Source organism: Mustela nivalis (genome assembly GCF_964662115.1).
Source record: "Mustela nivalis genome assembly, chromosome: 9".
NCBI classification, from domain to species: Eukaryota; Metazoa; Chordata; class Mammalia; order Carnivora; family Mustelidae; genus Mustela; species Mustela nivalis.
The window spans coordinates 67,771,331-67,825,753 of NC_139028.1; the positions used below are offsets into that span (position 1 = coordinate 67,771,331).

The following is a 54,423-nucleotide window of genomic DNA, read 5'->3' on the forward strand; positions in this document are numbered from 1 at the left end:
AAATATTCTACAGTTAATTTTACATAGACTGAAAAGCAAACAATTTTTGTATCTACAGATATATTCTCCACTTACGGTGGCTTTTATGCCACCATGTATATAAAAACAGCCTTGCAAATAACTGGCCAGGAAAGTTACAGTGCATTCTGACTTCCTTTTCTTACCTGTTTGCCACCGGTAATGAGTGCAAGCAGGATAAATTGAACTGCGATGTATTTCAGACTTGTTATCACTGGTGACTTATCCTAAGAAAAGCTGATTAGATGATGCATTCTTCCATTCTCTAGCACAAATACCAAAAAGCCAAACTTCTCCTTCGAATTTGGTATAGTCTGCAGCTGAACTAGAAAGAAACAAGTTATTAGGAGTTTCCTTTCCCAGAAGATGGAATGTAAACCTTTTGTGTTAGGTGTTCCATAAAATAAAAATAGCTTTTTTCCCTGAAAGAATTAAAAACTCCAGTTCCTCTTAGCAACAAAGTAAATTCGAAGTGTGTCTTTGAGAACTAGAAATGTAAAATCATGGCTTCAGCTCTATACTTTAGAGGCCTCTCAGTGTTAGGTGTTTCTAGGAGTTCAGGGAATAAATAATTTAGGGGTAAGCCTTTGATGTACTTGATTTTCTCTTGTGCCTTAGTTTCTCCAAATAGCAGAAGCATCACATTTTGGTGGGAAGTAAAATTTGAGCACGGCTTTCCTGGAATGCTGACCATGTAGACCAACAGAACTTAGCAGAGGATCCTGTAGCAGTTGCTGTTTTAAAGAAGCTGAGTGCAAGGTGTGGCGGTAGGAATCCAGAGCAGAAGATGTAGTGAGCGGGGGGACCTGATGGTGGGCAGGACTGTTGACAAGAGAATTCCAGGCTCTACCTAATCTTTGACAGGCTAGCTCCATTAAAAGGACGTTCTTCAACCCATTATTTAAAATGTCACCACATATGTTGTAATTCTGAGGCATACAGGTAGAAGTTCTGAGCCTGCCTACTAGTGACTTCTGAGGCTTATAATTAGAGAACTCACAAGTTTATCAGCTCCATATTGGTGATTGGTAATTGAGATCCTGGGTGCTATAAAAGGCGAGAGGGATCTAGCTGGTAAGCTTCAGGGCACAATCTTAAAGAATGAAATCCATGGAGAAAATGGTTCAAGGATGTAGGAGTTAGAGAATGTTTCTTTTACCAAAAAAAGGCAGATGACAGAAGACCGGGGGGGGGGGGGTAGAACACAAGATTAGAACTTCTGCAGAACCGTATTTCTTTAAATGTGTACTGTACGAAGGTTTTCATTAGCCGACTTGGGGAAGGGGTGTGCTGGATGTTTTTTCCCCTGGGAAAATCAATGTCTATTGGGAAAAGATTGTCTTCATCAGGGGCTTGCTTTACATACAACCTTGAATGAATGCGTCTGTGGCTTAAAGGAGGAGACTCTCTCACTCTCTCACCCCAGGCAGTCAGATCAGCCCATTGGTTTCCAGATTCCTTCAGCCTGAGATGACCTGATGCTGTCCGGACTTCTTTTCTTTTCCCCGAAGGCCCTGCAGCTTTCTGAGTTTCTGCCTCCCGTCTGAGATCTCTGTCTCTCTGAACGACTATATTCCGTTCTCTGTTCTCTCCATCATCCTTTAGAAATGGTGATGCACTCAAAGCAGTTCAGTGTACTGATCATACTGCTTTCTTCACGGTGTACCTGCAATGAACATTGATTTGCTCGTTTTTATTCAAAATCTCGTCGTCCTGGCAAGTTGGGCTAATAACCTTCGCTCTCGAGTAAGGTTTGTTTACCAGTTTTGTAGCCATATTTGGCAAATCTTAGCAAATAGAAACCCTTTTCCCCCATTTGTTCTTGGAATTGCTCATGTATTGCTTTTCTGACCTTTCTTTAATCTTTGAGACTACTGCATCTTTAAGAAACTAGGCAGATTGGCTAAATAGGCTTGCCAGTAGCTTAGTCACTCCCATAGTGCTTTGGTTTTGAGAGTTGGGAAAACTCTGAGAACTTTAAACCAAACTCAGGAATCCCACTGTTGGCTACACTGTCCCCTTGGTTTAGGCGCTGGACATAGGACCTGTCTGCAGCTAAGTGAACTAGATGGATTTGGGTTTGAGTTTTTGTCACATACTGAAATGTTAAGTCAGCCCTAAATAATGGAAACACTTTATTTTTCTTTTTTTAATTGGAACTTTCTGAAGAAAAAAGTGATGTATAAACCATTTGATATTTAAGACAATAAAGTTTTATCTATAAAGAACTTAGCAAACTCAACACCCAAAGAACAAATAATCCAATCAAGAAATGGGCAGAGGACATGAACAGACATTTCTGCAAAGAAGACATCCAGATGGCCAACAGACACATGAAAAAGTGCTCCATATCACTCAGCATCAGGGAAATACAAATCAAAACCACAATGAGATATCACCTCACACCAGTCAGAATGGCTAAAATCAACAAGTCAGGAAATGACAGATGCCCGCGAGGATGCGGAGAAAGGAGAGCCTTCCTACACTGTTGGTGGGAATGCAGGCTGGTGCAGCCACTCTGGAAAACAGCATGGAGGTTCCTCAAAATGTTGAAAATAGAACTGCCCTATGACCCAGCAATTGCACTACTGGGTATTTACCCTAAAGATACAAACGTAGTGATCCAAAGGGGCACGTGCACCCGAATGTTTATAGCAGCAATGTTCACAATAGCCAAACTATGGAAAGAACCTAGATGTCTATCAACAGATGAATGGATCAAGAAGATGTGGTATATATACACAATGGAATACTATGCAGCCATCAAAAGAAATGAAATCTTGCCATTCGCGACAACATGGATGGAACTAGAGCATATCATGCTTAGCAAAATAAGTCAAGCAGAGAAAGACAACTATCATATGATCTCCCTGATATGAGGAAGTGGTGATGCAACATGGGGGCTTAAGTGGGTAGAAGAAGAATCAATGAAACAAGATGGGATTGGGAGGGAGACAAACCATAAGTGACTCTTAATCTCACAAAACAAACTGAGGGTTGCTGGGGGGAGGGAGGTTGGGAGAAGGGGGTGGGATTATGGACATTGGGGAGGATATGTGCTTTGGTGAGTGCTGTGAAGTGTGTAAACCTGGTGATTCACAGACCTGTACCCCTGGGCATAAAAATATATGTTTATAAAAAATAAAAAATTTAAAAAAAGACTATAAAGTTTTTATCATAAGAAAAAATATAGGCATATGCATAAAAATAGGAAAATAGTTAAGGCAGTTATATAAATGCATGTGATGCACTTTAATTTAGTCATAATATTACTGAATAATCCTGTTAACACTTATTATATGTCAACTGAAAATGGCAGAATTTATGTTTTCATATGGTATTATCCAAACATTTTTTCCAAAACATATGAATTTAATATTTAAGACATATCAAAAGTTACCTCTAAATTATGGAATTTAAGAGTTCTATCTATGTTCTTCCAAACTAACTTTCTTTTCCAAATTAATAAAAATATATAGACACGACTCATTATGTAATTAAAGTCATTTATAATTAGTCATGGGTTTTATTATCACTATTATCATCACCATCAACATTATTACCTCAAAATTTGGGTATCTAAATATTCTTGGTATGTAGGCATTACAAGGCTGAACTTTTTTTTTTTTAATTTTTTATTTTTCATAAACATATATTTTTATCCCCAGGGGTACAGGTCTGTGAATCACCAGGTTTACACACAAGGCTGAACTTTTGATGAATTTGTACAATGCCGTAATATCCATCACCAACTTCACTTAAAAGAAAAAGAAATATACTAATAAAAGTACTTATGAATGTGTGAGTAATTGTAACTTTCTGAGACATGTTAAATACTTTCAATTTGTATCCTAAATGTCCTTACACAGAAAGAAACAAAATTCTCAATAAATATTAAAATTGTTAATATTCATTAATATTAGCTTGTTTTCATTACCAACCTCAGGTACACTTTTCACATATGAGTACACAGATATAGACATATGGTTATGAAATTATTATTTTATTTGTGTATGATCTTATAGGCAGTAAGAATGTAAAGCTTGGGTGATATCAGACTCATAGTAGCCTGAGTCATTACTTTTTTCTCTCCCCTTTATTTACATCATTTGTAATTAACAAATTTGCTAAGGGACTACAACCCGATCCAGCAATTGCACTACTAGAGATTTACCCAAGTAATAAAAAAATTAATTCATAATTGAATTATGCATGCACCCTGATGTTAATAGCAGTATTATCAATAATAGCTCAATTATGGAAAGAGCCCAAATGTCTATCAACGGATGAATAAATAAAGAAGAGATGGCATACACACAGCACACACACACACACCCCACACTGGATTATTTGTCAACCATTAAAAAAGAAATAAATCTTGCCATTTGCAATGATGTGGACATAGCTAGAGAGTTATGCTAGGTGAAACAAGTCAGTCAGAGAAAGACAAGTACCATATGATTTCACTTATATGTGGAGTTTAAGAACCAAAAAAACTGAATATAGATGGTGGGAAAAAAAAGCAGAGAGAGAGAGAGAGATAGATAGGCAAACCAAAAAACAAACTCTTAAGTATACAGAGCAAACTGGTGGTTACTGGAGGGGAAGTGGGTGGGGTGATGAGTTAAATAGGTGACAGGTTTTAAGGAGGGCAGTTACTGTGGTGAGCACTGGGTGTTGTATGTAAGTGATGAACTACTAAATTCTACACCTGAAAATAATATTGCACTGTATATTAATAAAAAATTATAAAAATGGATATTCAATAGGTCAAAAAAGTAGTGCACATCTCGTGTTATTACTATTACATTAAGTTCAAAAAATACAAGGAAGTCTATGATGCTGAGGTCAAAATTGTGGTTACCTTTGGGGACCATATGAAAGCCATAGAAATAATCTATACTTGGGTCTATCAGTAAGATAGGTATACTTAAGATTTCTATGCTGTACTCTGTATAAGTTATATTTTAATTTAGAGAAGAGATATAACAAACAAAGACCACATGGAAATTATTGATGTAGCTGAATTTACTCTTATGTATTAGATCAGTGATTCTTAAAATCATTTGTCTTACTATCCAATTTACCCTATTAAACTTTAGTGAAACTCTAAAGAGCTTTTGTTTTTATGGTTTATATCCATAAATATTGTATATGTTCAAAATTAAAGCAAAAAATTTGGAAGTAATTTAAAAATAGCAATAATAAATTTATGTGCCATAAACCATATTTTATGAAAAAAACACATTTTTGAACATAAAATAGTAAGAAAAGTCATATTATTTTACATTTTTGCAAGTATTTTAATCCCTGGCTTAATAGACAACTAGGGTCTCATAATCTGGTTCTGCATGTAACCTGCTGAAATGATTTTATTTGATATTTATAAAGAAAGTATGATTTCATGTAGATATATATAGTTGTAAGAGGGAGGAGTTGAGATTTTAATACATTTTTCAGTTAATTGTGAATATTCTTCTTTGATACTATACCCCAAATTTTTTTAGATAGTTTTCTAAAGATTAGTTGCAATGTAAAATCTTAAGAGTTGCCAATGAACTTTGGTACTCTGTTGCATTAAAACCCATTGGTCTATAAGGTATCAATATTGGAAAAGAAGTTAAACTTTCACTATTTGCAGATGGCATGATACTATACATGGAAAGTCCTAAAGACTCCATCAAAATACAACTAGAAGTAATAAATTAATTCAGCAAAGTTATGTGGTAGAAAATTAATATGCTGAAATAGCTAACATTTTTATATACTAATAACAAATTACCAGAAATTAAAAAAAAAAACACCATTTACAATTGCACCAAAAAAAAAAAAAACCTACAAATAAACTTGACTTAAGAGGTGAAAAACCTGTACTCTGAAAACTATGAAACACTAATGATGATCTCTTTTGTGTGTGTTGAGTTTGAAGAATTCTTTATAGATCCTGGTATCAGCCCTATTTGTATTGTCATTTGTAAATATCTTCTCCCATTCCTTGAGTTGATTCTGTTTTGCTAACTGTTTCCTTTGCTGGGAAGAAGCTTTTGATCTTGATGAAGTCCCAAAAATTCATTTTTGCTTTTGTTTTCTTTACCTTTGGAGACATATCTTGAAAGAAGTTGCTGTGGCCAATGTTAAAGAGGCTACCGCCTATGTTCTCCTGTAGGGTTTTGATGGATTCCTGCCTCACATTGAGATCTTTTTATCCATTTCGAGTTTATCTTTGTGTGTGCTGTAAGAGAACAGTTGAGTTTCATTCCTCTACACATAGCTGTCCAATTTTCCCAGCACGATTTATTGAAGAGACTGTCTTTTTCCCACTGTATATTTTTTCCTGCTTTGTCAAAGATTATTTGACTATAAAGTTGACGGTCCATATTCTGGGCTCTCTACTCTGTTCCACTGGTCTATGTGTCTGTTTTTGTGCCAGTACCCTGCTCTCTTGGTGATCACAGCTTTGTAGTAAATCTTGAAATCAGGCAACGTGATGCTCCCAGTTTTGTTTTTCTTTTTCAGCATTTCCTTAGCAGTTTGGGGTCTTTTCTGATTCGATACAAATTTTAGGATTGTTTGCTCCAGTTCTTTAAAAAATGCTGGTGGAATTTTGATCAGAATGGCATTGAAAGTATAGATTGCTCTAGGCAATATAGACATTTTAACAATGTTTACTTTTCCGATCCAAGAGCATGGAATGATCTTCCATCTTTTTGTGTCTTCTTCAGTTTCTTTCATGAGTGTTCTGTAGTTCCTTGAGTACAGATACTTTTCCTCTTTGGTTAGGTTTATTCCCAGGTTTCTTATGGTCAAACTCAACACACACAAAACAGATAATCATGTCAAGAAATGGGCAGAAGACATGAACAGACACTTCTCCAAAGAAGACATACAAATGACTAACAGACACATGAAAAAATGTTCATCATCATTAGCCATCAGGGAGATTCAAATAAAAATCACATTGAGATACAACCTTACACCAGTTAGAATGACCAAAATTAACAAGACAGTAAACAACGTGTGTTGGAGAGGATGCAGAGAAAGGTGAACCCTCTTACACAGTTTGTGGGAATGCAAGTTGGGACAGCCACTTAGGAAAGCAGTGTGGAGATTCCTTAGGAGATTAAAAATAGAGCTTCCTTATGACCTGCAATTGCACTACTGGGTAATTACCCAAAAAATACATATGTAGTGAAAAGAAGGGCCATCTGTATTCCCAATGTTCATAACAGTAATGGTCACAGTCACCAAACTGTGGAAAGAACCAAGATGCCCCTCAATGGATGAATGGATAAGGAAGATGTGGTCCATATACACTACGGAGTATTATGCTTCCCTCAGAAAGGATGAATACCCAACTTTTGTATCAACACGGAAGGAACTAGAAGAGATTATGCTGAGTGAAATAAGTCAAGCAGAGAGAGTCAATTATCATATGGTTTCACTTATTTGTGGAGCATAAGAAATAACACGGAGGACATGAGGAGATATAGAGGAGAAGGGAGTTGGGAGAAATTGGAGGGGGGAAAGAACCATGAGAGACTATGGACTCTGAAAAACAATCTGAGGGTTTTGAAGGGGCCGGGGGTGGGAGGTTGGGGAAACCAGGTGGTGGGTATTAGAGAGGGCACAGATTCCATGGAGCACTGTGTGTGGTGCAAAAGTAATGAATACTGTTATGCTGAAAATAAAAAAAAAAAAAGATGGGGTTATGTGATAATACAGAAGAGACTTCTGTTGTCCTTCTGACATTCCTATTAAATTTCAAGAAGATACTAATAGCAACATATATTTAAGAAAAGTAGGAAAAGGAAGTGACTAGGGATGGATAAAAGTTTTCAACCATTGGAAGAAATCAGATTCCATCTTTGGAAGATGTAACATGGAATGGTGTTAATGAATGAAAGGATGATTCAACAGAGCAAAAAGGTAACCTGCAGGATGGGAGAGGATACTTGCAAACCATAAGATAATATACAAAATGTATAAGGAACTCCTACAACTCAATTTGAGCAGAAAGTTAGAAAATGGGCTGAGGTCTTTAATAGATGCCTCTTCAAAGAGCAGATACAAATGGCTAACAAGTATATGAAAAGATGCTCAACATCACTAATCATCAGATGATAAGGGAAATGCAAATATAAACCACAATGACATGTCACCTGATATCTATCAGGATTGCTGTTATTGAAGAAACAAGAGACAAAAAGTCTTGGCAAGAATGTAGAGATATTGGGACATTTGTGCACTATTGCTAGGAATGTGAAATATTTCAGCAACTATGAAAAAGAATATGGACATTCCTCAAACATTTTTAAATAGAACCACCATAAGATACAGCAACCCTGCTTCTGATTTATCCAAAAGAACTGAAATAAGGATCTCAAAGAGATCATTATTCATCATTATTCATCATAACCAAAATGTGGAAACAACGTAAATGTCCATTGACAGTTGAATAAAAAAAAATGTGGTATATATGTATAATGGAATACAGTGCAACCTTAAGGAAGCACATTTTGCAATATGCACAACATGGATAACCATGAAGATATTATGCTGAGTGAAAAATGTTGGTCACAGAACAAATGCTTCATGATTCCATATAGATGAGGTATCTGAAATAGTCAAATTCATAAAAATAAAGAGGAGAAGTTTGTTTCCCAAGACAGGGGAGAGGGAAAAATTACTAAACAGCCATCATAAACTTTCAGTTAAGTGAGATGAATAAGGGCTAGAGATCTGTTGTACAACATTGTATGTACAAAAAACAAAATGTATTATACACTTAAAATGTTTTAAGAGGATAAATTTCATGTGAAATATTTTTACCTCAATGAAATACAATTTAAAAAAGAAATAACACGAGTTTTCTAGGTTCAAATCCCAGATCTCTACCTAAAATCTTTGTAGCCTATGACAAATTAAAGAACCCATCCAAATTTCAGTCTCCTTAAAAATAAAATGCAGTGAATAATGACTATCTACAGAATTGATTCAAAAATCAGAGATATGTAGGTTCTTTCCATAGTTTGGCTATTGTGGACATTGCTGCTATACTATGGAAAGAACCTAGATGTCCCTCAACAGATGAATGGATCAAGAAGATGTGGTATATATACACAATGGAATACTATGCAGCCATCAAAAGAAATGAAATCTTGCCATTTGCGACAACATGGATGGAACTAGAGCGTATCATGCTTAGCGAAATAAGTCAAGCAGAGAAAGACAACTATCGTATGATCTCCCTGATATGAGGAAGTGGTGATGCAACATGGGGGCTTAAGTGGGTAGGAGAAGAATAAATGAAACAAGATGGGATTGGGAGGGAGACAAACCATAAGTGACTCTTAATCTCACAAAACAAACTGAGGGTTGCTGCGGGGAGGGAGTTTGGGAGAAGGGGGTGGGATTATGGACATTGGGGAGGGTATGTGCTTTGGTGAGTGCTGTGAAGTATGTAAACCTGGTGATTCACAGACCTGTACCCCTGGGGATAAAAATATATGTTTATAAAAAATAAAAAATTATATTAAAAAAAATCAGAGATATGCATGTAAAGCATCCAGAATAAATTAACTCCTAGTAGTGTCTAAGTAAATAATACTTAATATTGATATGGAGAGAGGGAGGAAGGGAGAGAGAAAGAATGTGTATGAATGTGGAAGTTCCTACTAATATAATTAGAAGAAATTGAATGAAAACAAGGATAATTGTTGAAAGCTGATCTACAAGAAATTATTCTCATCTTCAATCTTCCTTATTCAGAGTGGTGGAAATTCTTTTTTCCTTTCCTATATTGAAACCACTAATGTCTGAATTCCATGTATTAGCAACTTCTGGTTTATTCTGTCATTTTGCTGGACCACATCCTCAAATAACTAAGAAAAACTGTTATGTAGATCATCTTTCTTCATTTTTTGCATATCTAAAGTAACTTTATCATTCACATATTTAATTGACTATTATATTGAGAACATAATTACAGTCTAATAATTACTTCTTTTCATAAAAAAGAAAATTGCTCTATGATCCTCCAGCATCAATATTTATTAGTAGGGATCCTTTTCAATTATGGAAATATGAATTGAATTTTTTAGTATTTTAATGTTTGTTTTCCACCTGAAATTTTTAAGGATTTTTTCATTATCTTTTCTTCTTTGACAGTAGCATGTTTAGGTTTGACTCTTTTACAAATTTTCTAGGTATTTTGGTATATCTTGATTACTTCTTAAAGTACAAATTTTTAATTTTGTTATAGAAAATATTATTTTGTAGATATTTGGAAAAATTCTCTTTGCCTCAACAGTTTTCACTTTTAATGTAAATCTTAAAAGTAAGACTTCTGCCGTCCTGGAAAGAAATTCCATATTTCTTTATTTTCCTTTCATATTTTATATTGCCTTACCTTTTTTCTCTTTCTGTGAGGTTTTTGTAACTTTATTTTCCTTCCCTTACGTATTTTTGCCATCAGTAATTCTTTTCTGTTATAAGTCATTTTCTAATTCTCTGCTTGTCTCTTTTCCATAGAAAACCATTCATTGTTTTATGGGTGAAATATATTATCAGATATCTCTAGAAAGTATTGATATTGGAAATGTTCTCCTGCAAAAATAATAAAGATGGTGACATTGAACAGATACAGAAAACAATATAATCCTGACCTGTTTGTAAAGTAGTATACATTCATACCCAATAATCATATCAATATTTGTATAACTATAATAGTTCAAATACTGTTTATTAGTTTTCAGCTATTGCAATGAAATGATAAACAAATCTAGGAAGATTTCTAGACTCATAGCTAGTGATAATAATCTTAAGTATAGGAAATTAAAGGGGTGCCTGGAAGGCTCAGTATGTTCAGTGTCTGCCTTCAGCAAAGGTCATGATGCCAGGGTCCTAGGATTGAGCCCCACTTCGATCTCCCTGCTCAACAAGGAGCCTATTTCTCCCTCTCTGTTGCTACCCCTGCTTGTGCGCTCGCTCTCTCTCTCTCTGTCTCTCTAATAAATAAAATTTTAAAAAGAGCAGGAAGTTAAAAATATATCTGATTAACATTGAGGTTGGAAGTAGTAGGGAGATAAGGAAACTGTAGACACACACATATCTATATATGTAGATTATATATATATATATATATATATATATATAAAATGTAGATACATGTATACACTATAAGCACACACACATACATAAATCACACACACACATATGTATATATAAATTACACAGGTGACAGATACTGCAATTGAGTTACAATCCCCATTGTCTATAAAAGGGGAGTTTGTAGTCAAATTAAAGTTCAAATATAACTTGTAGTAAAAGAAGAAATCACCAAAGAGAAGAAAAAAGCCATACACATACACACACAATATTTTTAAGAGGTTATCTCTGGAAAGGAACTAGAAGGAAGAGATTTTCAAGATGGAAGTTTTGATTTTTTTTAATGATTATCTTGTCTGGATTATTTGATCATAATTTGTACACATATACATATTATTGATACTAAATTTAGCATACCATGGAAAGAAGTTAAATATATATACTTGTAAGCCATGGGCAGAAAGAATAGGAGGCAAGGAAGAAAATGTTTCACAATTTAGAGAAATCAGAGAGCATCCTCAAGACATAATATTTTAAATAAATATTTTATTGAACTATAATATGCATGCAAAAAAGAGGACACATCGTAAGTGTACAGCCTCATTAAATATCACCAAGTGGATACTTTGTAATTACCATTCAGGTCAAGAACTAAATCCTTGGCAGCTCCTCAGAAGCATTCCTCATACCCTGTCCAATCATTATCTGGGCTTTCATTCCCAAAGTTAAACACCATCCTCATTTATAACACCAAAAATTAGTTTTTGTCTGCTTGTGAACTGCATCTAAATGAAATCACACTACTCATATTATTTTGTCTCTTTCACTCAACATTGTATTTGAAATAGACCATAATTATTTATTTATTCAGCTTGGATATTGAAGGATATACATTCTGGGTATTATGAATATGCTGCAACTTAACATCATTTAGAAGTTTTCTAATGAACATATGTATGCACTGCTAGATATACAGTTGACAAACTTGGGAAATAAAGCATGAAAAAATAACTTGGGAAAGAAGAATGAACTACAAATGGTGAAGAAAACGTTATGATAAATAAACTAGCACAGATATTGAAGAACATGGCTCATGTTTGCCAGAGATTTAATTTTTTTTAGAAAGTTCAACTCTAGTCCTAGTGATCCAACAACTGTCCCCTATGAGCAAGAGTATTTGAAGAAGGGGCACCTGGGTAGCTCAGTCAGTTAAGCATCTCCCTTCAGCTGGGGTCATTATCCCAGGGTCTGGTGATCACGTCTGGTATCAGGTTCCCTGCTCAGCAGAGAGCCTACTTCTGACTCTCCCTCTGCTGCTCTCCCTGTGTGCTCATTCAAAAAAAAGTCTTTGAAGAACATGGGATTTCAGGAGAGAAAGTCTCTGCCTAATGGGCATTGTGATAAAGAGAGGTAGAAGAATTAAAGTCCCATGGAACTTTCCTGTGGCCAGATACCTGCTTTCATTTGGAGAGTTCCCTACAGTCTTGCTGATCTCAACCTGGCTAAGAGAATTCTAACGTCTCAGAAGACTCTACTTAAATTTTATGAGAATTATCTTTTCCCTTAAGCAAGAATCTAATGACACTTTTTCGTATCTGCTTAGTTTTCACCCCATACACAATAGGGTTCATTGTGGGAGGCATCAGCAGATACAGATTAGCCATAATAATGTGTATGTGTGGAGGAATAGTGTGTCCCCCAAACCGGTGAGTAAAGAACGTGAAGAAGGCTGGAACATAGGTGATGACAATGGCACAGATGTGGGCAGTACATGTGCTGAAGGCCTTCTGCTGTGCATCTGCTGAAGAGAGACTCACAACTGCTCGAAGGATCATGGTGTAGGAGATTGTGATGCACAAGATATCAAAGCCCCCAATCAGTAGGGCAACCATCAAACCATAGATAGCATTGATCCTAACATTTCCACAGGATATCTTGGCCACAGACATGTGGTCACAGTAGGTGTGAGGTATGACATTGCCTCTGCAGTATGGCAGGCGCCTGGTGAGGAAAGTAAAAGGGATAACAAGTACTACACCTCTAAGAAAAGTGAGGAGTCCAGCCTTGGAAATGACTTCATTAGTGAGGATAGTAGTATAGCGCAGGGGGTAGCAGATGGCCACATAGCGGTCCAGTGCCATAAGCATGAGCACCCCAGACTCCATCCCTGTAAATGTATGCACAAAGAACATCTGGGCCAGGCAAGCCTTAAAGTCAATCTCCTTGAGGCTGAACCACAATATGCAGAGGGTGTTGGGAAGAGTGCTGGTGCACATAAGCACATCTGTGAAGGAAAGAAGAGCTAGGAAGATGTACATAGGTCTGTGTAAGGCTTCTTCAGAGTAAATGAGGTACATAAGGCCAAAGTTCCCTGTAATGGCAATGCTGTACATGGTGCACAGTGGGAAGGAGATCCACAGATGCACTTCTTCCAGCCCAGGGATGCCATTTAAGATGAATGAAGCTGGAGTTAGACTGGTGCCATTTATGAATGACATAACACCTGTTGGAAGTTCATGGTACAGCAGTTATAGAATTGTTCTGTAAGCAGAAAAAGAAAAAGGAAGAAGGAAGAAGGGGAGAGTAGGAGGAGAAGGAGGAGGAGGAGGAGAAGAAGAGGAGGAGGAAGAGAAGGAGAAAGAAGGAGGAGGAAGAGAAGGAGGAGGAGGAGGAGGAGGAGGAAGAGCGGGAGGAAGAGGAGGAGGAGGAGGAGGGTGGGGAGGAGGAGGAGGGTGGGGAGGAGGAGAGGAAGAAGGAGGAGGAGGAGAAGGCTCAAAGAGTAACTGACCAGCAGGATTTTCTTTCTTTATAATGGCTAATTTGTCTTTTTGTAGATCAGTCACTGGATAAGGTCTTTTATGTTGACTATGTGACATATGCACTATTTGGGTCCATGTCTTAAGCATTAGACTCTGACCAGATAAACTGACTTTTAGTGGATGTGCTGGATCTTGTTGTGTCTAGGATTTCATGGTTTTGTTATCATAATTTGCAGTCCATTCTCCAGGCTGAAGTTGGTCACAAATTCACCAACTGTGTGATCAAGAATTGATGAAATATGCCCTAAGGGCTAAGGTCTCATCATCATAGTCAGGGATACATATTTCATTCTAAAATGTTAACAGTTTTCAATGGTTCTTGTGGGCTCACCTTTCTCAGGTAATCAGTCTTACTAGAGGACTAACCTTACAATGATTTAAAAGGGTAAATTTTAGCACAAATGTCCCACTTTTGGTTTGGGATAAACTTAAATTCAGAAAACTAAGAATCATAGAATGGTCTTAAATGTAAAAATATAATAATCTCTTTATTAACATCATCAAATGGCCCCTGATTACTGTTCTTGGGTCACTACCACTATAAATAGTGGGTGAAGAATCATTGGGAATGTAGTAACTTATGAGACATTAATGTTGTTCTTAGAGTCTCTTCCAATGGACTCTAGAGTCTAGCCCAACGTGAATGGAGATACTCATCATCTTAAACTAAAACAACTGACATTTTCTTTAGAACAGAGTACTTTTTTTTCACCCTATATCACAATTTCAGGGAGCCATAGAAATGAATATTTCCCAGCCTGCATAAGCTCCAAAACAAATGTTTCTAGGATAAAAGAGAGATATTCAAGACATTTTTAAAACCCATAGAAAATATTTATGAACAAAATATTTATGAATAGTAAGGAGGATAATATTTCTTTGGTGTGATAGTATATGTGAGGAAATAGGAACTTAGTTTTGAGCATAAGATGGATGCAAATAAGATGCAAAAGTCTGAAGAAGTGGGCTATGTTAGACTAGAATGTGATAATTTAGAAAAAAAAAATGTGCCAGTAGTGAAATAAGGATAGTCCTATAGAGGGCTGTTGAAAGGAAAATAGTCTCTTTGAATAAAAAATATCAGTGCCAACATTAGTAGTACCTCCTGGACATATGAGAGGTGACCTCCCTGCCACTTCCCAGGTGTCTCTGAAATCTAAGACTATATAAACTTGGCTCTGCTTGTCTATGTCTTTTATAAAATTTTATATCTTTATTTTTTTAAATATTAAAGCTGAGGAAATGAAATCTAGAAGCACTTTAAATTGAGAAATATTTCAACTATAACTATGAAATAAAATGGAAGCAATTGCCTGGAAGGAAAAGTGAATGAGAAACAGAAAACTATGGAATAAGGCTGTCTTCACTCTTCCGTGTTTTGTTTTTTTGTTTTTTTGTTTTTCCACTGCATCTTGAAAATGCTCATTTTAGCTTACACAGCCAGTGGGACTGATGACTTCTCTTTAGAATATTCCCCACAAGGATTATATTTCAGTATCTGAAACATTAACATTTTTATCCAAAGTGAAAAAGGAGTACATAAGCCAGTATATAAAGGCATCTGTATAGTAGGGTACACTGGGTCTTTTCCAAAGGTAAGGAGAAGAACCGTGTATGACAACTCTTATGCCTCTTCCTAGCTCAGCTATCATAATTTGCACCCACTCCTTTAATAAGAAGAACGCAGCCCCAATTCAGAAATCTGCTCACCCTGAAAGCTGCTGGAGTTCCTCACATAGCTGAAGACATATCCACAGATTAAGTCATATTCATGTCTATGTGATGCTTTTGGTCCTGCAAGAGTGATCTAAAACCTATACTGAGACCACGAGGAGGCACGTGGAGGAGGGAACTTTTCTATTGTGTGTGTGTGTGTGTGTGTGTGTGTGATATTCTAAAGTTGGGAGCTGGGGAAACTTAATTGCTACAATATCTTTCTCCTATAGTCTCAGAGGAGAGCTGATTTCCTGTGTGTGTTTGTAAGAAAAAAGAGACTTAGGAATCAGATATATCTGGGTCCTAAGGACTCCAGCTCAGCCACTGGAAATTGTCTTAGGAATTATTTTGTCCCAAATCATAATCTAGCACTTTTGAAGCATATTTTTTAGAGGTATAATTAGATGGTCTGAGACAACAACAACAACAAAAATAAATAAATGTAAAACAGAGCATGTGCAGATCTAGAATGATTTAGACTTTGGAATTAAATCTTTGTGGGAGACAGACCTGTCTACTACCTTTTTCAAAACTGAGAATAACATCATGCACAAAATTGGTACTGAAAAAAATATTTTGCTGAAAAAATTAAATAATCTTGGTCTAAAAAATTCAGCTTTAGATGAGATCTTGTAGTTAGTGTTCTTGATAAATTCACTCATTAATGTTAACATTTTTATATAAATTTCTTTGGATTATCTAAACATTAGCATCCCTTTGTGAATTAAAAACATTTTGTTCTCCCTTTCCTGTATTTTTTGGCATTTTTTTCTTGCCTTCTTAACTAGCTACAACACCCTTCTTGTGCAATGTTTAACAGGAAGAGTGATCAGGGATATCTTTGTTTCATTACTGATGATTGGGCGTAGTGAAGCCCTACTAGGGATACAGAAACCAATTCTAAACAATCAGGTGAAAACACGGATTTATGCTACAATGCAAAAGCACAGCAGTGCAACTGATAAACTATTGAACTCTACATCTGAAACTAATGATGTACTATAACTGGCTAATTGAATTTTTTAAAAAAGCACAGCAGTGCAATTGTAACAGTTACTATGAAATAAAAAGTGGTCACTTGCTTGAAATAAATCTTACCTGGCTAACTGCTTATAGTAACATATAATAATTTATAATAATATGCCTGTGCTTGCTGGTAGATAAAATTTATTGGACTTTCAGTGTACTGCCCCCCACCCCCACCCCCCACACTTACCTTGAAATAAACATTTGGGACGTTCAGGAAAGTGTAATTCATTGCTGGGAAGATAATTCTGGACTAACATCAATTAACTCACCAACATGTATGATATCTGCTCTAGATTTTTTTTTCAGTTGTAAAAATGCATTTATGATTTTATTTTGGGAAATTATTTTTTAATGATACATATTTCTCAGAACAGTGTTTTTTTTTAAAGATTTTATTTATTTATTTATTTGACAGACGGAGATCACAAGTAGGCAGAGAGGCAGACATAGAGAGAGAAGAGGAAGCAGGGTCCCCGCTGAGCAGAGAGCCCGATGCAGGGCTCGATCCCAGGACCCTGGGATCATGACCTGAGCTAAAGGCAGAGGTTTTAACCCACTGAGTCACCCAGGTGCCCCATCTCAGAACAGTGTTTTTAAAACTATCTTTAGCTGACTTTTATTCATTTTTTAACTGTTGAAGTTCAGAAAAACATTTCTATTTTTTTTTAATTTTTTATAACATATAATGTATTATTATCCCCAGGAGTACAGGTCTGTGAATCGTCAGGCTTATATAGTTCACAGCACTCCCCATATTTGCTATAGATTTCTTTATTAAGATTTTATTTATTCATTTGACACTCAGAGATCACAAGTAGGCAAAGAGGCAGACATAGAGAGAGAAGAAGAAGCAGGGTCCCCGCTGAGCAGAGAGCCCGATGCAGGGCTCGATCCCAGGACCCTGGGATCATGACCTGAGCTAAAGGCAGAGGTTTTAACCCACTGAGTCACCCAGGTGCCCCATCTCAGAACAGTGTTTTTAAAACTATCTTTAGCTGACTTTTATTCATTTTTTAACTGTTGAAGTTCAGAAAAACATTTCTATTTTTTTTAATTTTTTATAACATATAATGTATTATTATCCCCAGGAGTACAGGTCTGTGAATCGTCAGGCTTATATAGTTCACAGCACTCCCCATATTTGCTATAGATTTCTTTATTAAGATTTTATTTATTCATTTGACACTCAGAGATCACAAGTAGGCAAAGAAGCAGGCATAGAGAGAGGAGGAAACAGGCTCCCCGCGGAGCAGAGAGCTCAATGAGGGGCTCGATCCCAGGACCCTGGGATCATGACCTGAGCCGAAGGCAGAGGCTTTAACCCACTGAGCCACTCAGGCGCCCCTAGATTTTTTATAGGTACCTTTTTTCCAGCTCTATTGAGATATAATTGGCATATAACATTGTGTAAGTTTAAGGTGTACAATGTGATGATTTGATACAGAATATTTGCCACAATATTGTTATTTAACATTCTTCACCTTACATAGTTAACATTCTATTATTATGGTGAGAACATTAGAACTCTACTCTCATAGCAACTTTCAAGTGTATAATACAATATTGTTAAGTGTAGTCACCATGCTATACATTAGACTCTCTAATACTTATATTCATTTTATAACTGTAAGTTTGTATTCTTTGATCAACATCTCCCAATTTTCCCTACCCTTATCCCCCTGGCATCCACCATTCTACTGTTTCAATGAGTTTGATGTTTTTACATTCCACATTTAAGTGATCTGCCTGATTTACTTCATTCAGCATAATGCCCTCAAGGTCCATCCATTTGTCATAAATGCCAATATTTCCCTCTTTCATATGGGTGAATAATACTCTGTCCAATATAGATACCACATTTTCTTTATATAGTCATCCATCTATAGATACTTGTTTCCATGTCCTGGTGTGTTGTGTTAATGCTGCAATGAACATGGAAGTACAGATATTTCTTTGAGATAATAATTTTATCTTCAGATATATATTTGGTAGTGAGATTTCTGGATCATATGGTATTTATATTTGTAATTTTTTGAGGTAACTTCATGCTGTTTTCTATGACTGAAACCAATATGTTCCGTGACTGAACCAATATGTATTCTCACCAATAGTGCACCAGAGTTCCCTTTTCTCCTCTCCAATGTTTGTTATCTACTGTTTTGTTTTATAACAACCATGCTAACAGATTTAAGGTGATTGCCTTGTAGTTTTGAACTACACTGTTGAGCACTGCACAGAGCTTAACAATCTCATTAGTTAAATGTAAATACTAAAATCTTTCATGCTTACCAGCAAAAGACAATTAGAAATATAATACAAAATGAACATGGCCAAGATTTGTAAGTTGTAAATTATTATGCAATTTTTAGCCCATCAAACTATCACCTGAGAATATGAACACATACACATAGACAGAGTATACAGTATAAAACCAAAAGAGATCAGGTATCTGTTATAATGTTTGAACTATGTTAGCATTCTTGTCCTTCAATAAGAGTCCCAGGACTCCTCAGTAGGATAGAATAACAATGCGTGGGTACAAAAAGATTATTTTTTTCCTAAATTTATTGTTTAGATCATGCAAAATACTTGTTCATCTTTTGTCTCTGACTGAAACCAACCTCACTACCATCTTCTTTTGTAGGATGTCTTTACTGATATAAAAGTAACATGCTTTGCAATTGACCATCATGCATGAAGCCAACATCTCCTGCCTGACACCAAGATACTTCATTCTTGATGGGATTCCTGAACTAGAAGACTTAAACATCTGGATCTCCCTGCCCTTCTGTCTCATAAACATCATCGCTGTCCTGGGGAACTGTGGGCTCATCTACCTCATCAGCTATGATGAGGCCCTGCATCAGCCTATGTACTACTTTCTAGATTTGTGGTCTCTTACAGATATTAGTGGGTTCACTTCATTTGTCCCTAATATATTATGTATCTTTTGCTTCAATCTTAAAGAGATTGACTTTAATGCCTGCCTCATGAAGAAGTTTTTCATCCACATGTTGACAGGTATGGAGTCTGGTGTGCTCATGCTTATGGCCCTGGATCACTATGTGTCCATTTGCTACCCTAGCATCCTCACCAACACAGTAATTATCAAGTTTGGGTTTGCTGCCTTCAGTCAAAGTGTGTTGCTCATGATCCCATTCACTTTCCTGGTCAAGTACCTTCCCTACTGCAGGAGCAACCTCTTCCACCCCACCTACTGTGACCTACGTCTGTGGCCAAACTGCCCTGTGGCAACATCAAGATTAATGCCATCTATGGTCTCAAAGCTCCCATATTGATTGGAGGATTTGATATGTTTTGTATTTTCATGTCTTACACCATGATTATCAGTCCTGCAGTGAGTCTGTCATCTTCAGATGCTCACCGCAAATCCTTCAGGACCTGTACATCTCTCATATGTAATATTGTCATTACCTATGTCCCAACCTTCTTCGACTTTACTCATCATTTTGGGGACACACCATACCTCACCATGTTCACATTTTTATAGCCAATCTTTACCTGTTAATGCCTCCTACCCTGAATCCAATTGTCTACAGAGTAAAGACCAAGCAGATTTGTGAAGGAGTGATCAAATTGTTTTTAGCAAGAAAGATATTTTGAGTTTGAGCTAAGTTTATAGTATATGATTCTGCATGTAGCATAAAGGTAGAGAAAGAACTTATAGGGGAAAAGAATAGATGCAAAATTCATAACCCTGAACATCAGGAAAAAATACCTGTCAATATTCTGTTATAATATTTATGAAACAATCACAAAAAAAATTTTAACCTGAGACCTCTAATTTGATAGAAAAAAAATAGACAGGAAACAATTGTGTTTTCCACACAGTTTAATTTTGGACAAACCTGGTAGAATGAATTCATAGAACAGGAGTCTAGAAGTTGAAGTGAACTCTTAATGATTAATGCTCTTTCATCTAGGGCACTCTGAGGGAGTATATAGAAAAGAGCAAAGCAGGTCAAATAGCTGAAAGACTCCTGAAGATTGGGGAAGACACCTATGTAAACTGTCTCAAGTGTTGTAGGGAAGTCAGAAACCCTTCCCCAGAAGGTTTGTGCTGAATTCCATGGGTTCTGTCATCTTTTTTATTCCATATTTATTTGAAAATTGGGAAAAAATAATTCTCCTTGTCTGCTCATTTCTTCCTGTGTAATTATTTGGATTCTTATCCATGTAGTCATGTACATACAAATTAACCTGGAATAGACATGATCACTGACGTTCATTACAATCTGAGAAACATCCCTTAGAGTTGATATCAAGCAGAATTTTGAGAAAAACAGTGGACACATTTAATGGGTATTTGAGTAAAGGTTTTATGAGTAGAGGAAAGGAGACTTAAAGAAAATCTATGTAATTTTCCAATCAAGATGTCTGGGCTTTACTGATTTAATTGACTTTAATACAGGGGGAGAAATAGTTAAGTGACCAAGGACAGTAAAGAAAGGAGTACTTTATTTAGAGTTCTGGAAATAACAGAGGAAAAAAAAAAAGAAATAACAGTGAAAAAAATAACAGAAGTAGAATGATAAATGTGGTATTCAGAAATAAGAAGACTGAATGAAAAGTGAAAAATAATAAGAGCGTATCACAAGAGGTAATTGGAGTAATAGAATATGACCAGGAAATGGATACAAGTAGATAGTTAGGTGGAAATCTTAATTATATTAAGATTATATTCTTATTACCTAATAATATGATAACTATATTTCAGTATTACATATATAGTGAAATCATTATAAAATGTACAAATCACATCATATATTTTTGCAATATAATTTCACATTGAGAATAAAAATCTGTTTTTAATGCTAACATTATAAAATTACCTCTATATAATGTAAATTATTAACTTATAATCAGCAAAATTGCTATGTCTTTGAATCATGCTTTTGGATTTTGTAAATTTTACTTAATTAAGAAATTTTCTTTAAAAAAAATTTTTTTTTAATTTTTTATTTTTTATAAACATATATTTTTATCCCCAGGGGGTACAGGTCTGTGAATCACCAGGTTTACACACTTCACAGCACTCACCAAAGCACATACCCTCCCCAATGTCCATAATCCCACCCCCTTCTACAACCTCCCTCCCCCCAGCAACCCTCAGTTTGGTTTGTGAGATTAAGAGTCACTTATGGTTTGTCTCCCTCCCAATCCCATCTTGTTTCATTGATTCTTCTCCTACCCACTTATGCCCCCATGTTGCATCACCACTTCCTCATATCAGGGAGATCATATGGTAGTTGTCTTTCTCTGCTTGACTTATTTCACTAAGGATGATACGCTCTAGTTCCATCCATGTAAATGGCAAGATTTCATTTCTTTTGATAGCTGCATAGTATTCCATTGTGTATATATACCACACTTCTTGATCCATTCATCTCTCTCTTTTTTTTTTTTTTTTTTGACAGAGAGAAATCACAAGTAGACAGAGAGGCAGCCAGAGAGAGAGAGAGAGGGAAGCAAGCTCCCTGCTGAGCAGAGAGCTCGATGCGGGACCCGATCCCAGGACCCTGAGATCATGACCTGAGCCGAAGACAGCGGCTTAATCCACTGAGCCACCCAGGCGCCCCGATCCATTCATTCTTGATGGACATCTAGGTTCCTTCCATAGTTTGGCTATTGTGGACATTGCTGCTATAAACATTCGGGTGCACGTGCCCCTTTGGATCACTACGTTTGTATCTTTAGGGTAAATAACCAATAGTGAAATTGCTGGGTCAGAGAGCAGTTCTATTTTCAACATTTTGAGGAACCTCCATGCTGTTTTCCAGAGTGGCTGCACCAGCTTGCCTTCCCACCAACAGTGTAGGAGGGTTCCCCTTTCTTCGCATCCTCGCCAGCATCTGTCATTTCCTGACTTGTTGATTTTAGCCATTCTGACTGGTGTGAGGTGATATCTCATTGTGGTTTTGATTTGTATTTCCCTGATGCCGAGTGATATGGAGCACTTTTTTATGTGTCTGTTGGCCATCTGGATGTCTTCTTTGCAGAAATGTCTGTTCATGTCCTCTGCCCATTTCTTGATTGGATTATTTGTTCTTTGGGTGTTGAGTTTGCTAAGTTCTTTATAGATTCTGGACACTAGTCCTTTATCTGATATGTCGTTTGCAAATATCTTCTCCCATTCTGTCAGTTGTCTTTTGATTTTGTTAACTGTTTCCTTTGCTGTGCAAAAGCTTTTGATCTTGATGAAATCCCAATAGTTCATTTTTGCCCTTGCTTCCCTTGCCTTTGGCGTTGTTCCTAGGAAGATGTTGCTGCGGCAGAGGTCAAAGAAGTTGCTGCCTGTGTTCTCTTCAAGGATTTTGATGGATTCCTACCGCACATTGAGGTCCTTCATCCATTTTGAGTCTATTTTTGTGAGTGGTGTAAGGAAATGGTCCAATTTCATTTTTCTGCATGTGGCTGTCCAGTTTTCCCAGCACCATTTATTGAAGAGGCTGTCTTTTTTCCATTGGACATTCTTTCCTGCTTTGTCGAAGATTAGTTGACTGTAGAGTTGAGGGTCTATTTCTGGGCTCTCTATTCTGTTCCATTGATCTATGTGTCTGTTTTTGAGCAAGTTCCATGCTGTCTTGATGATGACAGCTTTGTAATAGAGCTTGAAGTCCGGAATTGTGATGCCACCAACGTTGGCTTTCTTTTTCAATATCCCTTTGGCTATTCGAGGTCTTTTCTGGTTCCATATAAATTTTAGAATTATTTGTTCCATTTCTTTGAAAAAGATGGATGGTACTTTGATAGGAATTGCATTAAATGTGTAGATTGCTTTAGGTAGCATAGACATTTTCACAATATTTATTATTCCAATCCAGGATCATGGAACATTTTTCCATTTCTTTGTGTCTTCCTCAATGTCTTTCATGAGTACTTTATAGTTTTCTGAGTATAGTTTCTGTGCCTCTTTGGTTAGGTTCATTCCTAGATATCTGATGGTTTTGGGTGCAATTGTAAATGGGATGGACTCCGTAATTTCTCTTTCTTCTGTCTTGCCTTTGGCGTAGAGAAATGCAACTGATTTCTGTGCATTGATTTTATATCCTGACACTTTACTGAATTCCTGTACAGGTTCTAGCAGTTTTGGAGTGGAGTCTTTTGGGTTTTCCACATATAGTATCATATCATCTGCGAAGAGTGATAATTTGACTTCTTCTTTGCCGATTTGGATGCCTTTAATTTCCTTTTGTTGTCTGATTGCTGAGGCTAGGACCTCTAGTACTATGTTGAATAGCAGTGGTGATAATGGACATCCCTGCCGTGTTCCTGACCTTAGCGGAAAAGCTTTCAGTTTTTCTCCATTGAGAATGATATTTGCGGTGGGTTTTTCATAGATGGCTTTGATGATATTGAGGTATGTGCCCTCTATCCCTACACTTTGAAGAGTTTTGATCAGAAAGGGATGCTGTACTTTGTCAAATGCTTTTTCAGCATCTATTGAGAGTATCATATGGTTCTTGTTCTTTCTTTTATTGATGTGTTGTATCACATTGACTGAATTGTGGGTGTTGAACCAACCTTGCAGCCCTGGAATAAATCCCACTTGGTCGTGGTGAATAATCCTTTTAATGTACTGTTGAATCCTATTGGCTAGTATTTTGTTGAATATTTTTGCATCTGTGTTCATCAAGGATATTGGTCTATAGCTCTCTTTTTTGATGGGATCCTTGTCTGGTTTTGGGATCAAGGTGATGCTGGCCTCATAAAATGAGTTTGGAAGTTTTCCTTCCATTTCTAATTTTTGGAACAGTTTCAGGAGAATAGGAATTAGTTCTTCTTTAAATGTTTGTTAGAATTCCCCTGGGAAGCCGTCTGGCCCTGGGCTTTTGTTTGTTTGGAGATTTTTAATGACTGTTTCAATCTCCTTACTGGTTATGGGTCTGTTCAGATTTTCTATTTCTTCCTGGTTCAGTTGTGGTAGTTTATATGTTTCTAGGAATGCATCCATTTCTTCCAGATTGTCAAATTTGTTGGCGTAGAGTTGCTCATACTATGTTCTTATAACAGTTTGTATTTCTTTGATGTTAGTTGTGATCTCTCCTCTTTCATTCATGATTTTATTTATTTGGGCCCTTTTTCTTTTCTTTTTGATAAGTCGGGCCAGGGGTTCATCAATTTTATTAATTCTTTCAAAGAATCAGCTCCTACTTTCGTTGATCTGTTCTATTGTTTTTTTGGTTTCTATTTCATTGATTTCTGCTCTGATCTTTATGATTTCTCTTCTCCTGCTGGGCTTAGAGTTTCTTTCTTGTCCTTTCTCCAGCTCCTTTAGGTGAAGGGTTAGGTTGTGTATCTGAGACCTTTCTTGTTTCTTGAGAAAGGCTTGTACCGCTATATATTTTCCTCTCAGGACTGCCTTTGTTGTGTCCCACAGATTTTGAACCGTTGAATTTTCATTATCATTTGTTTCCATGATTTTTTTCAATTCTTCTTTAATTTCCCGGTTGACCCATTCATTCTTTAGAAGAATGCTGTTTAGTCTCCATGTATTTGGGTTCTTTCCAAACTTCCTTTTGTGGTTGAGTTCTAGCTTTAGAGCATTGTGGTCTGAAAATATGCAGGGAATGATTCCAATCTTTTGATACTGGTTGAGTCCTGATTAAGACCAAGGATGTGATCTATTCTGGAGAATGTTCCATGTGCACTAGAGAAGAATGTGTATTCTGTTGCTTTGGGATGAAATGTTCTGAATATATCTGTGATGTCCATCTGGTCCAGTGTGTTGTTTAAGGCCTTTATTTCCTTGCTAATCTTTTGCTTGGATGATCTGTCCATTTCAGTGAGGGGAGTGTTAAAGTCCCCTACTATTATTGTATTATTGTTGATGTGTTTCTTTGATTTTGTTATTAATTGGTTTATATAGTTGGCTGCTCCCACGTTGGGGGCATAGATATTTAAAATTGTTAAATCTTCTTGTTGGACAGACCCTTTGAGTATAATATAGTGTCCTTCCTCATCTCTTATTATAGTCTTTGGCTTAAAATCTAATTGATCTGATATAAGGATTGCCACTCCTGCTTTCTTCTGATGTCCATTAGCATGGTAAATTCTTTTCCACCCCCTCACTTTAAATCTGGAGGTCTTTGGGCTTAAAATGAGTTTCTTGGAGGCAACATATAGATGGGTTTTGCTTTTTTATCCATTCTGATACCCTGTGACATTTGACAGGGGCATTTATCCCATTAACATTCAGGGTAACTATTGAGAGATATGAATTTAGTGCCATTGTATTGCCTGTAAGGTGACTGTTACTGTATATGGTCTCTCTTCCTTTCTGATCTACCACTTGTAGGCTCTCTCTTTGCTTAGAGGACCCCTTTCAATATTTCCTGTAGAGCTGGTTTGGTATTTGCAAATTCTTTCAGTTTTTGTTTGTCCTGGAAGCTTTTAATCTCTCCTTCTATTTTCAATGATAGCCTAGCTGGATATAGTATTCTTGGCTGCATGTTTTTCTCGTTTAGTGCTCTGAAAATATCATGCCAGCTCTTTCTGGCCTGCCAGGTCTCTGTGGATAAGTCAGCTGCCAATCTAATATTTTTACCATTGTATGTTACAGACTTCTTTTCCCAGGCTGCTTTCAGGATTTTCTCTTTGTCACTGAGACTTGTAAATTTTACTATTAGGTGACGTGGTGTGGGCCTATTCTTATTGATTTTGAGGGGCGTTCTCTGAACCTCCTGAATTTTGATGCTCGTTCCCTTTGCCATATTGGGGAAATTCTCCCCAATAATTCTCTCCAGTATACCTTCTGCTCCCCTCTCTCTTTCTTCTTCTTCTGGAATCCCAAGTATTCTATTGTTGTTTTGTCTTATGGTGTCACCTATCTCTCGAATTCTCCCCTCGTGGTCCAGTAACTATTTGTCCCTCGTTTGCTCAGCTTCTTTATTCTCTGTCATTTGGTCTTCTATATCACTAATTCTTTCTTCTGCCTCATTTATTTTAGCAGTGAGAGCCTCCATATTTGATTGCACCTCATTAATAGATTTTTTTTATTTCAACTTGGTTAGATTTTAGTTCTTTTATTTCTCCAGAAAGGGCTTTTATATCTCTCGAGAGGGTTTCTCTAATATCTTCCATGCCTTTTTCGAGCCCGGCTAGAGAATTGTCATTCTGAACTCTAGATCTGACATATTACCAATGTCTGTATTGATTAGGTCCCTAGCCTTTGGTATTGCCTCTTGTTCTTTTTTTTGTGTTGAATTTTTCCGTCTTGTCATTTTGTCCAGATAAGAGTATATGAAGGGGCAAGTAAAATACTAAAAGGGTGGCAACAACCCCAGGAAAATATGCTTTAACCAAATTAGAAGAGATCCCAAATTGTGAGGGGGGAGAAAGGGGATGTAAAGAGGTTCAAAAAGGAAGAAAGAAAAACAAAAGAAAAAAGAGAAAAAAAAAGAAAAGAATTAAAAAAAAAGAAAACAAATAAGAAAATATAAAAAAGAAAAAATATATATATTAGATAAACTAGTTAAAAAACGTTAAAAAAGAAAAAGGTAAATGTTAAAAAAGAAATTTAACCAGAAGGCGAGAAAAAAAACAAAAAATGAAAAAGAAAAAAATTACTTTAACTGCAAGACTAAAAAAAATCAGAGGGAAAAAGCCATGAGTTCCGTGGTTTGCTTTCTCCTCCTCTGGAATTCTGCTGCTCTCCTTGGTATTGAAACCACACTCCTTGGTAGGTGAACTTGGTCTCGGCTGGATTTCTTGTTGATCTTCTGGGGGAGGGGCCTGTTGTAGTGATTCTCAAGTGTCTTTGCCCCAGGCGGAATTGCACTGCCCTTATCAGGGGCCTGGGTGAGTAATCCGCTTGGGTTTGCTTTCAGGAGCTTTTGTTCCCTGAGCACTTTCCGTAGCATTCCGGAGGACGGGAATACCAATGGCGGCCTCCTGGTCTCTGGCCCAGAAGAGCCGAGAGCCCAGGGCCCCACTCCTCAGTGCGCCCTCAGAGAACACCGCCCAGTTACTCCCATCTGCCTGACCTCCGGCCGCGCTCCGAGCTCACCAAGCCTGCGACCGGTACAAGGTAACACCGACCTGTGAGCTTACTGTCGGCTCTGTCTCTGTAGCTGGCTTCCCCGTGCCAATACCTGCAAGCTCTGTGACACTCAGACACCCCCGATCCTTCTGTGACCCTGCGGGACCTGAGGCCACGCTGACCCCACGTGGGCTTCACCCTGGTTTAGCCTCTGGAGCGATGTCCCTCAGCGGAACAGACTTTTAAAAGTCCTGATTTTGTGGGCCGTTGCTCTGCCACTTGCCTGGAGCCGGCCCCTCCCCCCGGGGTCTATCTTCCTGTCGCTTTGGATTCACTTCTCCGCCGGTCCTACCTTTCAGAAAGTGGTTGTTTTTCTGTTTCCAGAATTGCTGTTCTTCTCCTCTTCAATCTGCCGATGGATTTTCAGGTGTTTGCAATCTTTAGATAAGCTATCTAGCTGATCTCCTGCTAGCTGAAGTAGTCTCAGCCTGCTACTTCTCCGCCATCTTGACAACCCCCCTTCCTTTTAAAAATTTTTTAAAAGATTTTATTTATTTATTTGACACAGAGAGAGAGACAGCGAGAGATGAGGAATAGGAGTGGGAAAGGGAGAAGCAGACTCCCTGCTGAGCAGGGAGCTTGATGCGGGGCTTGATCCCAGGACCCTGGGATCATGACCTGAGTTGAAGGCAGAATTTTAACTGTCTGATCCACCCAGATGCCCCAGTTAAGAAATTTTCTTTAAGCAATAAATACTAGCAATAAAATACTAGCAAAAAGATCACAAAATTGCTTTTCCTAAACTTCCATTTAAATATACATATATATTTAAATATGTATATTTTAAAATATATATATTTATATATACTTTTTAATGTATATAGTTATATATATAGTGTCAGGTATAATGATTCATATAGAGTAACACATTGAACTTCTAAGTCAGAGCTATGGAATAAGTATGATTATCCACATTTTATAGAAGAGGAATATGATACACAGACAGCAAGATTGGATGAATCTGAAAACACTAAGACTAAAATGTAAATACAATCATGTTGATAGGACTATGCTATGGGGAGGAGGGTGCAGGGGGGCAACTCCAGCAATAGCAACAAATTAAAACCAGAAACATAAATTTAAAAATATGAAGAAATAAAATCTAATAAACAACATTTATTTAAGGCACTTCAGTAACAATTCCCAATTAATTTTATGTCATCTTCACCATTATAAACTCAAAAATGGGTTTCATGGAAATAACAACATAACTCTGAAAACTAAGACACAACTGAATTAGAACAAGCAGGTAGAATAATGGAGGGTTTTTTTTAGTTATAAGGTAGACTTTATAGAAGGAAATTCTATTTAGTATTTATAGGAGAGAGAGAAAGAAGAGCACTAAAAATGAGGAAAGGAAAAGACTCAAAAAAACGATGGTGGAAGACACTTCAGTTCACATTCTTTCTCCTGCCCTAGAGACCAAGTTGGGAACAGAGCTCAATGGGCTTGGTGGAAAGGCCCAGCCCTCCCACATCAAACTCACACAATTTGATTAGCTCTAGAACCAAGGTATCAGGTATAAAATACTCACGATTAGATTATAATTTAGTTAAATCAAACTCCTTTTCAAAGTAGGAGATATTAATATTCCTATTAGTATTCCTCAAGTCCTGTCTCACAGTACCAATGAACAACAAATTTACTTTTCTTTAAAATGAATACCAGACATAGCTTGTGTTTCAAAATAACTTAAAACTATTTTCAAAGCAGTTTTATAAAAAATGAACAAGACTGCACAAAATTAGCTTAATTATTTTGTGGCATGTATGAGCATACATGAGAACTTTGAATTTAATATTTTTTAAAAGATTTTATTTATTTATTTGACAGATAGATCACAAGTAGGCAGAGAGGCAGGCAGAGAGAGGAAGGGAAGCAGGCTCCCTGCTGAGCAGAGAGCCTGATGCATTACCTTTCTGTTGTTTGGTTATTGCTTTTGCTTTCTTTCATACAAAAAAAAAAAAAAATCATATATCTATGAAGTCAAGTGACTTCATGGAGTCGTTTTTAGACTCCAGTGTTAAAAACAAGAGAGAACAAAAGTCCTAAACAGATGAATGACATAGCCTTTCCATTTTGGAATAACAATTTTTTCTGTGACACAGAAAGTTGAGGCAATTTTTTTTTCAAAATAAATAATTGACAAGAATGGCTAAGCATATAGGAAATATATTAAAAATATTTTTAATAGATGTAAGTTAAATGTTGGCTTCATATCTTATACTTCTGATATATATAATTAAATATAAAAATGAAATTCCTAAAAAATGGAAATAAAAAATTACTTTATTAAGAATGCTTAACTCTGTTGATTCCTAAACTCAGTGTAAATGTTTATGAGCAAAAGTGATAGATTGTAGGACACCCTATTATCTTCCTTTTTAAAAAGTCCCCTAGAAGATCTGATGCAGTTTAGTATAACCAGTTTGGGCATCAAGTTAAGAACCCCTGTTCTACGTTTAACTAAAATTCATATCAATTCTTATTTCCCTAAATTTCAAATCTAAAAGGAGAAAATTTCTACTGAGACCCATTTGTAATTTTGGAGTATATATAGTTGCATTTATTTAAATTATATCAAAATACTTTTCTGTGTATTCCTTTTTTTTTTTTTTTTTTTTTTACAAAACCAAATTTTTATGTAATTTAAAGTCTTCCCAAGTAGTGAATTTGAGAGTCTCTGACAGTTGTCCCCACTTATCCACAGGGGAATATGTTTGAAGAGCCCCACTGGATGCCTGAAACCATAGATAGTACCAAACTCTATATATACTGTGTTTTTTCCCATACATGCATACTGATGATAAAGTTTAAGTTATAAATTAAGCACAGTAAGACATTAACAACAATAATAATTATGGAGAACAATTATAACAATCTACAGTAATAAAAGTTATGTGAATCTGGTCTCTCTCTCAAAATGTCTTATTTTACTGTACTTACCCTTCTTGTGATTATATGAGATGATAAAATACACAGTGATACATTGTTTGACTACTACTGATCTTTTGAGGGTCATCTGCCTCTGATCACAGTTGACAAGTAGCTAAAATAACAGCAAAACTACAGATAAAGGGGGGAGATCTCTGGTACTCTTATCTAGAAATATCGCTAAAGCAAAAAGCTAAACAAAACAACATCAACACCACAGTTCATGCATTAAAATTTTATGAAATGCTTAATATTAAAAAATCCTTCTGGAAATATTTACACCAGAATTTAAGCTTTAATTGCATTTAGTTGAGGCGTTAGGTGAGACGTGAGTGTATGTAGTAGTGCAACTTTGTTTTCTACAGTATGTCATTTCCCATGAAAGGGTTGAAATATGGAAAGATTTTTTCCTCAATAAAAGAAAGGAAAGGGAAAGCAATTCAATTTCTGTCAATCATAAAATAAAATTTAAGGCCAAATAGTTTCTTGGAAAAATGTTTGCAAACTATGACAACAAATGGGCTTATATTTAGTATTGAAGGTGCCTAGCAAGCAATAAAATACAGACTAACACCTCCACTAAAAATGGAAAGGAGGATATTCACCTGGGTAGCTCAGTATGTTGAGTGTCCAACTCTTAGTTTTGGCTCCAGGCATGATCTTAGGATCAGGAGATCAAGCCGAGCTGGCTCCATGCTCAGCATGGAGTCTGCTTGGGATTCCCTCTCTCCTTCTCCTCTTGCCCCTCCCTCCTGCTCATTCTCTCTCTGCATCTCTCTCTGTCACTCTTTCTCAAAGTAATATAAGATAAAAACTCTAAGAAAAAAATGAATAAGGAGGTGAATGAATAATCAAAATATGAAGAAAACACCTGAAAAAACCACTGGAACCACTTGAAAAAAAAGCTTGAAAAAAAGTTCATAACCACTACAAATGAAGTTAATTTTAATTGAAGTTAAAATACCAAAGAGATGTATTCTTACCAGTCCAGCTGGGGAAAAGAGAACATATAATAACCAATACCCTCAATGCTGTATGGAAATGAAAAGCAACACAATTTTATGGAGATGGTTTTTTCCAACACTTATAAATATAATTAAAATTATTCATGCCTTTTGATCCCACAAACTTAACAGTTCTATTTCTTCTTTTCCTTTTAAAAAAGATTTTATTGGGACACCTGAGTGGCTCTGTTTGTTAAACCACTGCCTTTGGCTTGGGTCATGATCCCAGGGTCCTGGGATCGAGTTCCACATTAGGTTCCTTGCTCAGCGGGGAGCCTGCTTCTCTCTCTGCCTCTGCCTGACACTCTGCCTGCTTGTGCGTGCTCGCTCTCTCTCTGACAAATAAATAAAATATAAAAGAAAAAGATTTTATTTATTTATTTGAAAGAGTGAGAGAGAGAAAGAAAACAAGAGAAGGGGGAGGGGCAGAGAGAGAGAAGCAGACCCCCCACCCAGCAGAGAGCCTGATGTGGGGCTCAATTCCAGGACCCTGGGATCATGACCTGAGCTGAAGTCAAATACTACCAACTAAGCCACTGAGGACCCCCTTATTTCTTATTCTTGTACGAGGGAAAAATCAGTAATGCAGAATGGATTATAATATCCATAGAAGAATTATTTTTGATAGAAAAAATGAGGAAATAATTTAAATATTCAAGAGTAGTGAAATACTTAATTAAATTTGGTATAGCTATTGGGTGAAAGAAGTTTAGCTATTGAAAATTTTGATTTCGAGGTATAGAGAATGACATAAGAAAATGTTAACAAAATAATATTGGGAAAAGAAGAAAAAAAGTATTTAAAACTCCATATACTCTGAAATTTATACAAAACCAGAATATTAAACATAATAATTAAAAAATGAGTAAATGAAGTTCAGAAGATATTTTGAGAATGGTTATTTCTCTGTATTGGATTTACAAGTGATTTTTCAACTTTTTCTTCTTTTTTTGTGGTTTTCAGATTTTCCACATTAAGGATATTATTTCTTTTGTAATAAGAGAAAAAAAATTTACATGATGTTAATCTCTACCAGGGTTGGTGGTCACTAGCCTTAATATTTGTTTTTGTTCTTTCCTTTTCTACTCAAAAGTTTCTAAATATAGATCTGCTACCACCAGGCTGAAAGTTTATTCTCTTTCCATGAGAATTCCTCTGAGACATATAATTCTAGAGACTCAGTCCGCCTGGGACATCCTGCTGGAGATTCTCCAGGGAAACTGAAAAGCCTATGTAAGAAGATGCCATCCCAGATTTTGAAGAACTCCTAAGTATTCTCAGCCATGAATAGAATTGTGCTAAACACTGAGGTGAGTTTGGGGAGTTCTCAAAAATAGCTATTTTAAGGAAAGTAAGAATATTGATGGCTAAGAATACAATAGCCTAGAATATGCAGATGGTTTTATTTTATTTTATTTTTTTAAAGATTTTATTTATTTATTTGACAGAGATCACAAGTAGGCAGAGAGGCAGGCAGAGAGAGAGGAGGAAGCAGGCTCCCTGCTGAGCAGAGAGCCCGATGTGGGGCTCGATCCCAGGACCCTGAGATCATGACCTGAGCCGAAAGCAGAGGCTTTAACCCACTGAGCCACCCAGGTGCCCTGCAGATGGTTTTTAAAAAGGCTATATTTGCAAGAGGCAATGCCTTTCTATTTCCCTTTCACTTCTGTAGAGGTAATGGGTCTCTTTCTTCCTGGGTGGAGTTAGTATCATTTTCCAGTCACCCATTCATTTCAATGTGGTGTTCACATAAAAGATGACAGACATCAGAGACTGTAATCTTTACATTTTTTTGGTCTAGGACTATGATGGCTCCTCCATGTGGGGACATTTCTAGAGATATCTGAGAGAACTCTCTCATAAGACAATCGCCTTAGGAACCAGAGACCATGAACATGTGTAACTTGTATTCTTTTGTATCATCTTTCCATGATGACTTCTATGTACCCTGGGCAGAGGGAGGACACAACAATGGTTTCCAGATTATTTAGGTGACAGGAATCTATGTCTGGCATCTTCACAGCTATGTAATACATGTTGTCACACTGCAGGTATCTCTGTAGTTCTACCAGGTGGTGGGAATGTTTGACATTGGCATTGCTGCATGTAAAGGTGCCCATCCAGACCTTAAGGGCCATTTTATTTTCCTCAGATGATTAAAAAATTTTTTTAACTGTTTGGCGACTTCAAGCTTTCTCAAACATCCCTGAATCTGTAAATTCCTTCAACCATCATTCAGTTCTTTCTGTTATGTTTACAAGAAATTGCAATCCAAAAATACAGTATTATCTTTTGTACTGATAACCTGTCCAGTTATTACAAAAGAAATACTATTTAAATTAAAACATTATAAACAATTAGTGATCTTAGAACTTCAAAGGCTTCTTAAATGCAAATCTTATATTGAAAATGGATAGGAAACTAATAAAGAAAAAGTGCAAAAGCAGAAGGGCAAATAGAAAAGATGCTATTTCTGATTGAATTCACCCCTTTAATAACATTTTTAATGAAATTCCATAAAACTTGCCAATATTTTAGAAGTATAAGTACTTTTTTCTTCTCAAAATATTCCTTTAAAATTTCATAGTGTAAAAAAGCATGATACTGATGTCAGATATTAAGTCCTTACTAATTCAAACATTCATTTATTCATATATATTTTATTGAGCATCTACAATGTATCATCTTAAGCAAGTTATATGAATATAACTGGCAAATTTTACATGCATTATAGTTTTCTTCATTATCTTCAAGGCAGAACAAAATTCCTACTAATAAGGATGAGTCAGATCAAGGTGATCCTCTAAATATACAAACATGATTTTAGTGATAACTCATGAAGAATCCAAGAGGAGAGATAGAAGTGGCTTTTTGGGAGGAAGAGATAATTACAGTTCAGTTCACTACTTTTTATCAGAATGTGATAGAATAGAAGAGGTGTGCTGAGGAAAGGTTTAGAAAGTGAGGATAGTTATTTAGACAATCCAAATGGACAAGAGACATCAAATAGTACTGTTTAATTATTTTTAGATACAATAGTTTTTAGTACAATAGTTCAAAGACTCTCTTGCTAGAGTGGGAGGAAAAATACTGTCTTATCAATGCAAGGTTAATGACATTTGTGGGTATTATTATCCAAACCACTCTCTCTTGTCTGGTTTCTAACCCCAGTTTTCCCCTATGTAGAAAGCAATTGCTGACAAAGGATGTAAAATGCAGACTTCCCATGAGCCACTATGTGTGGGGGAAACAGCTCCAGCCTGACCCCAGGATTCTTTATATTGAATGGTGTCCCTGGCCTGGAAGCTGCACACACCTGGATCGCCCTGCCCTTCTGCTTCATGTACATCATCGCTGTCCTGGGGAACTGTGGGCTCATCTACCTCATCAGCCATGAGGACGCCCTGCACCGGCCCATGTACTACTTCCTGGCCCTGCTCTCCTTCACGGACGTCACATTGTGCACCACCACTGTACCCAAAATGCTGTGCATATTCTGGTTCAACCTCAAGGAGATTGACTTCAATGCCTGCCTGGCTCAGATGTTTTTTGTCCACACGCTGACTGGAATGGAGTCTGGGGTGCTCATGCTCATGGCCCTGGACCGCTATGTCGCCATCTGCTACCCCTTACGTTATTCCACCATCCTCACCAACCCTGTCATCGCCAAGGCTGGTCTTGCCACCTTCCTGAGGGGTGTGCTGCTCATCCTCCCATTCACTTTCCTCACCAAGCGTCTGCCCTACTGCCGGGGAAACTTCATTCCCCACACCTACTGTGACCACATGTCCGTGGCCAAGGTGTCTTGTGGCAACTTCAAGGTCAACGCTATCTATGGTCTCTTGGCAGCCCTCTTGATTGGGGGCTTTGATATGTGCTGTATTTCTGTGTCTTACACTATGATCTTGCGAGCAGTGGTGAGTTTGTCCTCTGCAGATGCTCGCCTGAAAACCTTTGGCACCTGTACATCCCACATATGTGCTATTGTCATCACCTATGTTCCAGCCCTATTCACCATTTTTACTCATCGTTTTGGGGGACAAAACATTCCCCACCATGCCCATATTCTGATTGCTAATCTCTATTTGATGTTGCCTCCTACTCTGAACCCCATTGTTTATGGAGTCAAGACCAAGCAGATCCGGGAGGGAGTCATCAAGTTATTTTTTAAAGAGAAAGATATCTTAGTTTTGAAATAAATTCACGAGTTAATATCCAAAATCAAGGAAAGACAAGAAATATTTCAGAGGAGATTCTTGAGCATAACTTTAACATCCGTGGGTTCATTGCGGAAAACAATATGCATTGAATATCTACTATAATAACTGAATTCTTTTTCATAAAACTCGTCAATGATAAAAATTGACTAAATAAAAAAAGAATGTCTCCTAAACTTGAGGATTTTTTTTTCTTGAAAGGAATTTCACATCAATGTAATCTCAAAGCTGTTTGGAAGTCATTGCATTGCTTAGATTCCTAATGTGCTTTTCCCATGAAACAAATTGCAAATGGGATGCACGTGAGAAAAAAAAATTCCTGATCCCATATTTGGTATTCACCCATTTGTGGCAGGAAACCCATTATAAAAAGAAGTGTCAGCAACTATTTCTTAAGACCCTTCACTCATGTTTTAGTGACTTCATTAACCCTCTATTCCTTTTGCTGCATAAGTTAGTATAACTTGTTTCAGTTGTGTAAATTATCTCATATCTATCTAAGCTATGTTGAATTTCCAGTATCAAGGAGAATGATTTTCATGCATTTCTATCAATACTACCTAAATAAAAGTTGGAAAGATAGCAAGGATAGCAAGGGAATAAACCACAAAATCTTAAATCAATTTCCTGAAGATAATTTTAGGAGGTTTTTGAAGTAGACAGAGAATAAGTCTTATAGATGGTTGTAAAGTGGTAGTAAAACAAACAACAACAACAACAACAACAAAAAACCAGAGAGAATTCACCAGAAAAATTGATAGACATTTAGGCTTGGGTGACTTCATAGACTCTTTTTCCAACCTTAGTCACCACAGCTGAAAATCTTCTATAATTTTTTAAAAGATTTATTTATTTATTTGACAGAGAAAGAGAGAGCACAAGAAGGGGAAGCAGCAGGCAAAGAGAGAGGGAGAAGCAGAATCCCCACTGAGCAGGGAGTCCAGTGCGCAGCTTGATCCCAGGACCCTGGGATCGTGACCTGAGCTGAAGGCAGATGCTTAACCAACTGAACCACTAGAATGCCCTAAAAATCTTCTATAATTTGACTCCAAAGTGAAGTTGATTATCAAAAAAAGTTTACATAATGATCAAGCCAGTTACAAACATTGGCCCTGTCTCCTCTAACCAGGCCTGTTCCCACACAGCAAAACATGGAGAACTGAGAACCTGTATTCACATCACCTTAGGGACACTGAACAAGCCTGAATATACTTTGCATATTGATTTCCATTCCCTGCACACTAAGGAAATCTAGCTCTGGATGAAAACTTTTTGAGTTTTGTAATTTTATTGCCAATTCAAACCTTATACCACAACTGGTAGATGTGAAATACATATTTATTAACATTTAAGTACATCATTGAAAGTAATTAGAAAAGTATGTCATTCTTCCACTGGAATTTTGAAGACAGCCCTATGTAATATGGAGTTTTCTGAAGTTACATTGCACTAAAAATGTTAATTTGTTATTACATGATATTAGGTTGATATTTTGAGGATCTCTAGCCAGTGTAAGAGTTTGAATATAAACAAGGATGAATAATTCCCCCAACATTCCATATACATGGAAATGCTGAATTAAATATACTTACAAAATTATAGAGAGTAAAACTAAAGTCAAATAAATTAATTAATAAAGATTTCAAAAATAAAAAAGAAAATCACAGAGGCAATTAGGAATTACTCAAATGACTTTAGTGTTGGGACTCTATTGACTGTGTGGTAGGCTAGACAAAGTGGGAAGTCTAGAATCTGGGATGACAACATAATCTTTGATGGGAACTAAAATATCTATGTCTGCCAGCCCAAAGGAAAAAAAAAGTGTATTGCTATGAAATCTACTATCTACTACCACTATGAAAATCTGAGACTACACGAGTGCAACACATATCACTATAGATGAATCCAAAAAAGATAAAAACATACAAAGACATTTTCTGTCTTTGTATAGGGAAAAACTATTTTTCCCTATACATTCATTCTGTCTCATTTAACTGCTTACCCCCACATTGAGAAACATATATACCCATCTTCAACATAATGAGAAAAATTGCATATATAGAAAACAATCAGACAGGAAGTAGGTATTAAAAGGGAGGGATAAATATATAAAGGTATATATTAATACATTTATTCCACAAATCTTTACTAATAATTACTGTAGGTGAGGTTATGGGTGGGATGGACCTTGATTTCAGTAACTTATCAGAATTGTATATTGTACACTAGCAACATGGTAAGAGAAGAATGCTCCCTCAGAAGGAGAGAGACAGTGATCAAACTTGGCTAAAAAGTATAGGTGTAGGAATTTGTATATTATTCTCTTCTCTGTGTCTGCATATGAAAAAGGTGGGAGAGAAAGGAAAAAAGATATTTATAATCGGTGTTTATTGAAAAACACTGAGAATAGACAAATCCAACTCTGGTTGGTGGCAAATGAAGAAGCAACACCATCACAGAAAATAATTTTTTTGTGTCTATAGTAATATCCTAGTAAGTAAGAAGGAAATGACAAGTATCACAGTTGTCTAAATTATACACTGTTAGATTAAAAAGACTAAAAAATGTTTCAAAAGTGGTGGTGATTTCATATAATTTATGAAAAAGGAGAAAAATATAAGGACGGACAGAAATGCCTTAGGTGGACAGATTAGAGAATGAGATACAGTAGCAGAATGGAACCAAACAATGATAAATGAGTAAAAGAAAGCTTAATTGGGAAGGTAAAAACATAAAAAAAAATTAAAATCTATGACTAAAGAGTAAGGAAAATGTTAAAATTTTCAATCAGTAATTATTTAAATTAGTAATTACCATATATTAAAATGATGCCTGAAGAGGAAACATAAATAATTGTGGTGTAAAGAATGCAGAGCTCAGAATACTAGAACAAAAAATATGCAATTCCATAAAGAAAATAACTGGTATAAAATTAATATTGATGTATGTATGCAAGTTTAAATTGTCTATCACATACAATGGGAAAGAAAGCACTCCAAGAAACTCATTAAAATAGACAGTTAAATATCTGAACTACAATAATGATAGAGAAAACAAATACAGTTCACATGTAAACAGGAAATATCAGGTTACATGTAAAGGAAATAAGAGATAAGAGAAAGTTTTTTACATTTTATTTTATTTTACTTTTTCTCAGTGTTCCAAAATTCATTGTTTATGAACCACACCCAGTGCTCCATGCAATACGTGCCCTCCTTAATACTCACCACCAGGCTCACCCAAACCCTCACTCCCTTCTCTCAGTTTGTTTCTCTGAGTCCACAGTGTCTCATGGTTTGTTTTCCCCTCAGATTTCCCCCAACTCACTTCTCCTCTCCTTCTTCCAAGTTTCCTCCATGTTATTCCTTATGCTCCACAAATAAGCGAAACCATATGATAATTGACTCTCTCTACTTGACTTATTTCACTCAGCATAATCTCTTCCAGTCCCATCCATGTTGAATCAAAAGTTGGGTACTCATCCTTTCTGATGGAGGCATAATACTCCATTGTATATATGGACCATATCTTCTTTATTCATTCATCTCTTGAAGACCATCTTGGCTCTTTTCACAGTTTGGTGACCGTGGCCATTGCTGCTATGAACATTGGGTTACAGATGGCCCTTCTTTTTACTACGTCTGTATCTTTGGGGTAGATACCCAGTAGTGCAATTGAAAGGTCATAGGGTAGCTCTGTATTTAATTTCTTAAGGAATCTCCACACTGTTTTCCAAAGTGGCTGTACCATCTTGCATTCCCATCAACAGTGTACACATCCTCTCTAACACTTGTTGTTTTCTTTCTTGTTGATTTTGGCCATTCTAATAGTTATAAGGTGGCATCTCAATGTGGTTTTGATTTGAATTTCCCTGATGGCTAATGATGATGAACATTTTTTCATGTGTCTCTTAGCCATTTGCATGTCTTTTTTGGAGAAGTGTCTGTTTGTGTCTTCTGCCCATTTCTGAGATAAGAGAAAATTATGGTAAAAGAGAAACAAAAGAAGAGGGAAGGAGAGGAGAAGGGAGAGAAGGGAAGGAAAAGAGAGGAAACAGATGAAATAAATAAATGTCTACTTATATGCTGCAATTTTCAGGAGACTGAGATGAATTGTTTAGAATTTTTTATAAGACCATGATTATATTTAAAACTACCCATATTGTATAAAGCATTTGTTTGATCAATGTCTTTCCTAAATAAAATGCCAATTTATGAATACAGAATACATAATAATTTATTACACTCTTGAAGAACATTTTTGTTGGACTCCTATAAATAACAGTACACTGAACATTCTTTTATATGTCTTTGGGAGCAAATATTTGTACATTCTTTTGGTTTACTATGCAGGAGTGGGATTTCTGGATCATACAGTAGTTTTAGGTTCACTCTTGGTGTACAGTATAAACTATATTCCAAGGTGGTTGTACCAAATTGAACTCCCACCAAGACTATAAACTATTCACTCTACATTTTTCCAACACTTGCTATTGCAAGTGTTGTGGCATTTTAATTTGCATTTTCCTGATGACAAAGAAGATGGGATATATTTTTATAAGCTCTCCACTATTTAGATGACTTGAGGGGGGTGGCAGTTAAGACTTTTGCTCTTTTTGGTGAGTGCTGTGAAGTGTGTAAACCTGGTGATTCACAGACCTGTACCCCTGGGGATAAAAATATATGTTTATAAAAAAAAAAAAAAAGACTTTTGCTCTTTTCTCTTAAAATTTTTGTTTCATTATTGAAGTATAAAATTCCTTTATATATTTGGAATAAGGCTTGTCAGTTACATATATTGCCATATATTTTCTTCTAACCTGTTCCATTTTTATTACCTTAAATTTTTTTATGAGAAAAAATTTATCTTATTGTACTCCAATTTTTATTTATTTTTATTTTTTAAGTTTTTATTTAAAATCCAGTTAGTTAACATTACAGTGTAATATTCGTTTCTTTTTTATTATTATGATTTTTTTATTGTGTTCACTTAACCAACATATAGTAAGTGTATTGTTAGTCTTTGATGTTTAATGATTCATTGGTTGCATATAACACACAGTGCTCAGGTGGGCCATTTAGTGATTCAGCACTTCCATACAACACCTGTACTCATCACAAGTGCACTCCTTAATCCCTATCACCTACTTAACCCATCCCCCCACCCACCTCCCTTTGGTAACCATCAGCTTGTTCTCAATAGTTTTTTTTTTTAAAGATTTTATTTATTTATTTGATAGAGAGAGAGATCACAAATAGGCAGATAGAAAGGCAGAGAGAGCGGGGGAAGCAGGCTCCCCACTGAGCAGAGACCCTGATGTGGGGCTCAATCCCAGGATCCTGAGACCATTACCCAAGCTGAGCCAAAGGCAGAGGCTTACCCACTGAGCCATCGAGCTGCCCTTTTCTCTATAGTTAAAGTTTGTTTTCTTGTTTGCCTCTCTCTTTTTTTACCCCTATGTTTATTTTGTTTCTTAAATTGCACCTATGAGTCTGGATAATGCATATGAGTCTGGATAATTGCATATAAGTGATATACCACACTTTTAACTATGGATATATTATCCAGACATAAAACCAGTCAGGAAACATTGGACTTCAACTATACTTTAGACCGAATGAACTTAGAAAATTACAGAATTTTCTATCCAACAGCAGAAGGCTACACATTCTCCTCAAGCACACATGAAACATTCTCTGGGACAGATTATATGTTAGGCCGCAAAACAGGTGTTTTTATTTTATTTTATTTTATTTTTTCAGTGTTCCAAGATTTATTGTTTATGCAAGTCTTAGCAAACTTAAGAGGGGCGCCTGGGTAGCACAGTTGGTTAAGCATCTGCCTTCAGTTCAGGTCATGATCCCAGGGTTCTGGGATCCAGTCCCATGTCTGGCTCCATGCTCCATGGAGAGCCTGCTTCTCTCTCTGCTCCTCCCCATGCTCATGCTATCTCTCTCAGATAAATAAAAATTTAAAAACAAAAACAAACAAACAAAAAACAAGAAAATCGAGGAGCACCTGGGTGGCTCAGTCATTAAGAGTCTGCCTTCAGCTCAGGTCATGATCCCAAGGTCCTGGGATCCAGCCCACATCCGGCTGCCTGCTCAGCGGGAAGCCTGCTTCTCCCTTTCCCACTCCTCCTGTTTGTGTTCCCTGTCTCTCTCTGTCAAATAAATAAATAAAATCCTTTTTAAAAATTACAAGAAAACTGAAATCACATTAAGTATCTTTTCTAAGCACAATGGCATGAAACTAGTTATCAGTAACAGGAGGAAGATAGACAATTCACAAATATGTAGAAGTTAAACAATATGCTCCTGAATAGCAGTGAGCCAAAAATGAAGCCAAAACATGCTTGGAAACAAGAAAAAGTATAAACACAAATAATCAAAACTTGTGTGAAACAGAAAAAAAAACAGTTCTGAGAGGGATATTTATAACCATAAATGCCTATGTTAAGAAAAAAGAAAGATCTTAAGGGCGCCTGGGTGGCTCAATGGGTTAAGCCTCTGCCTTTGGCTCAGATCATGATCCCAGGGTCCTGGGATGGAGCCCTGCATCATTGGGCTCTCTACTCGGCAGGGAGCCTGCTTTCCCCCCCACCCCACCTGCCTCTCTGCCTACTTGGGATCTCTGTCTGTCAAATAAAAAAAGAAAATCTAAAAAAAAAAAAAAAAAAAAAAAAAAAAGAAGAAGAAAGAAAGAAAGAAAGGAAAGAAAAAGAAAGATCTTAAATAAATGACCTAACTTCACATTTGAGGGAACTAGAAAAAGGAGAATATATTAAGATAAAAGTTAGCAGAAAGAAGGAAATAATGGAAATCACAGAAGAAATAAATGAACTAAAGTGTATAAAAACATTTGGAAAGACCAATGAAACTAAGAGCTGATTTTTGTGTGGGTGGCTAATATTATTTTAATAACAACCATTCCACTCAGAGTCTTTGAAAACCCTTTCCCACTTCCTGTCTCCTCCCCTTTTCTGCATTTATTTCACCAGATGAAGGAACCACACTTGGAAGATGCCTATTGACTTGACAAGATCACCTAGTTGCTAGGAGGCTGAACCAAACTGAAACCCTAGAGCTCTTCTGACTCCAAAACCGGTGCTCTTCTCCTGAGTCCCACCTCAGAGATAGCAAGGTCCAGAGGATGTCACTCTAAAAGAAAAAGCTGATACCATAAAAATCCTAGAGGAGAGCACAGCAGTAACCTCTTTGACATCAGTTGTAGCAACTTCTTTTTAGATGTTTCCTGAGGCAAGGAAAACAAAAGCAAAAATGAACTGTTGGGACTACACCAAAATAAAACCCTTCTACCCAGTGAAGGAAATAATTGAAAAACTAAAAGGTAACCTACAGAATGGAAGAAGGTATTAACCAATGACATATCTGATAAAGGGTTAGAACCCAAAATACATAAATAACTTATAAAACTCAACACCTAAAAAAATGAATAAATGAATAAGTGCTGAATTGGAACAGACACTTTTCCAAAGAAGATCTACAGATGAAAAACAGACACATGACAAGATGCTCAACATCACTCAACGTCAAGCAAATGCAAATCAAATCTACAATGAAATATCACCACACATGTGTTAGAATGGCTAAAATCAACAACACAGGAAACAACAGGTATTGATAAGAATGTGGAGAAAAAGGAACCCTCCTGCACTGTAGATAGAAATGCAAACTGGCGCACTATACTGAAGACCATATAGAGGTTCCTAAAAATGTTAAAAACAAAAATGAAAATAAAAACAAAAACTACCCTGCACTGCTAAGTATTTCCCCAAGGAATACAAAAAATAATAATTCAAAGGGATACGTGTACCCTAATGTTTATAGCAGCATTATCTAAATAGCCAGATTATGGAAAGACCCCAAATTCCCATTGGAGAGAGAGAGAGAGAGATTTATTTAGTGATAAAAAAGATAAAAAAGATAAAAAAGACAAATTCCCATTGGCTGATGGATGGATAAAGAAGAGGTCTCTCTCTCTCTCTCTCTCTCTCTATATATATATATATAGGGTTGTATGGGAAGATTTCTATAGGGAAACCCCTCTCAGGAATTCCTCTTAATGCCTTTTCAGATTCAGTTACTTTCCTCCTGCTCACAAAGACCATTTATACCAGAAGCAGTTCTGAGTACAGATATCTATTAAGGCAAAAGCTTTTGCCTATATATATATATATATATATAGAGAGAGAGAGAGAGAGAGAGAGAGATTTAGCGATAAAAAAGATAAAAAAGACAAATTCTTCCATTCACAATGACATGGATATAACTAGAGAATATAATGCTAGGTGAAATAAGTCAGTCAGAGAAAGACAAATATAGATGTAATAAATTTTATAAATGTTATACATTTTTACATTTATATACATACATTTATATATGTATATACATACATACACATACATACATATTCAGGGTGGTAAAATGAACCATTTATTTAGTAGCTAAGAGGAAAGATTGATATTGTAGGTGCTTTAATACATTTTTTGGAATTTTATAATTATGTACTTAGACCATCATTTTATAAATTAATAAAAATGGAAAATGCATAATTCTTATGACTATCAGATCTCTTTGAATCCACATAGGGTAGGAAGACATTTACCTCTGACACACTTATTGTTTTATAGTTTCACTCCTGCTTAAAAAGCTGATCAATATAAAATAATCTCAAAAGTCCCAAATGATCTTAACTTCAACCAGAGCCCTGTGAGACATCAACTGTAGAGATCCAATCAGGCATAGACACTCAAGTCTGGGGAATCCTCAAAGGATACAGCAATACTATGTAGAGGTGGGAACTGGTTGTTACAGAACTGTTAGATGCTCAGAAGTCTCAGTCATGTCTATAAACCCAGTCTTTGCTGACACTGAGGTGAGTTTGGGTGATTCCCAAAGACTTGTATTTTCCCAAAATGTAACGCTTATAGTACAAGAAATACAAGTGTTTGAGATGTGGTTGGTTGGAAGCCTAGTATTTCTTCTTGACTCCAATCAGAATGGATGACCGCTTATTTAGGGACTAAGAGGGAAAACAGCATACCCCTAATTGTGAAATAAGTTTAAAACTACCTCAGAATTCATTGAATAAGAAGTTTGGACAATAAGGGGCTCCAATGGGAAGAACACAAAAGCTTTTGCCTTAATAGATATCTGTACTCAGAACTGCTTCTGGTAGAAATGGTCTTTGTGAGCAGGTGGAAAGTAACTGAATCTGAAAAGGCATTAAGAGGAATTCCTGAGAGGGGTTTCCCTATAGAAATCTTCCCATACAACCCTACTTCCAGGTGCTGTACAGTGTCTATGTGAACAAGTCCAGTTGTAGGATTCCAGCTATCTTGCAGACAGGTTCTCTCTCACAGAACGAGTTTCTCTGCAAGGATACCTCCCTTGGCTAAGGACTGATTTTCTGTTACTTTACACATTTATTCTTTTTCTTCCCTAGGACACAGTTAAGAACAAGTTTTCTCCTCTTCCAATGTCATAATGAATTATTTCAGCTAGTTACGCCCAACAGCTATTCCTTCACTAATTTAGGACCATGGACAGAGAGTGATTAAACACATGACTTCAATATCAAACCATCGTACATCTTGATTCTCCCAGTTTTTAAGTGTTGTCAACTTAGACTTTTAATTGAGTTACCTTGCACTTACATTCTCTTATATATAAAATGAGGTTAATTATATGTATTCATGACATTAATATAAATTTGAATACAGGAGTCAACACCATTAAAATTGTACCCAGTAGTGGAACAGATTCTGGTGTTTTTGGTTCACTAAGGTAGTCCCCAAAAGTAGACTGATACCTGGCATGTAATCAATCAATAAATACCTGTTAAGTAAATAATATGTGTTTTAATGCATAATCTGGCAATTATTGTCTATTATTACAATAGATCACATATACTGATTATTTACTAAATGCCAGACAACACTTAAAGGATCAACTCTCATTTAACCTCTATAGTCTATACTATTATTACCTTCCCTTTAAAAGCATTGAAATTGTTCAAGTCTATCCAGCTACTTAATGTTGGAAACTCATGGAGCCTCAGTGTCTATATTTCCATGAGTAAGCATACAATAAGACTCCACTTTCGTATTTTCGGAGGGCAGACATACCTATCTAGTTTTTTTTCCTTTTTATATCTAAGTTTAAAAGTAGCTTACTCAATAGCAGAATTCACATGCTTCTGGGGGAATCATCTGAGAGGGATAGTGTAGACAGAAGTCTTATACTGAGGTAGAAAAAGAGCTGGCACTCTGCTTGTTTATGATTAATGAGTTAGATTAATTGCTTAGTTGTATGTTATTGCTGTTTAGAAGAGCCTGAGAATTTTCCATGATAGGCAATCTGTTTTAGTTTATAAGCCAGTTATTCAGAATGAAATACTCTTCTTTGTTATCTTAATATCCTGATCTTTTAGTCTTGTGGCTATAGTGTTCTCTTAGAAGGAAGCAGACATTAGTAGTGGCCTCCTATCCACACCATTCTCTCTGCAGAGGTTAAAATGGCCAACTGCTGAGTGACCTAGATTTGCAGAAGACTTGTGAGGACTTAGCTGAATAAGATGTCCCTGGATATCATTTGAATGACAAGAGATATTTATCATTTTTTTCAGCCTAAAATATAAATTCAAGATAAGAGAATATATTTTCCTCTCTTGAAGGCCCTGGTAGCAAGCATGGTTTCTCAAGTTCAATTCTCTCTCTCTCTTTTTTTTTCTACGTAGAATACGACTTTATTTATTTAATTTTTTAATTTAAACTCAATTAGCCAGGGAGCCTGGGTGGCTCACTCCGTTAAGCATCTGCCTTCAGCTCAGGTTATGATTTCAGGGTCCTGGGATTGAGCCCCACATCAAGCTCCCTGCTCAGCAGAGATCCTGTTTCTACTCTCCCTCTGCCTGCTTCCCCCGTCCTTGTGCTCTCTCTCTTTATCAAATAAAATAAATTTACTTACTTAATTAAATTAGCCAACATATAGTACATAATTAGTTTTCTAAATAATGTTCAATGATTCATTAGTTGCATAAACACCCATTGCTCATCAGATCACGTGCCCTCATTAATATCCATCACTCAGTTACCCCAACCCACCACCCACCTTCCATTCCACAACCCTCAGTTTGTTTCCCAGAGTTAAGAGTCTCTCATGGTTTGTCTGTAAAGTTCAATTCTCAATCACCCAATAAAACTAAGGCTCTCAAAATCTAATACTACCTTTTGCACCCTAAGTGCACAGTGACACTTGAATAACAGCAGCTCTCAACAGCTCCATTTGAATTTATGTATATTAAACATGATAAGTTCTATCACATGGGGTACCTTATACTGAGGTAGGAACAGTAATAACAACAGTAGTATTACTGCTAATATTTATTGAGCATTCACTATAGTATATGAACAGTTATAGCACATTATATATATTATTATGGAATAATTCCAACAAATTTCTGAGGCTGGCACAATGATTATACTCATTTGAGATTTAGAAAACAGAGGCATAAAATGACTAGTTGTCCATGTCATGTGCAAAGTTAAGAACCAGAGATGGAATGTGATGATAGATAATAAAACTTTAGGGAAACCACTTTTCATTAAAAAATATATTCTTTCTATATTTGGTTTCTGAGCCCCCTACTCACCTTCGAGTTATTTTCTTGTCCAGGAAATCACCGCTTTTAAGGAACATAACATGCCCACCTCCTATGAGCCACTATGTGTGGGGGAAACAGCTCCAGCCTGACCCCAGGATTCTTTATCTTGAATGGTGTCCCTGGCCTGGAAGCTGCACACACCTGGATCGCCCTGCCCTTCTGCTTCATGTACATCATCGCTGTCCTGGGGAACTGTGGGCTCATCTACCTCATCAGCCATGAGGATGCCCTGCACCGGCCCATGTACTACTTCCTGGCCCTGCTCTCCTTCACAGACGTCACCCTGTGCACCACCACTGTACCCAACATGCTGTGCATATTCTGGTTCAACCTCAAGGAGATTGACTTCAATGCCTGCCTGGCTCAGATGTTTTTTGTCCACACACTGACTGGAATGGAGTCTGGGGTGCTCATGCTCATGGCCCTGGACCGCTATGTCGCCATCTGCTACCCCTTACGTTATTCCACCATCCTCACCAACCCTGTCATCACCAAGGCTGGTCTTGCCACCTTCCTGAGGGGTGTGCTGCTCATCCTCCCATTCACTTTCCTCACCAAGCGTCTGCCCTACTGCCGGGGAAACTTCATTCCCCACACCTACTGTGACCACATGTCCGTGGCCAAGGTGTCCTGTGGCAACTTCAAGGTCAACGCTATCTATGGTCTCTTGGCAGCCCTCTTGATTGGGGGCTTTGATATGTTCTGTATTTCTGTGTCTTACACTATGATCTTGCGAGCAGTGGTGAGTTTGTCCTCTGCAGATGCTCGCCAGAAAGCCTTCGGCACCTGTACATCTCATATCTGTGCCATTGTGATCACCTATGTTCCAGCTTTTTTCACATTTTTTGCCCACCGTTTTGGAGGACACAGTATCCCCCACCATGCACACATCATTGTAGCCAACATTTACTTGCTACTGCCTCCTACAATGAACCCCATTGTTTATGGAGTCAAGACCAAGCAGATCCGGGAAACTATGATCAGGTTTTTACTTGGAGATAGGTTGTCATTAGTCAAGACAAATAAGTCATAAAATAGACATATTGCTTAGGGGAAAGGGGGGTTAAAAGGGAGTGGAGAAGACCTTTGTAAATGCTGTGAGTAAAATGGTATTAAACACACAAGTCCTTCTAATATGTAGATTTTCTAAAGCTTTTGTAACTATCTATTATGAAATAGTTCTTCTGTGTAAAGATCTGCCAAAGACACAAATGCAGAATAAAAAATAATAAAGTAATGTATCCATTCCCTACAGGTTTTATGTTTGACAAAAGGGTTATAGATTTCTGTGTCTAGGAAGAACAGGTAATAAAATGAGGGGTGCAGGCCTGGTGTTGGTGCATGTTCTGTGTGTGGGAAGGGGAGACCCTCCAATGGGGAGCAAGTAGAGCATGTCCAGGAATTGTTTGTTTTCCCCATTTCATCAGTTTAGGACCTCCATTTAAAATGTAGCTACAGGGGTGCTTGGGTGGGACAGTCAATTGAGCATCCAGCTCTTGGTTTTGGCTCAGGTCATGATCTCAAGACCATGAGATCAAGCCTAACATCAGGCCCGGTGCTCAGTGTGGAATCTGCTTGAGAGTCTCTCTCTCTCTGTCTCTCCCTCTGCCCACTCCCCACATGCTCTCTCTCTCAAATAAATAAATAAATAAATCTTTAAAATACACCTACAAAATATAATTGTGATGTTATCAGTGAAACAGACAAAAGCAATAATTAAATGACTAGTATGTGTTTAATTCATTCACTCATTCATTCATTTTGAGATACTTTTTTAGGTCATATCATTGGTCATACCTCAGGTTTAATGCGAGAGAGAAAGGCAGAGTTGAATGGAAGCAATCCCTGACCTTGGGCTGCTTAGAGCATGGACTCTGGTCAGGGACACAGGAGAAGAAACATAAAGGAAGAAAGAAAAGAGATGATACAAATGGATGCAGTATGGAGAAAATTAAATGTTAGTTAGGAAAGAGTTGGGGGAAACATGAGTTTTGGATCCACATAGTCCCAAGATTTAAATCTTATGTCTTCATTTTTAGCCACAAGACTTTAACAGACCATTTAATCTCTCTAAATTTCGGCTTCTATACTTTTTATCAAATGTGGGGAAAACATACCACAAAGATTATCTGGCTGATTAAATGCTCTAATGAAAAACAAAAAAGCACTTAGCATAATTTCTAATATGTACTAACCATTTAATAAATTAGAGCTGAGATCATTATTATTATAACCTATATTTTTCAACTCTGATTCATTCTGAACATCGTAGTTTGAGGCGAAATCTTTCCAATTATATAGGTAGTAGAGAATCAGTTTTATTTCATCTCCCAAACATGTCATCAAAATCAGCCCACAAAGTTTTCTGCATACCTTCTATGTGACTGATTCCATGTCATGCACTGAAAGATAGAAGTGAGTACAAACACACTAATGAATTTCTATTTTAGTACAAGATATAAAATGCAATGGAATCATTATTATAAAATGGTAACAGGGTCATTGCACAAAAAATTATTATAAAATTCATGAAAACTAAATGATTCTCAAAGGCCATTGTGGATGGTAAGTAAAGATTTTATAGAGAAGGTAGGAGATGAGATGAATCTTGATTTATGTATAAGTATTTTAAAAAGAAAGGGTAGGTAGGGATTGTTATTCTTAAAAATGAAACAATATATGCAAAAGTTTGAGGCCAATATCGAGCACAGCCAGTTCGAGCCTAGAAATGTTTTGGGGTGACTGGAGAGGAAAGAGAAAAGACAAGGAACAAAAGACTCAGAAAAATAGATAGAAGTGGTATCTGGAAGTTCCCTGTCTGTGAGTTTCTGCATGACCTCAGGCATGCCACCCTCTGCTTTTGGACTTTGAGAGATACCAAGTTCTTAGAATTGCCCTTGACCTGAAAGTAGCTGCAGCCCCCTTTGTCACCTGCCTGGACTCTTCAGATCTCTATCATACCTTCTTCCCCTGAAGCCTATCCTCCCTCTCCTTCTTCCTCCTCCAATATTTTTCTCTCATCCCTAGCAACTCAATTTTCTTTGTGGCTACTCACTTCTCCAGCCCCCCATCCCAGCTTCTGAACCTCATGGCAGAGTGGAGATTCCTTGTGTATTCCCCTGAGTAACCTTCTATCAAAGGGTGGATAGCTTGCTTCCACAGAAAATGGTTTTGCAGGAAATAATAGTAACAACAAGAAAGATACACAGCATTTATTTTCCAAGTACTTTTCCAAGAATTGTATACTTATTGGATCCTAAAAATAACTATGAGGATGATGCTATCTTATGTCCCATTTTCAGACAAGCTAACTGAGGCACAGAGAGGTTAATGACTAAATGAAACTCACATATCCAGCAAGTGATAGAGCATGGATTTTAACCCAGCCAGTTTGCTTCCAGGGCTTTTGACTGTAATGTCTATAATATACTGCATGGTTTCTCTAAGAGATTAAGAATTGCTTGTGGCCCACTCTTCATGACTGGAATTGCTTGTGGCCCAGTCTTCATGACTGATGATCCTGTATCACTTCAAAGGATATTTTTTAATGGCTTACTAAAATATAGAAGTTGGACATCAGATTCTTCAAGGTCCCTCACTGTATGGTCTCATGAGCAAACACTATTATTGCCTCTTTTCTAATTTACGCTGACAGATGACTACTACAAAGGGCCTGCGGACAAATTTTAGCAATTAAATACTTTTCCCTGTAACTTCTGGACTTTCTCCTAGCATGAATGGAAATATCAGTTTCTTGCTCAAGTGCAGTTACATCAAAGATATCCACCCTAACAAGTCCTGTCTAGTACTCTTGATTTTCTTTGTCCTGCTCTGATTTTTTTTTTTCATGGTGCATAGCCCTTTCTATTTTATAATACATCTTACTAGTCATTATGTTAATATTTATTGGATGCACTCTCCAACTCCACTCTTTAGGATTTTAGTATCCTGACTATAGATCTTTACCTTATTTGTTTACTGATGTACCTCAAACTCCACATTGATTAGCTGTTCACAGAATAGGTGCAATGAAAGCATTTCACCAGGGACTTAATCTAGAAAAGGTGAGTAGGGATTCTATGCTGAGAAGGAGGCATTTAAATTGTTACGTGAAAGTAGAGAAAAAAGCCAACTAGACAAAGGGGAGAAAAAAAGATCTGTAACTGACGTGTCTTATGTGGTCACACTGTAAATTTTTTGTAACTCATTTTATATTATAACATATTATGAACATTTTTCATGCCAATAAGAATACTCCCAACTTATAATTTTTGTCCTAGATGTGATCATATATTTTGTTTTGCAGGGGATGGAAACCTTTCTTCCTAGGGTCCCTGGTTGGTCTGAAATTTTAACTGACAAAGAGAGACTAACAGAAGATAGGCCTGCACATCTATTCAAATTTTTGCATGTATGTGGGAGCCTTCCTAAGAAATTGAAGTGAGGAAATGACCAGAGCAGGAAGCTTTTTTTTTTTTTTTAATTTTTTATTTTTTATAAACATATATTTTTATCCCCAGGGGTACAGGTCTGTGAATCACCAGGTTTACACACTTCACAGCACTCACCAAAGCACATACCCTCCCCAATGTCCATAATCCCACCCCCTTCTCCCAACCTCCCTCCCCCCAGCAACCCTCAGTTTGTTTTGTGAGATTAAGAGTCACTTATGGTTTGTCTCCCTCCCAATCGCATCTTGTTTCATTGATTCTTCTCTTACCCACTTAAGCCCCCATGTTGCATCACCACTTCCTCATATCAGGGAGATCATATGATAGTTGTCTTTCTCTGCTTGACTTATTTCGCTAAGCATGATACGCTCTAGTTCCATCCATGTTGTCCCAAATGTTTTTTTTACTTTTCAGACAAAGAATAGACTTGGGAAGAATTGACACAGAAGTTTGGTTTAGGGGAAGTAAATAGTAAAGAAATAACTAAGAAGATAACAGTGTAACAACATTTGTTTGTAGGTTACTTTGGTTCCATTGCTGGGCTGGTGAGAGTCTGTTTCTACTGAAAGAATTTATTTCTTGCCTCCAGGCAAAAAGGTAGAAACTTTTTCTGCATTTACTTCTTAATTGCCTTCAGCTCAAAATAATTTTTTTATGCCAAAGAGGCAAATTTTGAGCTTAAATATTCTGGTTTCCTTTAGTTTCATACATATTGATCATATATGGATAAAATTCAAGACTCAAGTTTACCAAACACTATACAATGACGTAAAATCTCTCACAACTTGGGGTGCCTGGGTGGCTCAGCCTTTAAGCATCTGCTATCGGTTCAGGTCATGATCCCAGAGTCCTGGGATCAAGCTCCACTTTGGGTTCCCTGCTCTCTGGGAAGACTCCTTCTACCACTCCCACTACCCCTGCTTGTGTTCCCTCTCTTGCTGTCTCTCTCTCTCTGTCAAATAAATAAATAAAATCTGAAAACAAAACAAAACAAAACAAAATCTCATACAACACAAAACTCCTCTCTGGAGGCAATCACCATCATCAGATCTTAAATTTGTTCCTTCAGATTCCTCTATGTACCTGGACTTTTTAAAATCTAAATAGTAGCATACTCAATACTTCCCATTTTTCATTTTATAATATATGTTGTTATTCCTATATCCTATATCTCTTTATATACAACTTCTTTCCTCTTTGTATTATAATTTCCTTCTTTTACATTTGGAGTATACCTAAACAATGTTGGGGAGCATAAGCTTTACAAACCTCATTTTTTCCACTTAATTTTAAATGGAAACTTAAAATTTTTTTCTGGGAGGAACTGTTCGATCTTAGTTAGGGCATCTTCCCTTTCTTCAGAGAGCTAATATAAATGTGTATCCTCATAAAGTACAAATTCTACTTTTTTCCTATGTCCATTAAAATTTGTTTTAGTAAGTTTTCAAATATTTGCCATTTGGAGAGGTAAAACAGTGTATCGTTGTAATTTATACATTTTCTTATTTCGAATGAAATTAAGCATACTAAAAAATGCTTATAATTGATTTTTATGTGCATTATCTATTTATACCTTCACCTGTTATTTCATTAAGCATTTGAAAGTGATATGTTATAGCTATTTACTTATTTAGGTATTCATTCTTTTTTATTTTTTTTTATTTATTTTCAGCATAACAGTATTCATTGTTTGTTTGTTTTTTGAGATAGTATTTATTTATTTATTTATTTTCAGCATAACAGTATCATTATTTTTTCACCACACCCAGTGCTCCATGCAATCCGTGCCCTCTATCATACCCACCACTTAGTACCCTAACCTCCCACCCCCCGCCACTTCAAACCCGTCAGATTGTTTTTCAGAGTCCATAGTCTCTCATGATTCACCTCCCCTTCCGATTTGCCCCAACCCCTTCTAACTCCCCGTGTCCTCCATGCTTTTTGTTATGCTCCACAAATAAGTGAAACCATATGATAATTGACTCTCTCTGCTTGACTTATTTCACTCAGCATAATCTCTTCCAGTCCCATCCATGTGCTACAAAAGTTGGGTATTCATCCTTTCTGATGGAGGCATAATACTCCATAGTGTATATGGACTACATCTTCCTTATCCATTCGTCCATTGAAGGGCATCTTGGCTCTTTCCACAGTTTGGCGACTGTGGCCATTGCTGCTATAAACATTGGGGTACAGACAGCCCTTCTTTTCGCAACATCTGTATCTTTGGGGTAAATACCCAGGAGTACAATGGCAGGGTCATAGGGAAGCTCTATTTTTAATTTCTTGAGGAATCCACACTGTTCTCCAAAGAGGCTGCACCAACTTGCATTCCCACCAACAGTGGAAGAGGGTTCCCCTTTCTTTATATCCTCTCCA

General features: G+C 36.7%; 3 protein-coding genes and 1 pseudogene across 4 annotated transcripts; 3 read left to right on the plus strand and 1 right to left on the minus strand.

Annotated features, from left to right (window-relative positions):
* Positions 1 to 12,659: 12,659 nt before the first annotated feature.
* Positions 12,660 to 13,622, minus strand: LOC309840104 (olfactory receptor 52N1; the record flags this gene model as incomplete). The annotated part of the gene is made up of 1 exon (XM_082682172.1): positions 12,660 to 13,622. One exon carries the CDS (start codon positions 13,620 to 13,622, stop codon positions 12,660 to 12,662), a length of 963 nt encoding a protein of 320 aa, XP_082538298.1.
* Positions 13,623 to 19,378: 5,756 nt separating this feature from the next.
* LOC309840324 (olfactory receptor 52N2-like) lies at positions 19,379 to 20,323 on the plus strand (annotated as a pseudogene). Its single transcript has one exon. The product of its transcript is annotated as an olfactory receptor 52N2-like (transcript).
* Positions 20,324 to 34,924: 14,601 nt separating this feature from the next.
* Positions 34,925 to 35,887, plus strand: LOC309840105 (olfactory receptor 52N2-like; the record flags this gene model as incomplete). The annotated part of the gene is made up of 1 exon (XM_082682173.1): positions 34,925 to 35,887. One exon carries the CDS (start codon positions 34,925 to 34,927, stop codon positions 35,885 to 35,887), a length of 963 nt encoding a protein of 320 aa, XP_082538299.1.
* An 11,767-nt stretch (positions 35,888 to 47,654) lies between these two features.
* Positions 47,655 to 48,626, plus strand: LOC309840097 (olfactory receptor 52N2; the record flags this gene model as incomplete). The annotated part of the gene is made up of 1 exon (XM_082682166.1): positions 47,655 to 48,626. One exon carries the CDS (start codon positions 47,655 to 47,657, stop codon positions 48,624 to 48,626), a length of 972 nt encoding a protein of 323 aa, XP_082538292.1.
* Positions 48,627 to 54,423: the final 5,797 nt, after the last annotated feature.